Source organism: Podarcis bocagei (genome assembly GCF_964188305.1).
Source record: "Podarcis bocagei genome assembly, chromosome: 7".
Classification (NCBI taxonomy): Eukaryota; Metazoa; Chordata; class Lepidosauria; order Squamata; family Lacertidae; genus Podarcis; species Podarcis bocagei.
In genome coordinates, this window is record NC_138132.1 from 57,677,583 (window position 1) to 57,748,921 (window position 71,339).

At 43.2% G+C, this 71,339-nt stretch overlaps 2 protein-coding genes and 1 long non-coding RNA gene across 7 annotated transcripts; 2 read left to right on the plus strand and 1 right to left on the minus strand.

Annotated features, from left to right (window-relative positions):
• Window positions 1-442: 442 nt before the first annotated feature.
• Window positions 443-16,737, plus strand: WFDC1 (WAP four-disulfide core domain 1). The gene is made up of 6 exons (XM_081201304.1): window positions 443-984; window positions 10,970-11,165; window positions 12,180-12,263; window positions 13,811-13,951; window positions 14,639-14,680; window positions 16,033-16,737. The coding sequence occupies exons 1-6, from the start codon at window positions 859-861 to the stop codon at window positions 16,089-16,091; spliced, it is 648 nt and encodes a 215-aa protein (XP_081057430.1). The 5' UTR covers window positions 443-858; the 3' UTR covers window positions 16,092-16,737.
• On the minus strand, window positions 16,032-21,515 carry LOC308590956. Its single transcript, XR_014009969.1, has 2 exons — window positions 21,403-21,515; window positions 16,032-19,785 (listed from the first exon to the last, which is right to left on the minus strand). It is a non-coding gene; the product is annotated as an uncharacterized lncRNA (long non-coding RNA).
• Window positions 21,516-23,634: 2,119 nt separating this feature from the next.
• CYLD (CYLD lysine 63 deubiquitinase) lies at window positions 23,635-58,518 on the plus strand. 5 transcript variants are annotated; one of them, XM_081201143.1, is made up of 17 exons: window positions 23,635-23,761; window positions 29,253-29,934; window positions 30,280-30,582; window positions 31,811-31,916; window positions 34,671-34,766; window positions 36,532-36,648; window positions 38,878-39,257; window positions 41,450-41,615; window positions 42,669-42,810; window positions 44,405-44,527; window positions 45,304-45,395; window positions 46,666-46,732; window positions 48,573-48,705; window positions 48,799-48,907; window positions 50,473-50,591; window positions 50,772-50,988; window positions 52,437-58,518. In XM_081201143.1, exons 2-17 carry the CDS (start codon window positions 29,461-29,463, stop codon window positions 52,619-52,621), a joined length of 2,829 nt encoding a protein of 942 aa, XP_081057269.1. In that variant the 5' UTR covers window positions 23,635-23,761; window positions 29,253-29,460; the 3' UTR covers window positions 52,622-58,518. The 5 variants fall into 5 exon arrangements, with proteins under 5 accessions (XP_081057269.1, XP_081057270.1, XP_081057268.1 ...); XM_081201144.1 differs by having other exon boundaries at window positions 23,719-23,849; XM_081201142.1 differs by lacking the exon at window positions 23,635-23,761 and adding an exon at window positions 23,850-23,943.
• Window positions 58,519-71,339: the final 12,821 nt, after the last annotated feature.

The following is a 71,339-nucleotide window of genomic DNA, read 5'->3' on the forward strand; positions in this document are numbered from 1 at the left end:
AATGCAGTTCTCCCCCCCCCCCAGCCAAGTGATGTGTTCAAAAATGCATGTACTAGGGTAAAAATGCATACATGTCCGTGAAAAACAACATCCAAAAATGCATGATCCTAGAGGAAATTGCTTTGCAAAACAGGCATATTCGAAGAAATTGTGTACTAATATGTGCATATTAGGAGAAAAATGCAGAAAAATGCTTATGAATTTTATTGAGGACTTTAAAAAAAAATCAATTAGAAAACAGATGCAGAGAACCAAACACAAGATTGGAAAAACGAGAAACTGATCGAAAAAGAAACTGACTACACTAGTCATGACGGGGAGCCTTGCCATGGGAAGACTTGAGAGGTTTTGCTTGCGCTTGCCCTGCCTATTCCTTGGAGACCTTTAAAAAACAAAAAACAAATTCTGCTAACCCCCCCCCCCCATTCCCTCCTTACAGCAGCTGTCATCTGATCCTCTCGTTCTCTCTGGCTTTGAATGGGCCCCTCTCTCTCTAGGAGTGCCAGATGTTGAAACAAAGGTCTAAAAATAATCTTTCCATCTTTCCAGGGAGGTGGGGGGCACAGCCGTTGGAGCAGCTGCGACATCGGACAACCTGATCAAACTTGGAGCACGAAACTTCTCCGACAACATTCTCAGGCTCACTCAGAGCTCCTACAGCCGTCTTTTAGGACTAATAGCTGTGTGTGCTTGCATGCAAGGGACTGGCTGAGCTGAACTTTTGCCTGACCAAAACCAACCTCCCCTTTCTGCTCTAAAGAAATCTGAAGCCAGCCTCGTCCTTGCTGAATTTGGAGTCGGGGAGTTTTTAATTGTTCACGGTGTAAGGAGAAGAGACGGGTCTGTGCGTGTGTCAGAATGGGGTGCAGACAGCATTTCTTGGTGGTCGCTTTGTGCTTGACGCTTCTCCTATCCCCACACTGCTGCTGTGGAAAAAAGCGCTGGAGAAGAGCCTCACACCTGAAGCTGGCAGAGAAATATGATGTAAGTAGATTTGGCTTGGAAGGTGGAGGGCAGGGAGACCAGAGGTGCGGGGGGGGGCATAGTCTAGTGGTAGAATATGCAGAAGGGCCCATGTTTAATCCTTGGCTTTTCCGCCTGGAACCCTTGAGAGCCACTGCCAGCCCGTGTAAACAGTACTGAGCTAGATGGATTTAGTGGGCTGACTTAGTGCAAGGCAGCTTCCTGTGTCCTGAAGAAGTGTGTTGCATTTGGAGATGGATAATGCATTGGGTCTTCCTTAAAGGAAAAACCAGAGGTGCACAAGCAAAAGAAATGGGGTATCTTTCGAGGTTACCCAGTAGATCAATGGATTTGGGTCTACTCTATGAGTATTATTTGCCAGGAAATCACTCCCCCCCCCTTTTAAAAATCTTGTAAGCCACCCCCGTTTCAGTTTCTGCAGCTCTCCTCTCTGCAAATAAATGAATAAAGGAGAGAAATAATCTATAACACAGGGCTAAATAACCAAGAACCAGAGGTTTGATTGGGAATATGCAGACAGGGGGTAAACCCACACCCTGGAGCTCCCTATTCAATTCTAAGGGACACATAAGACATAATTGGTACCTTAGAATTATTATTTATAACCTGCCTTTCATAAAGAGGATCTCAACACAGGGTAGAAGATATAGATTCCACAAAATTACGCTCCGCCTCTACTTTAAGTGGCAGTAATACTTTATGAATGCTGGTTGCTGGGAACCACAGATGCTTGTCAGTTTCCCACAGGCATCTGGTTGGCCACTGTGAGAACAGGATGCTGGACTAAAGGGGCCACTGGCCTGATCCAGCTGGGCTCTTGTGTTCTTACATAAAAATAGCCACAAATCATTTTTAAAGTCTAAGATGGCAACCTTACCCTTTTTACCTGGGACTAAATCCCATTGAATTCAATTGGGACCTAGATACATAGAGCAGCTGATTTTACTTTCAATAACATTTAAAAACAGCGATAATTAAGAGGGACATATGTTTATAATTTTACTAAAAAGCCAGGAAATTATATGAGCAGAGCAGATTCAATGCAGCCATATAAGTGAAAATAAAGTGTAAGGTCAGATGTGGTCTTGAAATGGAATACACATTTCTTTAAATTTATTAGGGGGTTGCCTACTCTGATGATTTCTTGTTTGTTTAATTGGGAATGCTTATATGAAGCATTGATTCTTTTGTGCCTGCGTGTGTGATCAATTGTTTTCAAATTACTGAATTCTTCGGGTTGACTGCATCCCTAGTATTTCTCCTCTATGAATCTGTGCTTTTGATGTGACACTAATATGGATGTCTTGATCATTACATTAACTGAATGAGTATTTATGTATGCTAGGCTGTTCTGACTGCCAGTTAGATGCTGGAATAGATGGGCCTTTAGATGGACCCTAGAAGGGCTCTTCTTCCTTTTGGTCTTGTCTTCTGGTGTATATATATTATTCTTGTTTTAAAATTGGAGAGAGGGCTCCTGCAGTGACTCTTTTATTTCCTTTGTTTCTAACCCGCCTTTCCTCCAAGGAGCTCAAGGTGGGATCCATGGTTCTTCCCCTGCTTGCCATTTCATCCACAAACAAGCCTGCAAGGCAGGTTAGAGTGCCGGACTGTGATTGGCCCAAGGCCAGCTAGTTTCATGGCCCAGTGGGGATTTGAACCCTGGTCTCCCAGCTTCTGATCTGACACTATAACTTGCCATCTTCTCTCTTCTCTTGCATTCTGGAGATCTCTCTGGATTGGTGTGTGTGTGTGTGTGTGTGTGTGTGTGTGTGTGTGTGTGTGTGTGTTTAGGAAGCTTGCTGCTACTTGCCTCTCCTCTTCCAAAGATGCCTTCATGGTATTTGCACTTTGGGCAAGCTGCCAATCATGCAATATGCTGAGCTGGCAAGGTTCAGGATTTCCCTCCCTTGCTGCCCACCCTCTTGCATGTTGAAGGACCACTGTCTTTGAATATGCCCCAAGGAGAAATGTAGACAGGTCTTTTCCAGAAGGTGGGCTCGTCGCTGGGACTTGGTTTCAGTGCAGGACATAAGCAGGCCCCATAGTATGAAAACTGCAGGGTGGGACATGATGGTTGATTTATATGCCCTCTTTTGACCCAAAGGTCTCCAGAGCAGCACATTAATGCAAAAACAGATACCAAAAAAATAATAATAGTAAATGCAATGACAGTGCAAGCCTAACTGAATCTACTTGGAAGTAAATCCTATTGAATTCCATGGGGTTTGCTCCAGGAAAGTGCGGCTAGACTTGTAACCTAAAGTCAATTATCAGACGCACATAATACATCAGCTCCAAGCATAACATGCACACACCCACATCTGATTCCCAGAAGTGGGAGGACTCATAGCCACATCCATCCGGATCCACGGGTGCACCCTTTCTGTCATTGCTTACATCAAAGCAGCAAGAGCACTGGAGGTTTCTATGCCTGCAACAGAGAGGCTTGAGAAGATGGGCTTAACCTTAGGGAGCATTCATACATCTCGCTCATAATTCTGGCCCTGACTAGCCAGGCTTTGATATTGCAGAGAGAGGCAGGATAATGACCACAGAGTTGAAGGAAAGTGGCTGGGTAGAGAGAGCCAATCCTAGGTTAGGTCCCATCTGCACCATTCCCCCCAAAATCACGCCACTTTCACCTGTCATGGCTTCCCACAAAGAATCTTGGGAGCCATTGTTTGTTAAGGGCGCTGAGAGCAATTAGGAGAACCCAATTTCCCCCCACAAAGTTGCAATTTTTAGAGTTCCCTGGGACGAGGGAGTGGTTGCTAAACCACTCTTGGAGCTGAGGGGAATAGGGATGCTTGGGTCCTGGTTGTGGGTTTCTCTCAGGCACCCAGTTAGCCACTATGAGAACTGAACACTGTATTAGATGGGCCACTGGCCTGATCCAATAGGCTCTTGTTGTGTGTTTATGTGCATGTCTAAATGGCTGGTAAAGAACAGGTGTGTTGCCATAGAGACAACTGGGTGGTGATACTTTCTTAGGAGATGGGTAGCCCTCCAGCCTCCACCCTCTCAGCTGGCTGGAAACTAGCTTTTAGTCTGGCTGGAGCTGAAAGCTAGAAAGAGATGCAAAGGTTTGCCTTGCTGTGTGTGCTTAATCCAAAACTATGGCTTTGGGGATCCCAAACTTAATGGGGAAGCATGATATGATGGAGTGTTACTGCTGCTCTTCCATCTTGTGCTCGGGTTCTCTCTCTCTCAATCTCTCTCTCTTTCTTTCTCTCTCTGTGTGTGTATGTGTGTATTAAAGACACCAGAGACTTCATTGGCCTTCAGTCTAAGGAAACTGAGCCCTTAGGGCAGTGATGGCCAAACTTCTTGGCCCTCCAGCTGTTTTGGGACTACAACGCCCATCATCCCTAGCTAACAGGACCAGTGGTCAAGGATGATGAGCATTGTAGTCCCAAAACAGCTGGAGGGCCAAGTTTGGCCATCACTGCCTTAGGGTCTCTTGGCGCTAACAGATTGGGGTGTGTGCAGTGATATATACTCACAGGAGCAGTGTTTTTTCCCCTAAAAAATGTTTATGGGTACTCTCATTTTGACTCAAGAAAATCACCATTTTATACATAGTTCAAATTGGAGAAAATAAATACAGTAAATGGACAAAAGTACAAAGATTCACAAAATGTTTAGGGGTATGCGTACCCCTGCACCCCCCCCCGAAAAAAAGCAGCACTGGACAGGAGCCAAGCGGTATTGGGTGGGATTGAGCTTCTTCAGAGAGGAAATCTACTGTAGGTCAGGTGGAAGTCAAAAGGGCCTCAAGTATTGTTTGAGGTTGAAAAGACGAGGCGTTTTAATCGTTTTAATCGCAGTTTCCTTGAAAGCTCATTTCCTATTATTGTTAGCAGGAACTCTCTAGGATTACTAAGAACGGAAAGTGATCAAAAGGCAGCAGAGAGGGCTCTCCTTGAAAAAGGAAGGCGTTAAAAGGGGTGATTTCAGCGGGACTTAGGTCAGGGAATTGATTACTTTTAAAGTCCACTCATAAATTAGATTGGAAGGGAAGGGAGTTGTTATTAGTAGACAGGTTCTGCACAATTTTGCTTCTATGTGGTCCATTAGGTCAAGAACAGAAACACTCAGGTCTGAAACACACTTATTCAGAAATAGGTGGGAGAATCTGTCAGTTTCCATTTCGCAGGTCCCCTCGCTCACACCCACCCTGCAAAAAAATAAAATAAAATCAAAAACATCTGAATTTCACTTATCTGAATTTCCCTATCAGTTTGTGATTTATTTATTTTTAAAAGGTCCTCTCAAAAATTCACCCAGCATTTTAGTGGTCAGTCCTCCTAACAGACATGCTTCTGTATGCAATTTTGTCTAATATGCATGCATTTTGGCAAGTGCTTGTCTCTAAAATCCATTTCTGTAAGTTGTTTTCATTATTATATGGATTTTTATGCACACTTTTCTCTTCCATGTGCATTTTTGCACACAACTCGGCTGGAAAACTGCACTGCAAATTCAGAAATGTGCAAATAAAGGCTGTCTTTCAGTTTGCATATTGTTTTGGGAGCTGTGAATTAAGTGGGTTCATGCTGAAATGCAAGTCAGCAGGTCCCAATGGGTTCAATACGCTATTACTAAGAATACGGTCGGGTAGCTTTTTAAAATTAATAATCCAACAAGAATGATGTAGAGAGTTGCCATGAATTTAGATACATGCAGATAATATGGATCTGAAAGCATTGCACGAACCATCATCTGTTCTACAGATGTGTTGATTGGTCCTTTTTTTTAGTTCCCCCGCCCTGCCTGAAACTTTGAGTTCACAGCTAGAATGTGGCTGGCCACTTCTTCAAATGAATTTCATTGGAACTCGACATCACACTATTATGATCATTCTGTTGAAATGATTTCAAAAAATTGTGCATGTAAGGGGCTGTGAACATGTTAGCATGTTTTATAAATGCATATACCTTTCCACTCCGTCGTATCCTCCCCAAAACGCCCACATTACACACACACACACACACACACACACACACATTTCATTTGGAGAAGAGTCAGAAAGCCCACTTTCAACTCGATATACGATATCTTTATTGTCATTGTCCCATACAGAACAATGAAATTGAAAATCTACATAAAACATTCAAAAACCCCTAAAAACTCTGAAACCCCATTTTATAATACAATATACTATATGCAATATACTCAAAACTCAACCATGGGTTCACCTAAAGGCCTCTTTTCTAAAACATGAATTCTGTCTGCATGGATGAACACATGGGAGTTTCTGGTGCTACCTGGAGCAAAGCATTACTGATCCATGTGTTAACCATAATGAAGCAAAGCAATTTGTCAAACAGTGACCCCCTAGTGGCAGAATGCAGCAATAACCTTCTTATGCTAGGAGAAACCGTACAGAGTGACACCTACTGGCAGAACATGGTATTAGCCCTCCTATGATAAAGTCAGAGGTGGAAATGAGGGTGCTTACCTCCAGTTTTATTGATGATAAGTAATGGAAGAAACCTAGCTGGTACCAGAAGAACAGACAGATTGAAGGTATTCAATACAAAGGAGCAATCCTGGGAGAAACTGATAAAGGATTAAAATTGCAACAGAATATTCTGGAGACTGCAGGGACTTACAATAAGCTAGAAGTGAACAGACAGGCATCTTCTAGAGGTGTTGTTTGCATACTGGAACAATGGGGCTTTGTCTCATAAATATAATGGCAATCAGATATAGTTTGTCAACATCATTTATATAATGTACTATGATAAAAATAGAGCTTGGTGTGTCTGTGGATTTTGTGTGTGTGTGTAGCTGCATAATCTCAGCCCAGAGGGATGACACAGTGGAACAGGAACAATGTTAACAGTATGGTAATACATGACAATTAGGCACGGTGCCCAAACCCTCCAGGATATGTTCTTTCCAGCTTACCTGTCATCCAGGTGCTACTGAACTGGAAAAGACCCCAGATGTTCTTAGATTAAAAGGATCTGTGAGCAAAGGCGGGTGTACCAGGAGACAAAAATGAAATACCTGCCTCGGGGGTGTGGGGCAAGGAGCTGGTTGCCATTAAGGTGGGAGATGGAGAGCCTAGACACAAGAGACCCAGTCTAGATCATTTGCACGGACACACACAATCACACACACACACACACACACCTTCCCACATAAAAGTGTTGCCTCCCATCCCCCCAACCATTATTTGTCCATTAATAGGGTAACAAATTGCATCAGAAAACTATTAAAGGGAAGACAACATTGCAAAGGGCCACAGGTGAGTGGAAAGTCATCTTTCTTGCATGCAGAAGGTCTTAGGTTTAATCCCCAGCATTTCAAGGTAGGGCTGAGAGAGACCCCTGTTGAAACCCTGGACAACTGTCAGTGTGGAAAATACTGACCTAAATGGGCAGGTGTTCTGGCTCTGTATAAGCCAGCTTCCTACATTCCTGTTTCATTGAAACGCTAATTGGTGGGGCTCTGGGGTTTTGTTGCTCTTAAGGTAGCCAAGGTGTGTTTGTGAGTATGCTTTTTTCCTAGCAGTCTGCACTCTGCGCTCTTCCTCGACACATCCAAACAAACAAACAAACAAACAAGCCATGCCATTCTTAAACAAGGGCAGCCCAGATTTTTTAAGGCTCAGTAGGGAGTGACCCCTGGCTCCTTCTGATCAATGAGAGCCACAGTCAGGTATGTCAGGTATCTCAGGTATCTCAAATATCTCAGGTACGCTTTTCGTATTTGACTAGAACTGGTTGGGGGGAGATCGTGACTGCTGGGCATATGAGACATGGTGGGGGCAGGAGGGGATCAAGGCCTGTCATCACAAAGAAGAGACAATTAACTTCATTTATGATATAAACTTGAATGAACTTCTTCTAGGCTCAGCATCTGACTCTACTGTCTGCTTTCAGAATCCACACCACACCAATACTTTTATCCAAAGGGAGATTTTTTAAAGCATGAGGGGGGGGTTGCAAAGAGTTTGTGCCCCCTTGCAAAAAGTTTATTAGGACTATTAAATGGTCTTCTTTTTAAACAAATGCACTTCATTTCCACAAGATGTGGGAATGACTGTTAACTTTGATGACTTAAATAGCACTAGAGTCGACACATTCCTGGATGATTAGTCTATGAATGGCTATGAGCCATGATTGTTACAGAGGCAAAAGATCTAGAAATGTCTTGGCAAATTTTCAAATGAAAGGGTGCCTTCCATAACCACAACCTAAAGAGACTCAAAAAATTCAGGCAGCTGTGCTATTTCTGTCTTTATACCCCACAAAGAAGGACCCATCGTAGCATAAAATCCAGATTATTACAATCAGTTTACAGTCCCAGATCAGGGGAATGGACTACCTCAGAAGGTAATGCGCTCTCCTTCATTGGAGGTTTTTAAACAGGTTTGATTGTCATCTGTCAGGGATTCCTTAGTTGTGATTCCTGCATTACAGGGGTTGGGCTGGATGACTCTGGGTATCCCTTCCAACTCTGCAATTCTATGAGAGGTGAGAAAGCTTTTCTGGCCAGCAGGCCAGATCTTCATCTCTCCACCCTCAGAGGCCCAATCTGACAGGTGGGTGGGGCTGCCCACCTCTCAGTCACCAGGCATCGTAGTGATGTCAGGTGATGCAATACTTGAAAGCCCTGACTTTTGACACCCCAGAACACAGTGTGGGGCTGTTTGAATGCCCTTTTGCAAACAGCCCCATGCTGTTTTTTGAACTGCCAGGTTTTCTTAGGTTTAAGGAGCAACATGGGGGTGATAGCTGGATCTACACTGATTTGTTTAGCATTGTTAGAACTATGTTAGATATATTGTTCTAAAACATCACAGGGCATACTTGTAAAATGAAGCGTTTCTTACCTTTGTTTTTTTTTAATGAAAATGCTGTTTTGCTGGTTGCTCTGCGTTGCCTTCAGGTGTCACATTTTAATACCGGATTATGAAAGCCGTTCCTTAACACCTCCTTAACATTAAAAACCATGGGTGTAGGTTCGCCCCAAGGCTGCATGTGCCCTTTCCATTAGGGCAGGCTTTCTCAACCTTGGGTCCCCAGGTGTTGTTGGACTACAACTCCCATCATCCCTAACCTGGCTAGCTAGGGATGATGGGAGTTGTAGTCCAACAACTTCTGGAGAAGTTGGGAAAGGCTGTGATACACCAGGGAAGCAGCACCCTATAGGAATGAACTCTTTGCTCATCAGCTGATAGGTGGGAGCTTCAAACCTTCTGGCTGCACAGGTCTACTTTGCCAGCCTGTTCCCCGCACAGAATGCACAGACAAAGCAGATCTTACCAGGATTCAACCTCCTCCTGTGACATCAGCTGAATGGCCTTTATGGAGCAATCTGGACTCCCTGGTGAGCCAAGATTGGCCCTTGGGCTGGATTTCACCTCCTCTGGAGTAGATAATCACGGCATAAAAATAAATACACCTTGGAAAACACATTGAGGTATAACAAAATCTTCAACCGGCTGACGTGCAACTTTAGCTTTCGAATAGAGGGACAAACAATCTTTCACTAGAAACAAAATGCATCCCACACACCCCACACGGAGATTTAAAAGGGTGTACCAAGGTGTGACAAAGGAAGAAGGAAGTGTCAGTTTAAAATGTAGCAAAGTGTAATGGGAGGATTACGAAAGGTTTTTGAAAGCGCAATACATGTTAATGGATGGTCCCTAAATTAAGGGCTCTTCATAGCTGTTATCGCTGCCAGTTAGCGCCATCTGCTGGACCATCTGAGTAATGCAGACAACCCTCGAAATCTTAATGGCTGAAGTTAAGGCTGCATAGTTTATTGAAAAAAAATATATATTTACACTTCTAATTAAAATGGTTAACAACATCTCAGTTACATTCAGTTGGTAGGTTTGGAAGTAGTTGCAGGGGAGAAACATGTAAAATCCTGAACTGGGAAGTTTCTACCTTGGATGATTATCTTCAAAAATTAGGAATCCCCCCCTCTGTTTTACAGTCCTCTGTTTGAAGGAGTCCTCTATTTTAAGGGTTGTTTGGTCCAAGTCTGGTTGAAAGATAAAACTCGCTAAGAAGAGAGAACAGGAGCCATACAGCTCACCTGGACAGAGTCGTCCCTACTTTGGAGAGATATATTATATTTCTGTTTAAATTATAGTCATTATTTTTAAATTTATATGTATACCTATACATTAACTAGGGCATGCAGTGCAAATCTGTGTCCTCTTTTATCTTTCTTTCTTGGCAATACCTAAGGAGCCACCCTACCCCCTCCTCCAAAAGTGTCCCCCTTTTAAAGTAAAAAATAAAAAATAAAGCATGGTGTTTGAACATGAATTATGAGACTCATTGTGGCTTCCCTGGACTTTCTAGAACTGAAATTATATTGGAACCAAAAACATATATCAGAATTCCACGATTAATGTGCAACATAAAATACTGATATATTTTGTTCTAAGGCCACCTCCAGACCGCATGTATTTTTCAGGAGGGATTCAAGAATATACTAGGAAAATTGAGTTTGTGAATGAATGTGTTCTGTCATCCAAACACAAGAAATCCACTTAAACAAAAATCAACAATGGGCTCTTGAAGGTGGGAAAGCGATGGGGAAATGCATTGAAAAATGTGGAATGAAAAAATGATGAACAGAAAGCTGTATTACCACCCCCACAAGCAAATCAGGATGAGTGTGCAATAGATGATGTCCCCAAAATAGTGCCCATCGGGACTGGCAAGTTGGAAAGGAGGAAGATCAACAGTAGGTGGCACCAGAGCCAATGCTAGCCAAAGCCAATGAGAGGCAGAGCCAACTGATTCTAGTTTTGAGACTAGGGAAGAGGAAGTTAGCAGGCAGTGCCAACCCCTTGGACTGCTTGTAAGTATGAAATCAGACAGGTGAGGAGTGGCTGGGGGCAGAATGAGGCTGGTAGGGCAGTGCCCTATTTCCCCCAAGTACTCCCCGCAAACAAATCAGAATAAATGCTCAATAAAGACTGGATATGTTCTACCTCTTTTAGGACTACGAGTACCCCCTTCATTCCCATGGAACGCCTTACCAGAAGAACGACCGCTGCCCCCCTCCACCGCAGACGCTGCCTGACCGAGCGTGCGAGGTGCCCAGCTGTCGCTCGGACTCCGAGTGCGAGAGACACAAGCGCTGCTGCTACAACGGGTGCATCTATGCTTGCCTGGAGTCGGTGCCCCCACCTCCAGGTATGTCAGCCCATAATATGTCGTGCTGGACCAGATGAGGGGTGAGAGAGAGAAAGGGTGTTATTGATCTCTAGCATAAAATATTTGATCAGAGGAATACATGGAGGTCTGCCTTTGGCAGATCGAAATATGGTAAGTGCTGCTTCCAGCTTCAGCTGCATGGTATCAGATGTTGAGTGTTAAGGCTGAATTCCCACAGCAGTTTATTCTGTTTCCCCAGTGTTTCCCTACCTGTTAATTCCCACTTTATATTTGACCCTGGGATAGCTCAGTGTGGTGCTAATGATGCCAAGGTTGCAGGTTTGATCTCTGTAAGAAGCACCTGCATATACCTGCATTGCAGACGGTTGGACTAGATGATTGTCAGGGTCCCTTCCAACTTTGTGATTCTATGATCTATGAGATTTCAAATGACATAAAAACCACTTCTGGAAATCTAGCAGAACACAGTGGAAGCTTATCGCTCAGTTCTGTGTTAATTACTTCCAGAAAATATCCATTTGGAAGCCCATTAACCCAGAAAACCATGGGAGTAAAGGCCTTTCCTGTTTTTTTCATGGGGGGATAATGGGGGAACAGAAGCACACATGTGCTGAAAGGGTGTGGGAGAACACACGTTGTCCAACGGTGTGTGTCAACGTTGTTCGTCGCCATGTGAATGACATTTAGCATGACCTGCAGGTATATTGATCAAAAAGCCACCGTTGCCCAAGGCTACAGGTACTGCCATGTGAAAGCAACGTTAGAAACCAGAACAGAAGCACTAGCATTATAATCAGGAAAACTAGTGCAATGTTCTGCATGTCTGAATGCAGTCAAGGAGGAAAATACCACCACCACCCCCCTGCTCATGAACTTCCCTGGAGTATCCATCTGCCCACTGTCAATTGACAGATTACTGAGTGGCAGTAACCAATGATCCAATGATCCATCATAGCAAAGCAATCCTTGAGTTCTTCTATTCACTTTTCAGTGTTCTCATTCTCCGTAACAATGTCTGGTTTCTTGGAACAGTTTTGGATTGGTTGGTTCAGCCCAAGCCACGCTGGCTGGGTGGAAATGGCTGGCTTCTCGACGGACCGGAAGAAGTTTTACAAGGTCAGAAAAATGTGTGCATCATTTGGAAGGTGTCAGAATATTGATAGTGCTCTACAAATATGTTTCCCAATTTGGTTATAGCATTGTAGGGTGGGTGAGGATTCTGGTAAAATGGTCAGACCAGTCTCATCCTTAAGTTCAGGACTCTAGCTAGGCCTGCAAAGTATTTCTTTGCATGTCTAAACAGTACAAATACTACTAGCTAGAGGAGGCATCCCCAAACTTGGCCCTCCAGCTGTTTTGGAACTACAGTTCCCATCATCCCTGACCACTGCTCCTGTTAGCTAGGAATGATGGGAGTTGTAGTCCCAAAACAGCTGGAGAGCTGAGTTTAGGGATGCCTGCGCTAGAGATACTTCCAGGAGGCAGGGCTTCTCCCCTCACCTGTCTGGAGATGATGCAATAAACAAGTGTAAGACAACAGACCTGAGCTGGTCTTGACCGGAACTAGGAAGACACAGAGGTCTGGCTTGCTCTCTATGCTGAACCCCCCAGCTGTGGCTTTGGGCACAGACACACACCCCGCAAGAAACCTACTAGAGAAGCAAAATCTGTTAGAGTTTTAATACTATGAACTCTTCCATCTTATGCCCAGCTTGTGCATATGTGTAAACAAATAAAAATATACCATCATCTCTAGTGACCTTCATTCCAAGGAAACCCAAACTGACCAATTTGCTGGAACCCCTGAAATCTCCACTTGGAGAGTGGAGTGTGTGTAACAATAGGATGTTTCCTCCCATCCAGACCAGTAAAGTCTACTTTGACTGGCAGCGGCTTTCCAGAGTCTCAGGCAAAGACTCTGTCTGCTCTCTGGTCCTTTGAAGTGGAGACACTCTGACACTGCATGAGGGTTCTCTGCTATGGCTCCCCAGAGAAAGGCAGCAAAAGCTAACTTAACCTGGTCTCTTTTCTAGCAAGATTCTCTCTCTCTGTCTCTCTCCCTCTCTGATGTTACCAGTTGATCATGAACACATGAATTGGCATGCTCTTGTGCTTTTAAGCACACTTCAGTATGCAGAAATCAACTCACAAAACTTTTCACAGCACAGAGAGAAATGTGATCCCCTGCTAATGCCCACACACCAAGCAGCTGTTAAAAAGCAGAAGAGGCTGGGGCAGGATGAATGCTGGCAACCTTGGGCCAAGGCTTTGGACTTCCTTTGGAAAAGCTACTTTAATTCACAACAGCCTAATAGAGATGAACAATCAGGGTTATCTAATGACTAGGAAAAATGCCCCCCCCCCACAAAGTCAATTGATTTGCAACTGTCCCTGGCAGAGATCTGAGTTCAAGGCTCAAGGGAGGAACATTAAAAGGCATAGTGGGCCAATAACTGAGCAGAGAGGTTTTGTGGGCACATAACTGCATCCATGTCATGTTCTTGTCACCTTTGGGCTGAGAAGGCAACCAGCAAACCATGCCAGCAGGGAGGATCCTTGAACATGGCTTGGTCAACTCAGCAGCCTCAACACACTAAGCCAGGTGGACCTTTGTCCTGGCCTGGTGGGGGCCTTCTCATGTTCTCCTATGACTCTTTCCGTAGCCGAAGCATGCAGCACCACAGAAGATGGAGATGAACCTCTGCACTGCCCAACAGGATATGAATGCCACATCATTAATCCTGGCAATGCCGCTGAGGGCATTCCCAACAGGGGCCAGTGTATCAAGCTTCGTGGGAACTCTGGTAGGTCTACACCTTCTGGGGATCACATGCCCTTGACCTTCTGAGGGTCAAGAGGTGGAACAACAACAAACGTGACTCTTGTGTACAGCAGGGTACATTTCTGCCAGACACAAATCAGAGGTTTCTATGCACACACCTCTCTGTTTTGGCAAGCAGGATTGAAGACACATTCCAGTGAAAGTGCTTGAGAAGAGCACAAATGGGGGTGGGGTGGCCTGGGGGCCCCATGGCCTGAGGTTCCCCACCTCTGATCCATACACATAATGTGCGAGTCAATGCTGATCTGTTCTGATTCTTCTGTACTTCTGGCTTCCAGACACTAAGTGTGACTGTAAGTGTTCTGCATATCATTGAGAAGGAAAAGCCAACAAGGTGCCCTTCAGATTTTTTGGGACTTCAGCTTCCATCATTCCCAGCCAGCATGACCAATATTCAGGGATATTGGGAGTTGTGGTCCACAACTTCTGGAGTCCACTGCATTGGCTACACACTGGTATAGAGGAAACTGGGTAAGCTCCCTATATTGTCCGGAGTTCAGATTTGTTACTGCCTCATTTCTAAAGGGCTATGCAACATAATGGTTTCAACAAAGTCAGGAGAACATCCAGCCAGCATGTTGTGGTCAATGCAAGATAGTCATTCCAATTTTACTATCTGGAGCTCATTTTCATTTGTTTTTCTCCCCAGATGGGTGGAATCTAAGGCCTAAGTATTACAAGGAATATTTTGGTAAGACTCCACCATTGTGATTTGGATCATGACAAATTCAGCTTAAATGCATATTGCTGTTTGCCTGCTTGCTTGCTTGTTTCAAAACGTGTATATATATTGCTTTTTTGGTCCTGAAAAGTGCCCCCAAAGTGGGTTACAATAGAATAATTAATGCATAATAAAAGTCAGTTTAAACACACACACACACAAATATATAAACCAAGAGCAGAATGAGATAACCAAGACATATTAACAATCATCCAATGGTCCACTTGAACCACCACGAATTCCTTCCTAGGATTCCAAGCCAGTTGCTGGAAACTACAAGTGGGGAGAGGGCTGCTGCTTATGGGGTTCCCAAAGACTGGGCCCTATGAGAACAGGTTGTTGAACTAGGTTGGCCTTTGGCCAGATCCAGCAGGCTCTTCTTCATGCATTGCGTGGTTAAACTATGGAACTCATTCCAGGGGAGGCAGCGATGACCACTAACTTGGATGGCTTTAAATGAGGATTAGAAAAAATTATGCAAGAGAGGGCTATCATTGGCTATTAGTAATGGAAGCTATGCTCTGCCTTCACAGAGGGAGGCAGCAATGCTTCTGAATACCAGTTGCTGGAAACCATAGGCAAGGAGAGGTCTCTTGTGCTCAAATCCTGCTTGTAGGTTTCCCACAGGCATTTGGATAGCCACTGTGAGAACAGGATGCTGGACTAGATAGGCCATTGGCCTGATCCAACAGGGCTCTACATATGTACCATAAACAGCTGCTATTCTCTTCCTATCCCACTCTCCTGCCCACGAAGCAGGTCTTCACCTTGTAATTCTATAAGGCCATTACACTGTCAGGAGTTCAGCCTACACTCAAGTAGGACTTTGGCAGAGACACATGCCCGTCTGGCATCTTCCCTCCCTCCTGGTCGATCGTTTGGGAGCCTCATAAGCTTTCTTCTGCCCGAACATCACAGCGACTGATGCCAACCGACACCGGCACACTTAGGGATCTGCAGAGTTTGCGCATCATGCGTGTGACAGATCTCAGCAACTCAGTATGTTGGCTAATCTACTTTATTTACATATAAACACACATGGAGCACTGCAACATGGCTCCCTCTCTCTCTAGCATCAGACAGCAAAGAGAAAAAGGACAAAGGACAATAGTCCCACTTTACGGAACACAGTAACACAAACATCCTGTCTCCGTCACTTCCCACTCTGTGAAGTCAAAATATATCACGTCATGTGAAAGACAAAAATCCCATGACTGCAATCATAGATCAGGAATTCTAACATACACCATGATATTCTTGAATAGATTCACATTCTTAAATGTTCACGTTTAACATCTATTCTGCCCATTGTTGTTTTACAGGAGGCAATTCCAATAACGTGGTGGGCTACGTCAAACAACAGCAGAAACACCTTGGTTAATTCCGGCAAAGCCTTCAGGGGGATTCTCCCAATAAATGGGGACACGGCGTGAAAATGTGCGGCGATGCCTCTGCTTTCTGCTGCAGCTCTCAGGTCTTTCCCACAATCTAAGATCCAGACCAAACAACATGGCACCTTCGAGATGTCGTTGCACTAAAGCTCCCATCAAACCCCAGGTAGCCTGCTCAGTGGCCAAGGACCATGGGAGTCATATAACAGCATCTTATTGAGGGCACTGCATTGGATACCCCTGTCCTGAATTCCTGGTGGTGCCCTAACATTGTTAGACTCCAACTCCCATCAGCCCTGGCCAGCATGGCCAATAGTCAAGGATGATGGCAGCTGTAGTCCAAGTACATCTGGAGGGTCACTTTGGCTACCGCTGGCCCCGACCAGTGATAAGACTCAGATAGGAAACCATGTCTTGTAGAGAAATGCGGAATAAACACAGACCTGAACTTCTAGTTTCCTGGATCACACTTTCACCTGTCACTTTGCACTGCATTCTTAAAAGCCACTGTATTCTTCTCTGTGTTTTCTGAGCTTGACCTTTCGCTATCATTCATATTTCGATAATAGAGTTTCTGATTGGCAGTAACATCTTCTCATCTGCACACACAAAATAAATGCATCTTGTCCAGGGGAACTGCCCTGTCTATTTATTTCTTTTGGTGTATTTCAAATGGAGCGGCCCTATATGATATAGGTGAACAGATTTCCATCCCCCTGCCCTTGCCCAGATACCAACTACTTTCGAAATATAGCTAATCTGCACATGCCAAATGTATTATCACCATTCCTTCTATTTCCAGTGTCCAGGCTGTGATGGCAATATAGGAACAGGTGGTATGGTGTTATGGACTAGGACTATGAGACCAGGGTTCAAATTCTGCTCACAGGGTGATTGTGGTCCACTCATTGTCTCTCAGCTGAACAGGGTTGTGAGGAAAGGATGGGGAGAGGGAGGACTTGACCTCCTTGGGGGAAAAGGTAGGGCAATAAATGTTAAAATAAATGCAAATAAAATCAGCAGCATTTGCACAGAAGAAAGAAGTTATCAGCAAGCTTGCGGAGATTCCAGATTTATGTAAACATACACATAACCTTTAGGTTGGGGGCAAGAATAATAGCCCAATGAGGACTGAGCATGCTCAGTAGCCTCCATGCTGGTGGACTATTGGGGCAGGGCAATGAAAAATAGTGGTGAGAAATGGAATGGAATGGAAGGGTGAAATCCTGAACAGCATAATGCCCCACTGCCACATTTTGTGTCAATGACCTGTTTGCAAATTCCATCCATTTGTATGCAGATGATTCATTTATAAATGAGGTGGATGTCAGGCACCCACTTTGCTTTGTCCCAGCTCCTGCCAACCTAGCATCTGAAAGCATACCAGTGCACGTAAATAGGGACCGCTGTGGTGGGAAGGTAAACAGCATTTCCGTGCACTCTGGCTTCCATCACTGTGTTCCGTTGCACCAGAAGCAGTTTAGTCATGCTGGCCACATGACCCAGAAAGCTGTCTGTGAACAAATGTCGGCTCCCTCGGCCTGAAAGCACTGCACCCCATTGTCGAATTTGACTGAACTTAACTGCCCAGGGATCCTTTACCTTATTCCCCAACCAAGGACCCTCCAGTGGTGGCAGGTGCCCATTGAGGCTGGTAGGGTGGCAGGCAGGGAGCTGAACAGTAGGTGGCGCCAAAACAAATGAGAGGCAGAACCACTTAATTCTAGTTTTGTTTCCATCCTCCCTGCTGAGTTCTATGAGGGCAATACTGAGACTAGGAGGAGGAGGAAGCTGACAGGTAGTGGTGCCTCCCAGATTGGGTGTAAGTAAGAAGGCAGACAGGAGGGGCTGCCCAAGGACCCACTGCTCACTGATGGCTAGGGTGGCCGTGTGCCCTGCTTTGCAGAGGACACACCACCGTGGGAAGACATCTCTATTTGGAGGGCTGTTTGATGCTGGGTACATTTAAAGATAAGCCTAAGAAAAGGGCTGCAGCTCAGCAGTAGAGCTGCCAGTCAGTGTAGACAACACTGAACTAGATGGACCAACGTTCTGATTCAGTATAAAGGCAGCTTTCTGCTTTTCTTCTAAGGGAAGACAGAAGCTTGGCTGGATCAATGCTGGATAAAGTTTCCTACAGAAACCTTTCAGGAGGATATTTTATGACCCATTCTGCTGCATGCCTCATCATTTTACAGAATGACTTTCCCTCCTTAGAGAATCTTCTCTTCTGTGGCCAGAGGGAAAATGCCTTTTGTGCAGACATAAAGGAAAATGAGGGGCAGTGACCCCCCCCTGCAGCTCAGAAAACCTGGTGAAGTCTTGTGGCATCTTGTTCAGGTTCTTAACTAGGAATGCAACCTGGTTTAGCCAATGAATCGATCAAATATGTTTGTAAACAACTAAAAATTATAAGGAACATTTATTAAATCGGTTAGATGGTTGTTATGCAAAAAGGTCTCCCAAGAGTTGTACACAATGAAACACACAATTACCGGAAACATGTGCAATTCATAAAAATAAATAAATCCCAAAGCAACCTCCAATTAATGGCTCGAGCCAGCCTAGCAGTTCGAAAGCACGTCAAAGTGCAAGTAGATAAATAGGTACCTCTCCGGCGGGAAGGTAAACGGCATTTCCGTGCGCTGCTCTGGTTCACCAGAAGCGGCTTAGTCATGCTGGCCAAATGATCCGGAAACTGTACGCCGGCTCCCTCAGCCAATAAAGTGAGATGAGCGCCACAACCCCAGAGTTGGTCACGACTGGACCTAATGGTCAGGCGTCCCTTTACCTTTACCTTTACCCTTGCTGGCCATGCTCTACCTCTGCCCATTTCTCAGTCCAACAGACACACAAATTGCTGGAGAAAGGAGAGCTGCTTTATCCTATATAGTGAGAGTGTAAAGGCAGCCCACGCTCCTTGGGTCTCACCCAGATCTCAGAAGAGCATGCTGGTCTCTTACAACTCTGATCCTAAACTTCCAGCAGCATGAATGCCAAGGTTGGCAATCACACACTTCAGCGCTTCAATCAGGAAACGTTATTAAAAATAAAAGATACAGTGGTGCCTCGCAAGACGAAATTAATTCGTTCCGCGAGTTTTGTCGTATTGCGATTTTTTTCGTCTTGCGAAGCACGGTAGCGGGAAAGTTTTGGAAAAGCTTCAAAAATCACCAAAGTCTTTAAAAACCTCAAAAAAGGCTACCACACCGCGTTCTATGAGTTGCTCCTCGTAGTGAAGTCGCAACTGTATTAACGGTGTTAAGAAAAAGGAAACAAACTTGCAAGACGTTTCTGTCTTGCGAAGCAAGCCCATAGGGAAAATCGTCTTGTGAAGCAGCTCAAAAAACCAAAAACCCTTTCGTCTTGCGAGTTTTTTGTCTTGCGAGGTACCACTGTACAAGGAAAAGCAGGAAAAAGTTCAAAACAGAATGCAAAATAGGCCAAAGAACTTTGGCTCTAAAAATCTACTAATGCTAGCCCATTTACTACACCCTAGTTGGTCTGGTTTACTCTCAAGGAAGCAGTGAGGATAGTCAGCATCTTACAAAGTCCATTCTGGATACCTGATGGTGGTGGGAAAGGCAGCTATGATTTTTTTTCAGGATCCAGACTCAGTTACTCAGGTCCCTCACGTTTCTCAGGTAGGCATCTGAAGTTCCCTTCTTTCTTTGAAGAGGATGTCTGGAAGATACGTGACAGCTTAACTTGGAGGACACCAAATTCCTGTGTGACAGTAACCACAGCCTTTTTCTCTCTGATATTTTCCCTCTCCCTCCTTCTGTTAAGTGAGTAAAATACCTGCTTTCTCTTGAAACAACATTCTGCTACCATCTAGTGACAAAATGTTGTAAATGCAGCTGCTTTTTACCTACTGCTGCTGCCCTGTGACCCAGTACCGTACAGTACAGTGGTACCTCAGGTTAAGTACTTAATTCGTTCCGGAGGTCTGTTCTTAACGTGAAACTGTTCTTAACCTGAAGCACCACTTTAGCTAATGGGGCCTCCTGCTGCTGTTGCATTGAGCACGATTTCTGTTCTCATCCTGAAGCAAAGTTCTTAACCTGAGGTACTATTTCTGGGTTAGTGGAGTTTGTAACCTGAAGCGTTTGTAACCTGAAGCACATGTAACCCGAGGTACCACTGTATTGCAAAATTGCTTTCTCTGTTTACACGCTGCTGCCACCTGGTGGTACAGCCTCTTTTTACCCACAGCTGCCATCTGGTGGCATAATAGTGCAAACTGCAGCCTCTTTCTACATGCTGCTGCCAGTTGGTGCTTGCTGGACAGGTTTCCCAAAAATGAGCAAGAATGTGGCCCATCAACCAGGACTTCAAATAATGAACAAAAATGTGACCCATGATTTTGTTTGTTTTTCAGCTCCTACCCAGGTGGGTCACATTTTCACTCATTTTTCAGAGTCCTCACCCATGAGTCATATTTTGGGATGAGTTTATTGCTGTTTTTATGTTTGATCTCAACACCTTTGCTCTTTCTATTTTTATTGTTTAAGTTGCTTTGAGACACCTAATAAATATTTATTTTTATTATTTGGGTTGTTTTTTTAATTGTAGCAATGCAATTGCTATTAATCACTTCCTTGCTCTGCTCACATAACTGCAATGGAAGACCATGGAGAGCTACACACTTGACTCAGCAAGGATTTCTGCCTGAGAGCCAGTGAAGCACACTTCAATGGTCAAAAAGTGGTATATTTAACTGCTAGTGATTAAGTGTCCAAGCCTGGATTTAAAGTGTCCCACTAGGACTGTACTTATCAGTTAATAGGTAGGGGTTTCAAATCTACTCTGCTCTCACCTTGAAAATCAACATGGCTGTAGCTGACCTAAAAAGGTAACAATATCTAGGGTTGCCATATGTTTTGAATTTCCCAGACATTGTCGGTATTCGGCCCTCGTAAACGGCATCCGGGTGGAAAATCAGTGAATGTCAAGGAAAATCCGGATGTATGGCAGCCCATGCATGACAGAAGTGTTGAAAGACCATGACAGAAGATGAACAACGAAAAACTCAATAACTTTTGTGTCCAGATTTTTGCACTTTGACATATGGAATAAAACTCATTATCTCAAATCTAAATTATCTCAAATCTAAATCAAATCTCAATCTCATTGACCCATCTAGTCTTGCCAGCTGTTCATTATGTCAAAGATAGAAATACTTCGGCCAACATGCTTTCCTAGGAGTAAAATTCACAGAACCCAGCGGGGCTGCTGTTCTGAGTAAACATGCAGAAGATTGTGCTTCTCAGGGATATTTTAAACTGCGATTTAACCAACCTAAAGTAGGGTGAAGGGGAACTTCTGGCCTTGGGGCCAAAGGCAGCCCTCCGGGCCTCTCTAGGTGACACCCCTCCTATTGTGACGGTCAGCAGGACATAGAGACCTAGGAAAGATAGGGAGTCAGACCATTGGTTCATTGAACTGAAGTCTCTTCTAGACAATCTGTTTACTGAAAAATTGCCCTGATTTGCTTGCACAAAGTTCTCGGGGAGGTTAGGCAGCACCACCTATTTTTCAAGCATTCATCCTGATTTGTTTAGATCACATTTGTGTTAAGCAAATGTCATCCCACACTTTCCAGTACATCTTTCCATCACTTTCCTTATTGCAAAAGTCATTTTTTTAAAAAAATAGGGGAAGCAGGTTTGTTGTGCAATGAGAGCTCAAAATCGACTCCAGTTGCACAATGTGAACTTGCTGGTATGTGATTGACTGCCATCTGCAGAACAGCAGCAGTCTGGAAATGCCCTCAGTACTGGGACTTGCAGGAGCAGCTTTCTGGGGTTCAAATAGGAGTCTTTTCCCAGCCCTACCCGGAGATGCCAAGAACTGATTTTTTTTCATGCAAAACATTTCTTGGGAGACAGCTGTTCATTTGAACATAGGAAGCTGCCTTACAGTGGGTTACACCATTGCTGTTCTGTTTTTCTTTTTCTCTTACAGCACTGTACACAAATCATAAAACATGACATTGACAGAAAATGGATCACTGGGGTGGGGATAAAATTCTAAACATATTATTTTGCAATACATAATAATGAGATGATTACAGTAAACCACTTCAGTGGATTCCTCAATAAATCAACTCTGAAAGCACAAGATAATAAGAGTGAGCTAAAGAGTACTGCCTGTTTATTTACAATGTACAAGAGTACTGCCTGTTTATTGCAATGTCAGTTGTAGGAATTTCTCATCCATGTGTTGTTTCATCTGTATATTTAACGAAATCATACCATACAGTGTAAAAATGATATTGTTTTTTCTCTCCCCTTGCCACCTCCAGTTTTTGCGACAGCTTTTCCATTATGGCTGTTTGCCAGAACAGTGAACAATTCATTAATTACAAGGTTTTCCAAGTTCTATCCCTATTCTAGCTGAAGTTAATAAATGTGCCTTACTTCTTAAACTCCATTGCTCTCTCCAGCTCAGTACTGTCAGCAGTGACTGGCAGTGGATCTCCTGGGTTTTAAGACACTGTTCTCTCTCAAGACTCACCTGGCAATCTCAAGTATGGGACCTGGGATGCTCTGCATGCAAAGCAGATGCTCTGCCATTCAGCTACAGCCCTTTGCAGTGTGTCACATTGTCTAGGGTTGAGAGATGGGATGTGGGGAGGAAACCTGGGCATGCAGAGGCGTAACAAACCAATTTATTAGTTGTTTTTTTAAAAAAAACCCTCAACATTAGGCTACTTGGCTCGTTCTTTTAAAGTACAGTGGTACCTCGGGTTAAGTACTTAATTCGTTCCGGAGGTCCGTACTTAACGTGAAACTGTTCTTAACCTGAAGCACCACTTTAGCTAATGGGGCCTCCCACTGCCGCCGCGCCGCCGGAGCACAATTTCTGTTCTCATCCTGAAGCAAAGTTCTTATCTTGAAGCACTATTTCTGGGTTAGCAGAGTCTGTAACCTGAAGCGTATGTAACCCGAGGTACCACTGTACTGATGTTCAGATGTAAAGAGTTTTAAATGCAGTTTTTAAATTAAAAAGAATATCTGCAAACTTCTTTTTTAAATCAATCTCTCTGCTTTTTTTCTTCTTTTAAAATTTGGAACTGGAACAAATAAATAGCAATCCCTGTCTGTCTACCCTGCCTGTCCATCAAGAAACCAACAGTAAGTCCAGCTGGAGAAACGGAACAGACGGGACCCACCAGCCATCCCCTTTACGTGCTGAAAGGCTTTCTATGTCTCCATACTGCAGCCAATCGCTAGCGGGGGCTAGGCCACATTTTATCCAATTAAAACCCACCCTCGGCTCCTCACTCCCCACCCCCGCAACTCTGACAACGACTAATGGCAAAGGGACGTAGGCGGGAGCACGGATGATTCAGCCAATTTAACCAGCGCATCTCTCCTCTTATAGGTGGGAGAGGTGCACCCGCCTTCTTCCCAAACAACCACTGAACAGGCAGGAACCCGCCGGGTCAGCCAATCCGAGGGGGCTCTTTGGTTTTATTTATTTATTTTGCTGCGCTTGCAAGCAAGCTTGGCCTTGGAAATTCCCTCCGTCGGCGGAGAGCAGGGGCGGGGGTTGGCTTGGGCCAGGCAGCCAATAGGCAGGAAGAACCGGCGGCGAGCGGCCAGGAGGCGGGAGGGAGAGCTGGAATGGCAGCATCAGCGGTGGCAAGAGCAGGGTAGGGTGCGCGTCTTGAAGCCGCTGCCTGCGCCTCTGAGGGGACGAGGATGGGGAAGGCGAGGAGGTGGAGGAGGCGGAGGCGGCGGGTGAGGAGGAACCCCTGAGGCGGCGGCGGCGGCGGGGAGACGGGAGGGGCAGCGGCGGCTGCGGCCTGAGCCGCGAGGGAGCAGCAGGAGGATGGTAATGCCGGCAGCGCCGCTGGGCCGGAGGCGGAGCAGGGGTTGGGGTGGCGGCGGCGGCGGGGAGACGATTGCAGCCTCTTCTGGGGTGGGGCTCCGGCGGCGAGTAGCATTCGCGGAGAAGGAACGTAATGGAGCGCCCATTGCGGGTCCCGGGAGGGAATACCTGCGCTGCCTCCCTCTTCATATTTCCTTTCGCTTTCTGTATTATCCTTATTATTCTTAGTTACGGGCCAATGTTGGTGCTACTCAGCGTAGGCGCATTAGACGCGGCTGGCAGAGGGGCTCGCGGACTCCCGCTCTGGACCAGCCTCTGAGCTTGAATTTTAGCCAAGTGCACATGTTTACCCGTGATGCTGTTGATGATGACCATAAAATTATTATTGGCTTAGTTTGACGGTCTTAATCCTTGGCCTAGCCCTAGACCATAAATGGCCATGGTTGGCATAGCAGGTTCATTGATTTCAGGGAGTCTTCTCTGGAATAGAGAGTGGTTGTACAGTACTGGCCATTATTATTTTATTGTTACCAGTATAGAATCATTATTGGATGTAGACTAGCCTAGTTTTACTCAGAAGGAGGCCCATTGAAGTAAGTGGCCATGGCTGCCTTAAAGGGTCCAGTCGTAGCAGATTCTGGGGTTGTGGCGCTCATTTCACTTTATTGGCCGAGAGAGCCAGCGTACAGCTTCCGGGTCATGTGGCCAGCATGACTAAGCCGCTTCTGGCGAACCAGAGCAGTGCACGGAAACGCCGTTTACCTTCCTGCCGGAGCGGTACCTATTTATCTACTTGTACTTTGGGGTGCTTTCGAACTGCTAGGTTGGCAGGAGCAGGGACCGAGCAACGGGAGCTCACCCCATCGCAGGGATTTGAACTACCGACCTTCTGATCGGCAAGTCCTAGGCTCTGTGGTTTAACCCACAGCACCACCCGCGTCCCTATGACTGCCTTAGATTTGTTAATTTCAGTGGGTCCATTCTGAGCTGGAATTGAATAGTTGGGTGTGGATATTATATATTACAATCAAATTATTATTGCTTGTAGACGATCTTAGTCCTCTTCAGACTTGTCCCGTTGAAGTAAGTGGACATGGCATAGGTTCATTAATGTCAGTGAGTCTACTCTGAGCTAGAACTTGGATACAAATACTACCTATCATCCTCACCATCATTGGTTATAGACAATCCTAGTCTTATTCAGAGCAGATCCATTGAAGCAAAATGGACATGGCTGACAAGTTTATTAATTTCAGTGGATCTACTCTGAATGAGAACATAGTTGGATACAAATACTACTCATTATTATTAAGTAATTCATATTGGTTATAGACAATCCTTGTTCTACTCAGCCTAAACCCATGGAAGAAAATGACCACCAGTGGCATAAGAATTTAGTTGGATACCTCAGCTCCCACTTCCCTTCCGTAGTGTTGAATTTTTAATTTTTTTACTGTATTTAGCATATTAGCTGGCCACCATGTCAACAAAGGCCTCTGAGTGGTTCACACAGGCTTCAGGCAATGTACAATTATAGCATTAAAATGCTAAACTCAGTTTTAATTGGAGACGTCTTCAGGGCAGGGACCTGCCCTCTTGCACTTTGTAAAGTGCCATGCACACTGATGTTGCTGCTTCACGATCATTGTAGTAGTAGTATTGGCAACAAATATTTGTTTGTGTCCTTACTTGATTTTTATTTGGGGGAAGTAGTTTCTTATTTTTTCTTATGTAGTTTGGCAAATGTGTTCTTATTTTCATGTGCTTTTTTGGGGGAGTGGGTATTTTTCATCTGTCTTCTACAGTATTTAGTTATCTTACTTTGGTGATTCTTTTACATTTAATTCTGATATCAACTGCCAAACAGCTTTTTCCATAGAGCATGCATAGTTAACTTGTTCCAAGTGGGTAGCCATGTTTGTGTGTGTTGCAGAAAGCCCACAAAATTGAGTCCTTTTTCACTTCAAAAGTCTGACATACTTGTTGTGGCAGAAGCTTTTGTGGACTGGTTCAGATCCCTCTTTGTAAGATGTGTGAACTGTTTGCCTGATTTATTTATTTAGTTTGCATTTATATCCCACCTTTGCTACAAGGAACTCTCCATTCTATCATCACAGCAACCCTGTGAGGTAGGTTAAGTCATGGCTGAGTGAGGATTTGAACCCTGCACTTCCAGGTTCTAGTCCAGCACTCTAGAGCTGGTATAGCCAACATGGTGTCCTTCAGATGTAGTTGGGCTACAACTCCCATCAGCCCCACCAATCTGACTAAGGGTGAGGAATGTTGGGAGTTGCTGTCCATCATGTTGAGAGATGCAGACAGATGCTGCAAAGGAGTGTTTAACAATGTGCCCCGTAGGTCAAGAAATTCATTGGGTACAGAGAGTGTGTACCATTTCTACACAGAAATCAAACATGTACAATCACAGTAACCATTTCCCACAGAAATATCTGGCAGTAACATATTCTTACCTTTGATTCTGTGTTATGGCCAGATCCTGGCATGTTGCACTATCACTGTGCTTTTCCTATGCTTTGCATAGAGGTACCACAGACAGTACAAATTTTGAATATTGTAGCCTATGGGGCTGAGTGTTTCCATCCTCTCCGAAGGTGTGCGCCTACGTATATGTGCATTCATGTTATACATTCACTGATAATGATACTTCACTGGATACACAAAGTGAGTTATGCTGCTATACCACAGTGGTGCCTTAGAGTTGCAGCTCGGGCTGGGGAGACCTTGGCTCTGATTCTGCCCTCAGCTGAAGAGCTGACCTTGAGACTGAGCATCTTTCATGCCAACCTACCTCACAGTATAAAATGGACAGGTGGCCATGTTTGCTGCCTTGAGTTCTTGGGGTGGGGAGAAAGAAAGGTTATAAATGTAGCTAAAAAAATAAATAGCAAAAGTGTATGCCACACAGTAAATTTTTAAGGAAATAAGAGTCTGAGGAATTATATCCCACAAGGTGTGGTGATGGCTTGCCTAAGTGGTTATTTTAAAAAACAAACAAATAAAAATAGAATTAGGCATATTTATGGAAGAGGAGGGTAGATTTATAAATGGCTGTTAGCTGTAGTAGCAAAATAGAGCGTCCATGTTCAAAGGTTGTTTACCTCTGAATACCAATTGTGATACTAATAAATAAAATGAGGGAGGGCTATTACCTTCATGCTCTTGTTTTCAAGTTGTCCTCTGGGTAATGTATGACGTAGCATAAGAGAACAATGAAACCAGAGTATAATTAAACATGATACCAAAAATAAACGGAATAAAAATCATAAAATTGTAAAGCCTGTATAAACATCAAATTGCCAGCAAGCAAAGCAACCCCAGGTTATTAAAATGTAACTTTGCTGTGCGCTCCCAAATGCCTGCTGAAATAAACTTTCATCAGTTTCATAAAACAAACATTAAGTCTGGCCTGCTAAACTTATATAAGGGAGAAAAATCTATAGTGAAGGTGCATCTGCCAAAAAGCCTCATTCATACCCCACCCCCACCCCTGTCACTTGTGGATTATTATTTTTTTAAAAAACTCTTCTAACATACAAGACATGGGTGATAAAGAAAGAGTCTACTGTACTAATTAAACCACTTCATCATCAATATGAGCTGCCCATATGTCCTAAATGCTCCCCAAACGAAGAGAGAGAGCAAGTCATAGTTCAGAGGCAAAGCACACACTTTGCATTCAGAAGACCCGAGGTTCGTCACCTGGTACAGCTGGGGAATATTTCTGTCTTAAACACTGGATGGCTGTGGCCAGTCAGTGTACAGCACTGATGGGGGAACTTTGGCCCTCCAGATGTTACTGATCTACAACTCCCATCAGCACCAGTAAGCATGACCATGCTTGCTAGGGATGATGAGAGTTGTCGTTCAGCAACATGGGGGGTGGCACAGGTTCCCCATTTTTTGTACAGACAATATTGAGTTAGATGGAACAGTGGTATAGGGCAGTTTCCCTGTTCAGAAAGAAACACACAGTTGAGTAGTATTTCTGCTCTAGATTTTCTCTGTTTCTTGTGTCAAAAGATTAAGAACTGTCTTGCTGTATCAGACCATAATTAAGCATCCTCCTTCCAACAGCAGCCCCACCAGATTCTTCTGGGTCAATCAGAAGCACAGTGATGACCTTTTCTCATCATTTGTTCTCATCCTGCAGCCTTCTGTGCAGTAACATTTAACCACCATGGCAAATAGGTGTTAATACGTTTGAGGGTGCATATGTAACAAATAACCAACTTTCCCTAGCTTGCTTTAGGTGTGTACATAAAAAACAACCACCCAGGGATATTTTTTTAGGGAAGGAGCAAGTTGAAGGGCCAAATTTGACAGGTGGATGAAGCCACCCACTTGTCAGGCACCAAACACCATAGTGACAGCAGGTGATGCTGCCCTTTGAAACCCTGACTGTTAGGACTTCAAAGCAAAGCATGAGGTAATTGAAAGCACTTTTGCAAACAGCCCCGCACAGCATGGGAAGAGTCGCATAGACAAACTGAGCAGTTAAATAAGCGTGTGTATATTATTTATACATGGTAGTGTTTGTTTAATGGTCTTGTAAGTTGGGGGTGGGGATCCAAACCTCCCTTGATTCTCATCTTAGAGGATCCTTTTACAGCCAGTTTAGCTGGAAGGCACCTATAAAGAACTTTGGTGCCCTTTTCAATCTCTAATAGTTAAGTATTTCGTCTCTGATTTATTCTGTTCTGTGCTTCTTTGGGAAACGTCATACTAAGAACAACTTTTGACTCAATCTTGAGGATGACTATTGAGTTCACTGCCACCAAGCTATTTCTAGAAATGGTTAATCCACTTGCTGCTTTCGTGAAACTGTATTGTGAATTGCTTTTGTGTGCAAAAAAATTGAGCTGTACTGTGAACTTACATTGTAGTCCTCTGTGCGGTGATATATTTCTTGTTGTCTGTCTCTTTCCAAAACAATAAACAAATGAATCCTGTATATTGGGTTCATTCTTCTTAAAAATGGGGAAGCTATTCTAGTCTGCAGTAGCAAAGCAGAAACAGGTGTGCACTTGTTCAAGTTTTAAATAAGGATTATATAGACCAGATATCTCCAGTCACAATGAAGGTGAGGCTGTAAATATAGCATTAGGTCAGTTTTATTATGCAGATGAAATCTTCAGCATGACCTTTGTGGCTACCCAAGTATCTCTCTCTTGCCAGCTGGTTGCTGTCATAGATCTATAAAAACCTTTGAAAGTGGTTTGTTTTCTTTTGCTTTGTTCTTACTATGACATCCTTCAGCTGCCACTGATACTATCTTTTATTTTTGTGTCCAGGTCATCCGTTCTGGATTTAGCTCACTAGGACATGGATGAAGAATCATTAACTCACTATGGGAAATCGAACAGGGGCCTTTAGTAGGAGCATCTAATTCCTTGGCAGTTATGTTGGCAACTTGGCTTTCTTGAACGTTTCTTCTTTGTACTCATACAAAGCTTGAACCATATTGAATCTAGGTTTGTGGAGTTAAAAAAAAAAGGCAGCATGTCCTATTGGGAAGAGCGTATATTTTATTTGCTTCTCCAGGAATGCAGCATTGTAGACAAACAGACTCAAAAACTGTTGAAAGTACCCAAGGGAAGCATTGGCCAGTTCGTTCAAGACCGTTCTTCAGGAGGACACACCAGAAGCAACCCTTCGTCAAAAAGCAAAAAATTGCAGATAGGAATCAAGATTTTGGAGCAGCCCCATGTGGTCCTCTTCGTGGAAGAAAAAGAAGTTGTTGATATAGATGAGAAGCGAGCAGAACTGCTGTTGGCAATTACCAATTGTGAGGAGAGATACAGTATATTTAAAAGTAAAGGTAGACTGAGCAAGGGTCTCCACATTGATGTCGGCTCACCGGTGAAAGTACAGCTGCGATTAGGAGATGAGAAATATCCTGGAGTTGTTCGCTTCAGAGGACCATTAATACAAGAAAGATCACTCTCTGGGATATTTTTTGGAGTGGAGCTTCTGGTAAGTTTTCTTCTAAGGCTCTATACATTGGGTCAAACAGACGCTGTGTGTTGCTGTAGAAACATTCTGAAAAGGTGCATAGTATGAGTCTTTTTATTTAGTATATTTGTATCCTATTTCTCCTCTGAGGAGCAGAGGCCAAAGTTTATTGATCCCCACACCATTTTATCCTCTCAACTAACTTGTGAGGTAGGTTGGGCTCAGAGTGTTGAGCAACCATCCTAAGATCTGAATGAACCTCATGACCAGGCATAGGTTTCAACCTCGGTCTCCCCGAAGACCAACATTTTAATTACTCCTATGACAGTTCTTAATGAGCTATGTTTTTTTCTCCTGCAAACCTAGGAAGAAGGCCGTGGTCAGGGTTTTACTGATGGACAGTACCAAGGCAAACAGCTGTTCAGATGTGACGAGGACTGTGGAGTGTTTGTTGCACTAGACAAACTAGAGCTGATGGAAGATGATGACAATGAGCTGGAGAATGACTATGCAGCTCCAGTTGACTCAATGCAGGTAGAACTTCCTCCTTTGGAGCTCAACTCCAGGGTTTCTGTGAAGATAGGAAAGAATATAGAGTATGGGACAGTTATATTCTGTGATGTCTTACCAGGAAACGAGAGTTTAGGATACGTTGTTGGAGTGGACATGGTAAGAAATTAACCTGATTCTTAACTTTTTGCATGTGTGTTAAATAGAAGTACATGCAATAGTGGTGGGGAGAGATGGAATATTGGCAAGCTACTTATGGCTCTCGATTGCTATGTATAATTGCCACCCAGCAGCTTTTTTTAGCATTGGGTAAAAATGTATTGAGTTAGGCTTGGGAACAGCCACTTGCCTGATCGTGCATGGCAAGAAAGAATCTCCTCCAGGGGATCAGATGGTGCAGCTTTACTAAAGTTTTATTTCTCCCTTGCTGAGCCATAAATGATTGCCCATGTGTATCCACATTAGGCAGGCTAGTAAATTTATTGTATGCACTAGTAACTTATGTGGGCTTATTTACAGGGCCTTACTAAATCTTACCTGACACTAGCCAGGCAAAATACCCATTTTCTTGCTTCTAATGACCAGCCTGCTTTGCTAAATAATGTTCCAGGGTTGGCACTACTGATCTTTTATAGTTTTCCTCTGAAAATACAGCCACGTCAATTTTTGCCTGCAAGGAAAATGTGAGGCTCTGGCGTAATGTAATTCTGTATGTTGAGTGCAATTCTCAAGCACTATAGTAACATATGCTGATCCTTGTCTTTCTCCTACTTGTGTTTTGAAACCAGAAGACTTACTGAGGCTTGAAATAAAGAGAATGAAACTGAACTAAAGTATTACACCCTTAGAATATTAGTAGGCATTCAACATGAAAAAAATTGCACCTTAATGTACTTGTTCACCCTTGCTCTTTAAGGAGGTAGGCAAGTCTTCCCAGTGCTGGAAGCTGCCTCTTAATGCCAGAGAGATGAAATATATCCTTCAGGCATGAAAGCCATTTATGTACCTGTTGTGAATGGCTTCTTCAGTTGTGAAACTTCTGTGCTGCTGACAAACTTTGCTTGGCTTTTCTCCCACCACTTGGGAGGAGTGTTTTTTGCTTTTGTTTCAATGTTGCCATCATCAGTGTATTAGTGTCTGTGGCACATTTGTAACCAAACAACATTGCAGAATGCAATCTGTTTCTCTAAATGTGGAAGACGAAATGACAACACTACAAGTGTGACACTTGAAATGTTGTTGCAGAGCAAGTGTTTGCATTTCTTGTGAAAGCTCGTGCTTCCTGTCTGGGCTGCATGTAGCCAAGAACTTTAATTGAACCATGTAGATGGTTTCTTGAGTATCTTCACTTGGGCAACGTGTAATGGTGTTTTAAAACGATTTTTAGGATAATCCAATTGGAAATTGGGATGGAAGATACAATGGACAACAGCTCTGCAGTTTTGCAAGTGTTGAAAGCACACTTCTCTTGCATATCAATGATGTTATCCCAGGTACAATTTGTATATTTTGTCTATAAAAAAGAAAAGTGAGCAAACCCCAGTTCTTAGCACACATCCTTGTGTCTAATCATAGTTTTAATGTTGCTCAGGATTCAATCATTTTGCTTTAGTCTTAAACATATATGGGAGTGGGGTGGGGACTCCACTAAACTATTGATTGGTTATATTATTGCTTTGCTGCCTTGTCTTGCTTTATTTCTGGATATGCTCCTGTGACTCCTACATGCTTCTGTATAGACATCTCCCTTCTTTCCCTCTCACTATGATGTGCCATAGTAACATAGTGCTGTATTTTGGTATTGGTGGTTCCTTGGCCCTTTCCTGGTGTTAGAATTTGAAGGTTGAAGGCTTATGGTCACTGCAATGTGGCACTGGGTTTTCTCAGTTGATGAATTTTACTGCTGTATTGTAGTACAGTCATACCTCGGGTTACAGCTGCTTCAGGTTGCGTTTTTTCGGGTTACGGACCGCCAAAACCCGGAAGTACCAGAATGGGTTACTTCCGGGTTCTAGCAGTCGCGCATGCGCAGAAGCGCTAAATCGCACTATGCGCAGAAGTGCCGAATCGCAGCCTGCGCGCAGATGTGGGTTGCGAACGTGCATCCCGCACGGATCACGTTCGCAAGCCGAGCGTCCACTGTATTGTATGTGGTAAGGAAAAGGCAAAACCGTTCTTATTTGCCGCTAATAACTGAGTCTACATAATTACTTGTCTCCCAGTCAGTATTTTAAAGGCCGTACATAGATAGTGAAAAATAGCACATAAATGCCTTTCTAGGTGGTTCTGCATTTTTCATGCAGTAATATTTGCTTAATCAGAAGGGCACTGTGCACTGGATTGTTTTATTACACTTTCTTCAAAGGAATATGTTCCAGCGATGCCCACATATGCTCCGACAAAAGAATTGGCACTTGTGAGCAGTGCTTGGAGCCACAGGCAATCTGTTCTTTCTTCCCTGTTATTAGAGTGCTGCATTTTCTGTTCAGAAGCTCTTGCTGCATGGTCACTTCTATGCTGCATATGGGGCTACAATATGGAAGCTTTTGCTGCTTGGCTTTTTGGCTGTGTGGCAGGGTTAACAAATGCCCTCCCTGAACAGGGAGAGATTTGGTGGTTTGCCCAGTCAGGATCTACTAAGTTGAACCACAGGGAGGAATAAGCATAATGCTAGTTTGTTGGACAGACCTTGTTTTGACCCTTGCACTAAACAGAAAAAGTCATGGCTAGGCTGCCAGGGTGGCTAGAATTTTGTACAGCAGTCTTGTGAGATGATGGTGTCAGAAATCTAGAGTTTCACCAGGGAAAGGGGAATTGGAATTGGAACTTAAAAGGGAGGCCAGGCTGCTGTCCGAGGAGAGTTTCTTTCCTGCAGCAGGAAGTTCCAGGTGCAACTAATGCTGTTACATTTGAGCTAATACCGCTTTGAGTTAACTGAGATGGATGGGTCACTGCAATGTATTACTCAAGTGATAGGATGCAGCAGGATCTGTGATGTACAGTACATGAACTTTAGAGAACATGAGAGCAAATATTAATTTGGAAACAACACACTCTTCAAAGTGGTTTTTTAAAAAATGAAATAGGGCTTTTAATTGTAAGGAAGATGCTATAGACAGATTGCCATTTTAAGCATAATTGTCATATTGTACAAACTTGAGGCAGTGCTTTGCTCCTGCTAGTTCTTTCTTAAAGAAACCTACTAGGACATTTTTTCTTGAAGGATCAGTCTTTCGAAAAGATGCTTTCTTCACTGTGTCTGGCTAGAGATGAGCTCCAGTGAAAGTAACTGAAGTGTTTTAATAGAGTTATTCCCCAGGGGCAACTTGGTTAAAATGCAATTGAACAGCTATATTCCGATTATGAAACATGAAGACACATTTCATTTGAACTCTTTAGTGAATACATGGCATAGTTAAAAATCCTCAGATGTTATGCAGAGTAAATGGCAATCTTCTGTGGGTATGATAACCATACTATTTTGGTGAGGAGTCTAATTTAGCAAAAAGCACAATATTTTCTATGTGAATTACTGCTTTTTTATGCATGCCTAGCTTTCTTCTCCTCAATCTTTTTCTTATTGTTGTTGCTGCTGCTGTTCAATCACATCTCCAGCAAAAAGATTTTTTTAAAAAAAGTTTCAGTGATGGGGGCTTTTTATCTTTTTTTAAGTTTGATAAGTATTTGCTTCTTCCAAACCACATATGAAGCAAATAAACTTACCATAACATGAAGCCAGTGATCACTTTGGAATTTTTCTTTGGTTGCATTATTTCTCAATACAGCATATTACAAGGTTCACCATAATTGATTGGTGCAGTGTGGGAGGAAACATATTCTAAAACTTCTGTGAGAGCAAATCCAGCTTTTTTGCTTCAGTGTCAGTAAAACGGAACTATGCCCTGAGATTTTGGAAGAAGAAAAAAGGCTAGGCTAGATGTCCCATTGTGTTTTAAAAAGTATATATTAATAGCTATAGTCATCCTTATTTAACTTTTTTGTATGGGTCCCAAGGGAGGCTGCCTTCCATATTATGGTTTCTACTTATGTGAGTGTTCCTGCAACTGATTAGTTTTGTCCAAGTGACTATCTGAAAGAAATTCTGGATTTCACAAGTATTACTGTGACTTGCTTTATATCCTAAAGGTGCGTCTATTTTGTACTAAACTGATGCTTTAAAGCTAATGATATCTATACTATGTACTGTGTGGTGGTGTAAGATATCTTAACCATCTACTCTATTTTAGAGGCTGTGTCTCAAGACAGGAGACCTCCCAAACTTGCCTTTACATCTAGAAGTGGCTGTGACAAAGGATTCAATCATAGTAAGCCAAAGTCTACAGGTACTTTTACTCAACTACTATTTAGCAAAGTGACAGGTATTTCTACTGTCCTTGTACATGAGAATTGCGACATGCAGTGCCTTGGAGTTGTGGGTTCAGAGGTGGGTTTCCACAGAACTGATCCCACATGTTTTGTAGAACAGTGGCTCCCCATTAAGTGGAATGTGTAACAAGATACTACATTCGCTTGCATAGTTAGCATACAAAGGAGATTAGATTGTACATCTTGTGAAACATTTCTGAGGATTTTCCTGTCTTGCACTTGTTTTGTAAAACTGTGGGAGGGATTTCTCTTCCCCCAGACTGAGTGCACGAATAGGCTACACATGGCTATGGAAGTAGAATTTTTTGCTTGGTTTCAGTCGGCTCTGACCACAGTGACATATGCCTTAGTTACATATTGTTTGTATTACTGTAACACGCTACCTGTGACTGCCTTTAAAGAGTGTTCAGAAATCAGCTGATTCAGAATGCAGCAGCTCAGCCTGTTGACCAGGGCTGGGTATAGGGAGCATGTAATTCCCATGCTACAACAATTTTGCTGGTTACTTGACTGTTTTCTGGTCACAATACACAGTGCTCGTTGCTACATATAAAGCCCTACTTGACTTGGGGACCAGATACCTGAAAGACCGTATTCCTATTCAAGCATGCCTGGTTTGTTTGTTTTTTTAAGATCTTTGGTAGAGGTCCCTCTTCCTGTCTTACCAACATCTTAAGTACGTCCGTTGGTAACTCAAGAGAGTGCTACCTTGGTGATTGCTTCTAGACTATGGAATTCTTTGCCAAGGGAGGCCTGACTAGCCCGTCTCTGATGACCTTGTGCTGGGAAGCAAATACACTTTTATTCAGACATAACATTTAGCCTCATAAGTTGACTGTTATAGCCAAGGTAAAAGTTGCAGTTTGGGCAACTGGCTGTTGTGTGTGTTGGTTTTAAGGGATGTTTTTAAGCTTTGTATTTTTTCTTGTTAGTCACCTTCAGCATCTTTTGATGGAAAGGTGAAATATTAATTTAACAAATAAAGATAATAAATGGATAAAGCACTTTGTTCCATTGCTCTGGAAAGCATTAAAAGTGGTTATTACTGCAATTTGCAGCCTGTTAAAGGCTAACAAATGTATTATGGCAGGAACCTATGTGGGCTAGAGTCCATTTCATCAAATGTGTGAACCTTATAGAGGAATCAACAGAAGCTGATCCATTAAGAAATGTGTTTATCCCATTGCAGCAAAAAACCCCACAAAACCTTGTAGCATCTTAAAGACAGCTACTTCTCTGAGAGCAGAAAGGTCAAGTAATTCTAACCTAAAGTGGCCAATTAAATCCTCCATGTACGTTCCTTTGGAAGTAAACATTCTGAAGTGAAAGCTCCATATTTTTGAATTGTTCCTGCAAGTAATAAAGGGAACAGAGTTCCACTGAATAGGAGATGGAGGAGGTTAAAGAGGTACAGTTAATTGTTTGCAACTTGAAAGGTTCTCTCTGTGTAGCTTGAAAATGCAAGCTGAGAACATTAACAATATGGGTGCCGAGGGGGTTATACCTTTGTTGCAGAGATTGGACCAGATGATTGGCAGGTTTCTTTCTTAAAGTTGTACAAGTTAGACTCTGGTAATGACATTTTTACAGACCCTACTCTTAATAAGCTTAGCAGGAAGACTTGGTTTAAAGGACTGTAAAGCTTGTTTTTTTCCATAATGCAGCATTTTTTATGTTTTTTTCCTCCCCTTTGTCTCCTTTATGACATGGTTTGTGTCTTAGGTGCACTCTCAGACCCTGGAAATAGAAACAGATCAGAAATTTTCTACACTTTAAATGGCTCTTCAGTAGATTCCCAACCACAGATGAAATCAAAAAACACATGGTGTATTGATGAAGGTAATGAGAGACTAGACATTAAGTTTGATCACAGGCGTAATAACAAATTATATGATGATAAAATATACTGCCTTCAGATTATTCTGGCCACATTTTGTGTGTACTCCCTAACAAAAGACTTTTTAAAGGGCTTACTTCAGTTGAGATGTGTATTATTATCCTGTGTAGTGGCCAGAATCCAAAGAGCTACTTAAGCTCACATGAGGGGCTTGGTGCTAGCCCAGGGGGATTTATTTTACTGTCTCATTTGCACAGCTGACCCCTATACAAACTGCTTTTGAAAATTGCCCTCTTTTTCTGAAGCAGTTTGCTATGGTTGGGGGCTCTGAGAAAAATGAGTGGGCTCACAATGTTAGTTTTCCTTCTTCTTTGGATCCTGGCCTAAGTTTATTGAATAACTCAAGGCATTTTACTTGGCACATCTCACATAGTAACTTGAGCTTTTCAGCCATAATAGATAATTCCTTAGGCTACATTCTGCGCACATTTGAGCCTAGTCTTCTTATTAGACCAGCTGGACTGTAGGCACAGGATGCAAGATGCTTATAAATAGTAACTTACCACTATCTCAGCTTGTGATCTCATATGCTGAGCATTGACTCATGATTTATTTACATATCTTCAGGTAGTGTTGGTGACTTTATTATTTGGAACCTCTGAGTTGACAGGTCCTGCCTTTGCTAGAATTAGGTTGGGGTGCAAACTTACATTTTTGAATTACAGACTTTTCCATTACAGAGTGGCAGCATTCAGTTTTTTTCAGACACAGGACCCAGCTAAGTCAACATGCATCATGAAATTCAGTTTAAATCTTTCTGTTGTATATGTTTTCCCCAGTTCCTTCATTTTCTTTTTCTGAGAACATTTACACTGCACACATGCTAGGTTTGCTTCTCCCCAGGGAACTTTGGGAATTGTAATTTGGGGATGGAGGAAAGAGAACAGTATTTTCTAAGTGAATTCTTGTTAGCTGTGCTGAATTACAATTCCTAATGTTTTAAGCCACAACAGTTAAGCTAGTAGTGTGTAACCAGTGTAAATCTGTAGTACAAATGCATTGAATCATAGAATCATAGAGTTGGAAGAGACCACAAGGGCCATTGAGTCCAACCCCCTGCCAAGCAGGAAACACCATCAGAGCACTCCTGACATATGGTTGTCAAGCCTCTGCTTAAAGATCTCCAAAGAAGGAGACTCCACCACACTTCTTGGCAGCAAATTCCACTGTCGAACAGCTCTTACTGTCAGGAAGTTCTTCCTAATGTTTAGGGGGAATCTTCTTTCTTTCTTTCTTTCTTTTTTTTTTGTTTTCCATCTCTCCGCATATGGGATTGTAGTTAATGAGTTGCCCAATAGTCTTCTTTAATAATAATAAACTGCCAACACAAATGCAGAATGCACCCTGGAAGATACATTTTGAAGAATACAGAACAGTGGTCTCCACACTTTCTACGTTCAGGGAACCCTTTCTGTGCCAGCTTGTCTCCTGAAGAACCCATCTGCCATAGGAACCCTGTGCACTGGAGAGGAAACTGGAGGAAAGCTTTATAGGGTGTACGTACAGTTCGTACAGAGCAAAGGCCAAACTTGTATGATACTTCTGATGCCTGCATGAACTGAAAGCATGCAAGAACCCCAACAAACACAAACATCCAGTGCAGGTTGGGATCAACGCAGAAGACTGGTAGCAAGAACACCAGTTTCATAGAATTTAGTAGAAAAACCACTCCTTTAGTTGTAATTAAAGTAACATCCTTACATTGCAGCTAAACGTTCATCAGTTTTGTTGACTGGCAAATTAAAGAAAAATCTGATGTCCTTCTGATCTTTCTGCTTCCTCTGAACATTTCTGTCAGAGTAAGAGCCTAGATATTCTCTTGGAAGTAGGTCTCATTATGTCCAATGGGGCTTACTCCCATAAATGTGTGTATAGGATTGTAGCCTGAGTCTCTTCGTTCTCTCCCCCATCCCTCCCTTGGAAAAATGATGGGGGAAAATGCCTGTCCCTTGTTACCTCATCTCGCTTGGCTTTTTCTGAGCAATTGTCAGAGTATGCTGTTTTAAATATAAGTAGGTCATTCTTTCAGAATAGAATCTAGTGCAAGAGAGAGATGCCATGCATATTTTACTCCTTTTGTGTAGAAAGCACACAGCATTAGTTCAGACACTTAGTAAATATTATTCTAATTCATATGCTTATTTACTGTTTTTCTAAAAACAATTCAACAGTTGCTGAAGATTCTGCAAAGTCCCTTAACGACTCCTCTACTGGGTTTGGGCACTCTTCGCCGCCGCTGCAGCCTCCCCCAACGAACACTTTATCTGCCGAAAACAGATTCCATTCCCTGCCTTTCAGTCTGACTAAGATGTCCAGCGGCAGCAATGCTATTGGACACAGTCCGCTCTCTTTATCTGTACAGTCGGTTATTGGAGAGGGGAACGCAGGGGCCACCCAGGAGAGCACACCGCCGATGGTAGCGCCCATCAACATGCATGGGCTAGAAGCAGGTTCCTTGGCGGAAGTAAAAGAGAACCCACCTTTCTACGGAGTAATCCGTTGGATTGGGCAGCCTCCGGGAGTCAACGAAGTGCTAGCGGGGCTTGAACTGGTAAATAACATTCGTTTCAAAAGTTTGCCACTCCTGCCCATTTTATGTCCAGCTACTACTTCTTTTCTTTTAAGAAACACCTGAGCCCTATTCAGGTGTTCTCCCCTCTGCGCAGTTACCATCACATAGCGATTGGGAGAGCAGGGTGTGCTTCTTGTCCCTGCCGACTCTGTATCGCAGTCACCACTTCCACAGTCCTCCAGATCATAGTTCTAAACTGCATGTGGAGCCCTCATGAGCAGAAACATCTCCCTGCTGCAGAGGCTTGGGGGCTGTTGGCAGAGTGGGGTGGGACACAGAAGCACTCCCCTTAAAAAGGTTGGTAATTGCGTGGTGAGGGGGACGACACCTGCAGAGGGCTCTTGTTCTGCTGAACTTTGTAGTTCAAACTTGTGGCGTCAGTAGAATCTGATTCTTAGTGTGAAAAGTTGTAGCGTGGTTCACAGCACAGATTTACCTTGCCCCACTTACCTCTTCAGATAGATGTTCAGTTTACCTCTTGCCTTCCTTGACAGAGGCAAGTAACAATTGTGTTTCCAGGCAAGCAGAAAAGTGGCAGAATTGCACCTCTCCTTTCCGTGCTGCCCCTTTGGCTTTGACTGGAAAGAGTAGCATGAAGATACTGTATCCAGGTCAGTTGCAATGATAGAGGTGAATGAGCAGCTGGAATAGTATGGATCCAGTGTGTGTGTGTGTGTGTGTGTGTGTGTGCACGCATACACTCAGTGATTCCATGACTATTAGAAAAGCTCAGATTCTTGCCTTGCTTAATGGCCTTGAACCTGGAGTTGTCTGACCTTTTCTGTTCATGTAGCAAGACAGTCTCAAAGGAAGTGCTTTCTGCCAGGAATTCTAGGTTAAAGAACTGCATTTTAAAAACTTTTCTACTTGAGGGATCCCTTTCCACATCAACATTGAACCCCTTGCATGCTGCAGAAGCTTCTGGGAAAAGGCATTCAAGAAGTGTGTGTGCAGGGTACTGGTGAGATCTGTTGGGCCTTGCTGCCATCCTGCATCAGCTGGGCATGTTATAAGGCACACTTGCCAAGTCCCCTCTGTAGCTTTATATTGCTGGGGAATATAAGCAAGCTGTTTTCCAGAGAAGCCTCTCTGCCATTATTGGACCTTCTCCTTCCTGAAACTGTTTGAAAGCCACTAAATACCAGCAGGATGATAGTATTTTAGATGCTGGATACACTCGCAATGTAAAACTTGTTTAATTATCGTAGTTTACATGTACTCAGTATCTGCTTTCTCCCTGTAAAGAAGCAAATTACAACAGGAAATGTAAACTGGTGTTGAAACCTGTTGCTTGTATATGTATTGCTGTATTAGCTAGTAAGCTATTTTCTTAGCAAGTGGCAAAAAAAACTTTTGGGCATAATGAATTGATGTTGACATTAAAGAGAGATTACACTGCACAGCATCCTTAAAATCATTGCACTTAAGAATTAATAGCATGCATGCTCAACTCCCGCATGGCTAAACAAATGTTGGTTCCTTTGCATACAGTAATTCCCCATGGAACTTGCTGTGGGCTGACGTGTTTTGTGGGAGGGAAGCAGAACAATCCATCATCACACTTGGGGGAAAAATGGGGTGGTGAAAAATAGAATGCACTCATATTTTCATTTCCCCCCATCACCTACAATGGGCTAGCAGACTAAAAATGAAAGTTTTGAGCTATCTATTCAAAATGTACGCAAAGCACTTGGATTTGCTCTCTCCAAATGCCTTATTAAATTTGCATTTTCAGTTCTATGTTGAGCTGTCCATGAGTTTTGAGTGTTTAGTGGTCTCTTTCTCCGTTGACTTAGGTTTTCCCCATCAAAATAGTTTTACAATTGTAAATAGAATATTCAGAGAAGATGGCATTGCTTAATGTGGCTTTTAGCATGATGTTGCTGTGGCTTCATCAGGTCAACCCTTTAGAGCTGATATGGCAGACTCAGCACACACAGTGCAACCTTGTCAAACACTGCTGTTGCTTGACTGCCATTTGTTTTGGCCATTTGTCGGCAGAGGCTCTTGGGGAGACTGGAGGATGTTTACAGGACTGCACCCAGTTCATGGCTTCATAGCCAAAAAACTATTAGGTGCTTCAAATATAATATTAAGGAATAGCTTCCAAGGTGCTGCATGTGTTAGTTTTTCCATTAAGGCAGGTAAGTCTGCCTGTTTGCCTTTTCCAGGAAGACGAATGTGCAGGCTGTACTGATGGAACATTTAAAGGAACTCGATACTTTACCTGTGCACCCAAGAAGGCTCTCTTCGTTAAGTTGAAGAGCTGCAGGCCAGATTCCAGATTTGCTTCATTGCAGCCTGTGTCCAACCAGATTGAACGCTGCAACTCCTTAGGTATTGCTCTTTTCTTTCCCTCTGTTTCCTATTTCTATCTAGCCATGTAAAGTCTCTCTCCATTAGGAGTAAATTTAATACATTTCCATATCAATTTATTTATATTTAGCACCTTCAAAAGGCTTTTAAAAAACAAAATAAAACCTATTTGAAATGGGTAACAAATGAAAAACACTTGAACAAGCAGATTATTGTTTTATTGTTTACTAAATTCCCATCCTGCCCTTCATCCTGAAGGAGCCCAGGACGGTTACAGTAGCTCCAGCATCCGGGCAGGTTGATGTGGGGAAAAGCACTGTCAGGTATTGCGGACCCAAGTCAATTAGGGCTTTATATGTCTGTGTTGAACACTGGGCTCAGTAGCAAATTGGCAACCAGTAGACTTTATTAAGTAAGAAATGACTGTAAAAGAAATGCTCGTTTTCATGCTGTTGCTTCCTATACTTAAGGCATCTGAAGTATATTTGAAATTAGTGTCAGTTATAGCTAGTATTTGGAAGGATCAGCACGAAGATGGCCTCTGTGGTTTTAGATCCTTGTTTTTTATGGATACTGAAGATGAAAAGTACTACAGGCTTGGGACACTTGAGCTTTTTGATGTGTATAAACTGTCCTCTTTAACCTCACCCTAGCATCTTCAGTGTTGGTTCATTATTTCTAGCAGGTTACCTTTGTTCTGTATTGGAAGAAGTTATTTTCGTGTTGCACAGCCCCCTGCCCTATCCAAGAGCAAAAAAGTCTGGCGGGGGGGAGGCACTGGAGGAAATTGCAAGAATGTCCAGGTGCAAAGGGAGGCAGGATGATCAGATATTGCTTGGTTGTGTACGTGGGAGAAATTAAACTGCCAAAGCCAAGGGAGTGGGGTGGTGGAGGGGGAGCAGGTAGCTACTTCTATGCAAGCCATACCAGTCAAAGAACCCCTGAGGCCTCACCATCTGCTTCTCAGTTCCTCCAAGGACAAACACTGCCACTTCATTCTCCCTTGCTGCTGCAGCTCTTGGATCCACGAAGGAGTTTGAGTCCCTTGCTTACTCTCAACCTTTTGTCTTTAAGCTTTTGGGGGTTACCTAAGTGAAGTGGTTGAAGAAAACACTCCCCCCAAAATGGAAAAAGAAGGTCTAGAAACAATGATTGGAAAGAAGAAAGGAATTCAGGGTCACTATAACTCCTGCTACCTGGATTCCACCTTGTTCTGGTAAGTATTTAAGTAGCTGTCCTTTAAACGCCTAGATGAGGGGAAAGGACATGAGTACACAACAAACAGCGCAAATATTTCAGATGAAAGTTCAGTAGAGTGACATTAGCCGTCTATTGTGCCTTGCTGTGCAATGAATGGAGCTCACTGAAACTAGCTTGACCAGTAAAGGTGAGGAATTCAGTGTGGGTGATTTTCTCAGTGAAGCCATTTCCTGATGCTTTAATCTTGATCTGCTGTGTCAGATTTCTTTTTGGGGAGGCTGGGAAGCACCTCACTGCCTCTTACATGGCTGGATGAGTGGATGAGGAGGAGGAAGTAGTGGCAGGTGAAGGTCCATGGGGAAGGTCATGAATGGATTAAATGAGGTGACACTACTGAGGTTCTGCTGTGGCCTTGTCCACAGTATGGGATGTAACACGACCAGCCTCTGTATTTATATTGCACTTATAGAATACCTAGCTCTTTGTGATAGATGGCCATTACAGTGGAGTCTGAAGTAGCCAGAAATTGCAAAATCAACTCTGCTTTGTTGTGCTTCCTTGGCACAGCAAACACACCTGTCTCAATAATGCAAAAATACATGTTTACAAAAAACAAGCAAACTTGAGAGTAGCAATAGCAGCCAGCCAAAAAAGCACACCATCTACATTACCAGTTGGAGGGCACCTGATCCTTCCCTGTCATTGTCTCACTGCCTTCTACAGCAAGGAGGGGGAACCTATGGCCCTCCAGAGGTTGTTGGACTACAACTCCCATCAGCCCTGGTCCTTATGGCCTGTGGTCATGGATGATGGGAGTTCATCAGCATCCGGGGGGCTGCAGATTCCTCATCCCTGTTCTACTGGTCTAAAACTTTCCATAGGTTTTAGAGTTCTTCCCCTCCACTTTCATATAGGGTGGTGGTAGCAGAGCCACATCTGCTTCCTAGATCTCATAAAATTGTGATGTAGCAGCCAGCCCCTTAACCAGCTGTTCTCTCCAGGAAGTAGATGACTGTGAGTTCTCTACCATAAAGCTGTCAATAAATAAACATAAAAATAAAGGAAAAACCCTGTCTGCAGACCCTCATTTCATTGTATGACAGTCGTATTGACTATCATAATCTCTTGAGAGTGGGATTGCACTTCTGGCTGCTGTTTGACAGCTTTGGCTAAATCTTACCCTGGCAGCAAGCTTGCATTTCCCCCCCGAGAAACTGGGAGGGATGGTATGCTTTTGATGTCTTGCAATCAAAATTGGCTAACTTCATCTCTCCTACTTCTAATCTGCTCCTTATTCTACTTGCTGCTCCTTTTAATATTTGATGGTAGAGTTCACATTCTGTATACTATGCAAAGTGGCTCAAACTTCCTTTGTAAAGGGTAAGGTAGTACGCATAGTAGCCTCAGCTTTTGGCAAGACTGGAACAATTCCCTGCCAAAACTCATATCCTCTTGCTGGCAGTAAGGAATAGTTCTAGTTTCTTCTGTTAGTAGCAGCAGTCCATAGTGGCAATGCAAGAGTGAGATGCCCTTCACAAGCATCTCAGCTTTAGGGTATCCTCTGTTGTTGTTGTGTTTCCAGATTGAAATTAGCTTCTCCCCTCTTTCAGCCTGTTTGCATTCAGCTCTGTTTTGGACACAGTCTTGCTTAGACCAAAAGAGAAAAATGATGTAGAATATTACAGTGAAACTCAAGAGCTTCTGCGGACAGAGATAGTGAATCCTCTCAGAATGTAAGTACGGGCAAATGAATTGTTTCAAAATTTTCAGTAGTTTTCAAAATGTATTCCTTGCTTACCATTCTAGTCTTCCCTGTACAATGTATAGATAGGTGGAGAGCCGAGTGTATTATTGGCAAATACAGGCAGATGGTGAAGGCTTAGATATGTGGCCTGCACCTTAGAGCGTGATCCAGAATCCTATGTAACATGCAGGTATTTCTTTGGCAGAATTCCTTGAAAGCAGAAAGTTTGGAAACGACTTTGCTAAATCAACCTCCCCAGTTTCTACCTAGCCCTTTCAACTCTTTTCTTGTTTAACCCATACTGCTTTTTTATATAGTTCCAGCTCCCTGGGTTTTGTCAGCAAGGTGTGGCATTCCTGATGTGGAACTCAATATCATTTCTGCTGGGATGAGTACAATGAGAAAATGAAAGGGCCCTTTGTTTTCATTCCTAGAAGAGCAGTTGGAAGAATGTTGTATACATTCAGAATATGTATAGAGCCCTCAAAACAAGTTGGCTCTGAGTATAGCTGCATTGCCCTCAAATCAGAAAACCGATATACTACTTCAAAATGTGGAGCTCAGAAACAGAGAGCCCATTATTAGGTTACCTTAGCATTTTCTTTGTGGCTTGTTCTCATTCTGCTCTACTAATGTCTGAAACAAGGAAGTTTTATAGTTGCCCATTCTGCCAGTTCTGTGTATCCCCACGTGCCTTAAAGCTCCATATCCCTTTGAGGTTCACCATTTCTCTCTCTCTTCAGACTCTTCATCTTTTTATTCTAGATATGGATATGTGTGTGCAACAAAAATAATGAAGCTGAGGAAAATCCTGGAAAAAGTGGAAGCAGCTTCAGGGTTTACCTCTGAAGAGAAAGGTAACTTGATTTATTTCTTTTTATTTAAGAAGTTTATATACTGCTTTTCATTGTGTATCCCAAAGTGGATTACCAAAAATAAAATGCAATTTTATTTGAGCTTTACCAAACTCGGTAGCATTGGTGAGGGAAAGGGAGTGAATAGGGATGGGTGTTTCGGTTACAAACTGAAAGTTCTGAATTGTGAGTGATATTGAGAGAGATGGTTCTGAGCTGGTGCCAAATTTATTAGTGATTGCCAGAATGTTACTATTTATCAGCAAAAAATCTGAAATACCCCCGATTTCAGAGTTAGATCAGAAAAGTTTGAAACATGATGCTCCTGACTAAATTGATTTATTTTTCCAGGAGCTATTATAGAAAGCAAGCGGATAAGTTTGTGTAAATATGCTTCTATTTATTTATTATGCTTTAGAACAGTCTCCAAGATCAGGAAGCGGTGGATCCAACAAAGTGCAAGGATTTCCATTTGCTCAACAGAACTTCTCATTCCTCTTCTCCCTGCTGTCTGACCCTACCTCCAATCTGTTCTGGAGGTTCCTCAGTCCTCCAGAGCTGATTTGGGATTGGTGCAGGGGGCATGTGGGAAGAGGAGGGGGAGGTTCCATTGCACAATCCTTGTGCTTATGGAATGACCTGATTGGATACAACCCAATCTGTTTCTGCCCTCAAAGTTTTAGTTTAACTCTCTTGTGCTCTTATACTGTGCTTATACTATATTTCTGGCTATAGGGCTTTTAAAGAGCAAATTTTAGAGACAATCCACTACATGTTTTGGAAAGTTGTTTGTTAGCTATGCATTTGGACATATCTTAAGATATTGCAACCAAAGTTCCTGAAATCATTTGGATACCATTGGGTGCCATTTTGAATATTTTGAAATGGCACTTATTTCAACAAGTGATTTCATAACAGCTGGGGTTTTTTCTGCTTAGAATTCCTGAGTGATGTTGGGTATGAGGTGGCTAATGCTTAATATAGCTAGGTTAATGTACTATATTCTTTTGTGTGTGCATAATAATGTCATTAGAATATTGGAGAGTTTCAGCTAAGTTTGTATTTTTTTTATAATGATAATGGAGAAATTGAGTCTTGATAATCTTGACTATTTAACTGTTCTTATAAATTTTGTATTCAACCGTTTATAAAATATGCTCCCTGCTCTTTGCCAGTTTGGTTAAAATGGATTTTTTATGTGAACATTTATTTTAAAATTATTTGGGTCTTACATATTAGTCTTTGTTTGATATACAACTCTCTTTTCCCCCAGATCCTGAAGAATTCTTGAATATTTTGTTTCATCATATTTTGAGAGTAGAGCCACTGTTAAAAATAAGGTAAAATATTCCTCTGCTTAAGTCATGTTTCAAAATGAAGTTTCGGACTTCCAGGAACATGAGCTTTCAGAGAATGTTTGGTTGAATTCAAACCTGCTTTTTAGAGGTATAAAATTCTATAAGTCTGACTGCATTCAAGACATCGATTTATGGTGGAAATGCTGTGAAAACTGAGTTGAGCTTAATGCTTTGCCTGGTGATTATAGGCAACAAGGAACTTTACACAGGCAAGTGGGTTACAGGATGCTGGGGGGGGGGCAGGACTAAGCACTCTGCCCCTCCTTCTGGCAGCCCCCTGCATTTCCATGACTGCCTTGTCTACACCCCACGTAAAATCACAGCCTACATATTTAGTTTGCTATTAAAAAAATAACAAAACCCACCACCAGCCCCTTGTATCACTAAAAGCAGACTTTTTTTTTTTAAGGCATCTAGTAACTAGTGGTCTTTGGTGTATGGGCCTTTAGTTGTGCATCTCTTTACATTTTGTACTACTGTTTATGACATTGAGGATTTCCCCCCATCACCACCTCTGTTCCAAAAATTGCCATGATTTTGGGAGGGGTGTCTGTGAGTTGTGTTGAATGGCCATAAAATCCAATTTTTCACACATGTTTACACTGGGCCAAAAATTTAGCTCTGTCTAATAGGCACACAAGGGATGCGGGTGGCGCTGTGGGTAAAAGCCTCAGCGCCTAGGGCTTGCCAATCGAAAGGTCGGCGGTTCGAATCCCCGCGGTGGGGTGCGCTCCCATTGCTCAGTCCCAGCGCCTGCCAACCTAGCAGTTCGAAAGCACCCCCAGGTGCAAGTAGATAAATAGGGACCGCTTACTGGCGGGAAGGTAAACGGCGTTCCGTGAGCTGTGCTGGCTCGCCAGATGCAGCTTCGTCACGCTGGCCACGTGACCTGGAAGTGACTCCGGACAGTGCTGGCCCCCGGCCTCTTAAGTGAGATGGGCGCACAACCCTAGAGTCTGTCAAGACTGGCCCGTACGGGCAGGGGTACCTTTACCTTTAATAGGCACACAAAGTTGCTCACCTGATAAGAAACTAGTAGCTTGAATTTCCCCTGCATTGAATTCCTGATTGGCTATGACTACCAGGCAAGTTTGTAAATATGAAGCAGTTTTAGTTTCATCCTTGTCATATCAAGTGTTTGGGGTGCCCCCACAAGCTCTCATATCCATTCCTTCTTCACAGTCGTGCAAACTTTCCCTTCCCCGGCTCTCCCTTGTTAAGTATTAAATATGATTAAATATGATTCAGCAGTACAAATGACCCTTGTTAAACAGCTATTACAATCTGTATAACTGAACATTCATTTTAGAAGTATGGGAGTCAACATGACTGTATTTGCTTTGCTATGAATGGTCTTAATTGATACATAATAGTGAAAGGGCTGTCAAAAAACACTGAAACCCAGGTAATCCAACAGGTATTTCTATATCTCCTAGTTGGAACATCATAGCTGACAAACCGGTGGTAATCTGTTGAGAGTATTTAAACACTGTCTTGAACATCCATGTAGGAAAAGAAGGTTGGATTAAGACTAAATTAGTTGGACTTGGATCCCACAATGTGACAAATCATGACTTAAATCCAATTGAAAACAATGGGACTTGAGATCAACTAACACAATCTGGATCCAGCTCTATTTTTTTTAAATTGCCTTACAAAATGCTTAATCTTTTCCACTCCTTTCCCAAAGTTATTTTTTTAGTTTTTGTAACAGAAGACATTTGTCCAAATGGATGAAAGAATAGTTAAATGTCCTCTTGTTCATCATTAAGCTTTATCATTTTTTATCAAAATCTGTTTTGAAAATACTCTCTTTTCTTAGATCAGCTGGTCAAAAGGTTCAAGACTGCTACTTCTATCAGATTTTTATGGACAAGAATGAGAAGGTTGGAGTTCCTACAATTCAGCAGCTACTGGAATGGTCTTTTATCAACAGCAACTTGAAATTTGCAGAGGTTTGGAGGATATTATTTGCTTTCATAAAATTTTTACCCATTGGATATATAATTTCACTAAAACAGCTGCATTTTTTTCTTGGCTCTTGCTAGGCACCCTCATGTCTGATTATTCAGATGCCTCGATTTGGAAAGGACTTCAAAATGTTCAACAAAATCTTTCCATCACTGGAATTAAATATCACAGACCTACTGGAAGACAGTGAGCATAAAATATTGTTCATGACACTATGGCTGATCATAGAGTATTTAGAAATAGTTTTATTTCTTCTGGTATTTGGTGGTGTTTGGCTACTGCACAGACTGGTGGTGCTATGAGCCATGTGAATCATATTTTATTTGGCATATTTTATTTCTGTTAACAGAAATTTTGTCTAACATTCTGCTCACAAAATATTAGGAGAACTGCATATTGGTGGTTGACTGTGGACAGGCTTTAGGGGTGGTCCAGCCTTGACCACTATGCCTTCATTCTCTTTTTGTCAGGATAGATGACATTTATATACATACAAAACTGGACCCATTTTTCCAGACCTTACCTGGTAGTCTTACCTGCCATCAGGAAACTTGGAACATATACAGCAGGACTGGTGAATCTGTGGTTCTCCTAATACTGCTGGCCTCTAAACTCCCATTAACCCCTGGCCAATAAACAGGGATGCTGGCTATAATTTATTATCCACTCTTCGCCCTAAGGTTCTGGATTGCAACCATTAAAGTACAACATGTAAAAACAGTTTAAAACAACTTAAAATCACAAAAATAAGGTGGGTTCTAAAAATATGCACCTCAAAAACACGTAGAGGTGTTTTTTTCTACAGTCAAGTTGTATATAAAGCTTATGAAATAAAACAAGTGTCAAAAGCCAGCATAAAGTGGTGTTTATTCAGCATTCACCAAAAGCTGTATAATGAAGATGCCAGATGCACATTTGTGGGGTGGAAGTACCACGACTTAGGGGCAGCCACCGATAATACCTTTTCCTGGGCTGCCACCTAACCCCCCTTCAAGCTTTTGGGAGTGGTGAAATGACCAATAGGGTCTCTCCGCTGATCTTAACACCTGATTGGGTCTGTAGGAAATGGTAGTCCAGCAACATCTAGCGAGTCACAAGTACTTCACTCTAGGTGTGTATGGAGTTCCCTGGCAGTCTCCCATCCTGTCCATTCTGCTAAGTTTCAGAGGTACATTGGGTGCCTTCAGGTTCTTCTTCTCTACCAGCTTATTAATTGTTAAGTAGAAGAAGAACTGAGCTTAATTTCTGTGTGCAGCCCTTTGGAAAAGTATTTTCTTTTTCCCATCAAAATTATGAATGGAAGCATTCCATCCATTTTGTTCACCTTCCCTCAACCAACCAGTTGGGTTTTTTTGGCATGAATTTAAAACTGAAGGAATTCTTTATGGCTTGTGTCTGCAGAGTAGAGATTTATTTCACTGATGCATTTCTTTTATAAACATGCATGAGTGAAATTTATGTGCTGTAAACAGGGCTGTTGCTTTTCTTTTTGCTTCAGTGTTGGAGAAATTCTTGCAGGAGTGTCACCTTGTTCTGTTTCAACAATATATCAAATTGTGTTAAGTCTTTCACTCCACTTTTTTTGTACACAAAATCATAATTTGCTGTAAAAAGCACCCCTCCCCCCCTGTTTATATTAAGGCGTGCATATGTTTGTCTTAACATGTTCATGCTGACTAACACAGCTTTGAAGGGATGGCTGATTCCACTGTTCATACACAATTTTGATAGTTTCATCTTGCTAAATACAGCTCCTAGGCAGTGCCGTATCTGTGGAGGACTTGCAATGTATGAATGCCGAGAATGCTATGAGGATACCGACATTTCTGCTGGGAAGATCAAGCAGTTTTGCAAAACCTGCAACACTCAGGTAAGTTACTTTTTCAGAATGTCTTGGGACTGGTGTCTGCTCAGAGCTCAGTGCCAGGAATCTCTCCAGGGCCAGTGGGTGCCTTCTCAGAGAACTGTGAGATTTAGTTTCCTTCGGAAAACAGTAAGCCAGAAGATGACCTTGCAAAAAACTTATTCTAACCCTCCTTGTCAATTACAGGTTCACCTTCATCCCAAAAGGCAGAGTCATAAATTCAATCCAGTGTCTCTCCCTAAAGATCTACCAGACTGGGATTGGAGACACGGCTGCATACCTTGTCAGAAGATGGAGTTATTTGCCGTTCTTTGTATAGAGACAAGCCACTATGTGGCTTTCGTTAAATACGGCAAGGGGGACTCTGCTTGGCTCTTCTTTGACAGCATGGCTGATCGGGATGGTATGTCTGTTCATTTGGCCTCATTTCCTTTCTCTGGGGTTCATGTAGCTTTGAGTAACCTTAACCGTAACCTCGGAAATACACTTTCTCCAAAAGATTTCCACAATTTTGGCCACTACAGTGAATTACAGTTGTACCTCGGGTTACATATGCTTCAGGTTACATACGTCAGGTTACAGACTCCGCTAACCCAGAAATAGTGCTTCAGGTTAAGAACTTTGCTTCAGGATGAGAACAGAAATCGTGCTCCGGCGGTGCGGCAGCAGCAGGAGGCTCCATTAGCTAAAGTGGTGCTTCAGGTTAAGAACAGTTTCAGGTTAAGTACGGACCTCCGGAACGAATTAAGTACTTAACCCGAGGTACCACTGTAAACTTAATGTAGTGAACCTTCTCTGTTTAATAATATGAATGAGCAGTGTTAATAGAAACCCAAAATATAGTAAAAATAAGCTTGAAATAGAGCAGTGAGTGTCAAGACTAGAGCTAGGGAGACTCACCTTCAAATCCCACTCTGCCATGGAGCTCAGTGGGTGACCTTGAACCCAGCACTCGCCTACCAATCCCACCTCACAGGGCTCTTGTGAAGAGACAAGAGAGGGCAAAAGTACACATACCACCCTGAGCCTTTGGGAAGAAATGTAGGGTAAAAATGTGATAAATGAATGGATACTGGATGTCAGATTTTTGAGTCCAGCATAAGACACGCACATAATATTTGCCCTTTATAAGAGCTTACCTTCAGATATATAAAACTCTTTTTTTAAAAAATCCAGTAACTGAAAAAATGACAATTATAATAGGTGGAGTATACACAGAAGGGCAGTTTGTATACTACGGATGTCTCCTGAGTGGATGCAGTACATCTCTTCACCCAGCAACCTTCCCTTCCAGTGAAGAAGCATTTGTTTACAGGGGAATTTTTTTTAAAACAGCCACAGTCTTCTCTTGCTGATCTGGGGTTGCCACTGCTCCCTGCTCTCAGTGCCTCCACATGCTTAAATGTTGAGCTTGCTTCTCTCTCTTTAGCCCTGAGATAGGGAGGCTGTGGCCCTCCAGCTATTGTTGGACTCTCAATGCCTGTCATCCCTGGTCAGCAGTGGGCAGAGATAATGGGAGTTGTAAGTCTGTCAGCGTTTGGAGGGCTACAGGTTGCCTACCCCGATTCAGTCCTATCCTTTGTCTTCATTCCTTCATTCCCTGGTCATGTGGAGTGGGGACCTGAAGTTGAGAATTGGCATTTAAATAGATTTATAATTGAATGTCAAACTGATTTACAACTTTTTTTTAAAAAAAATGACATGGTGGTGATTTAACTGGCATCAAGGAGAACTCATGCTCCTTACCATTGCACACCAATGGGAGGCTACAGTCTCAGGACTGCATAGTTGGTAATGAACTGTGTCCCCCCCCCTTGAATTAACCCGTCTGCCCTCTCCTTCTCTCAAAAGGAGGACAGAATGGCTTTAATATCCCTCAAGTGACTCCATGCCCAGAAGTTGGCGAGTACCTGAAAATGTCCCTTGAGGAATTGCATTCGCTGGACTCCAGAAGAATTCAAGGCTGTGCACGAAGGCTACTTTGTGACGCTTATATGTGCATGTATCAGAGCCCAACCATGAGCTTGTACAAGTGAAAAGTTGTCGTCTGGAAGAAGGGAAGCAGCTTCCCAGCAACTTGACTGTGGCCCAAGAAGATTCAGCAGGACTGTCGGCGCACTTGCTCGTGCATCTGTTGCCGGCAATGGATACTTCAAAGGGGGTGGAAAGCAAATGTCTATGGCAAAAGAAGTGCATATTTTAAAGAAGGGGTGAAAAAAACCTTACAATGCAATGTTCTGTTGCTAAAGTACTTAATAAGCATTTTGCACTCTAGGAAGTGCGTGTGTGTGCGTGTGCGTGTAGGGTTTTTCTAAAAAAATAAAAAGTCTAAATGAAGCTATTAAAATGTTTAGGCTGCATTTTCAGAGGAGTTGTGTACATGGAGTGAAGTTTTATGTGTTTCAAAATTGCCTTGTGGAATTTTCTGCATAGACCTCATCCAGGGAACCACAAAGCCTAAGGGAGCGGACTGTATTAATATGTGTGTTTTCTCCAGCATTGTATAGGTTGTACAATCAAGGCACTTCACCTCTGTAATACACTGGATGCTGGCCTGAATCTTGGCACTGAGGCTTTTGTTTTGCTTATTTTGACCTGGTATAAGTTAAATCACAACAAGAACAAAACATTTTTATTGTGTTGAGTGAGTGTGCAAAACGCATTAGCTATCTGTTTTCTCCATTGTATTCCCCTAGACCAAGAATGCTCAGTGTTCCCTATGTAGCTAATGATTGCCTGCTGGAAAACGGTGAAGATTAAGCTGGTGTAAATGTTTTGTAGCTACAAGTTGGTGTTTAGACTAATTCCCATAGCTGGAAGCATTTCAGTATTTTCCTTTATCCACACAACTCACTCAGTCTATTCTGTGAACTGGATGCTGTTTGCAGGATCATCTCTGAGCAGGTTGTGTGGATGACTCATTCTGATGTCATGCTTTCATAATGGGTGCACCCACATAAAATTCTTCTGAAAGGTATTTCCATTACATTGGCACTGTGTTCAAGCTTGACTTTCAGTGGAAGTTTGCTTTTAAAAACTGCTTCTTATACTCTGGTATTCTCCTACGTTTGGAAAACTCCTTAGCAAACTTCCCGCATATTTGCTTTCATGAAATTTTTAATCCCCCTGCCCTGACACTGCCCAGTCACTTGGAACTTCTGACTCCAGTGTAGTTTTACTTCTGAGAGTCAAAGACCATCCTATGACTTGCAGCTGTGATTGGTAAAAAGAAGGTGGCAAAGTTGATTTAGAAAGGTTCAAAAACAGCAGGGATGTTAAAGAGCTAACCTTTTTAAAGTGTCTTTTTCGTGTGTGTGTGTGTGTGTGTGTGTGTGTGTGAGAAAATCAAATCTAGGTCACATAAGGAATTCAGCTGTGTAGTATATGTACACCGCAGTCTTTCTTTGAGGGGAAACGATGTCTCCACTGCTCACTATGCTAAGGCATTACTGGTGAGGAAGTTCTGTTGCTGTGGTTTTCCCTACGGTTGGTGTGATTGCCAATCAAGGTAGTACATAATAATAGGCTGGGGCAGCAAACCTGGTGTCCTTCAGATGCTGTTGGACTACAACTTACATCACCTGTCACCATCGGCCAGGCTGGTTGGGGCTGATGGGAATCCTGATAACAGTTGAAGTCCACCATGTTGGCTATCCAAAAAGCAGTATTTTGTCATTCTTATTCTGCTTGCCTGTATGGGACTATCAGGTGCACCTTGCTTGTGAGGTGGATTTGACAGTATTTGATTTGAGAGTGCAATACATACCTTCAAGTTGTTGGGATAAAATATCCTCTCCAGACACCCATGCATAATATTAACAGGTTCAAGGCACAAGGCGGCATCCTTGACAGTATATTCAGCTTTTTGCCTCAGGGAACATCATTGGCTCAGAAGTCTGTAGTCTGTAAAATGGAAGCTGATGCTTTAGACTGAATTTATTTTCTTTCCTTTTTTTAGGAGATGGCTTACACATTTATCATATTAAAAGGATCAAGTAAGGTCTGTGTGTAGTCAAACCATTTGACTTGCTGCTCAGTACATATGAAAAGTTACTTGTTGCTTTCAAGTATCTTGTAGTGTATTTAATATTTTTATGAACTGTTGAGTCTAATAGTTCTCTGCAGTGGGAAAAATATCTCCTGTTGTAGTTGCCTTAAGTATTTTGTTTTTAAAAAGAGCAGCTAAATGCACATCCAGTACGAACAAAATTTGAATGTGGCAAGGAGATATTGTAGTCTCTTTTTTTTCTTTTTTGGCTAGGGGTGGGTGAATGGGTAGACACCATGAGTAGTCTTAGGTCAGGTTGCTGATTGGAAACGGGAGTAAGAGACACTTAGGGCTGCTTTGAATGAATTTTTGCTGCAGTGCAGGCTTGCACCCACACACCTGGTTGCCTCATAAGCATCCAGGCCTGCTAAACACTCACACGTGGGATGCAATGTCTGCATCATCTACATAGGACTAAATTCCACTTGGTTTGGGATGCGAACTATGTATTCATTAAGTTGCATAAAATGAAATTGCCCTCCTTCTCCCCACTTCCACCTTGTGTTGGTTCACTTTTAAGTTGCCACTTTGTTTTGCTGCAATATAGCAGAGGTGGCAAAAGCCCCTGGAGCTATGTATGAAATGGCTGGGACTCCTACCCAGCGCCCAGTACCTGCCACCTGCTTTCTCAACCCCAAGACAACTCCTGTCATTTACTTTTCCCCTAGTCCACAACTGTCTCACAACTTCTTTCCGGCTACTTTGGAAGTGGCTGCTGTTTCCTCATTGGCTGCAACCGTTTGGATAAGGGTATAAAGGAGGATGAGACAAGGCTTCATCTTGAATAAGACTTTTTTAAAAAAGTTCAGTTTTAAATTACACTCAATTTGCAGACAGTGGCTCTTAATTTGTAAAAAAGAGACCTTCAGGCAAGTAACAGTACAAGCTCAGCAGCAGACGCAGGGCTCAGGCATCGTGATCCAGGAGTAGGGAAAGAAATTCAGAAGTGACAGAAGTTGCCCCAAGCTTTTGAAGATGAGTGATTTGTTCCTTTGCCTTGTGGAAATGCAGTTTGCAAGGTCCTGCTCCATTGGGGCAGTCGTCTCTCATCCCATCTGCAAAGGGGGCACCTGGTTCTGACCAGGAAAGGCTGCACCTTCCTGTTCAGGTGTTGTTCAGTCCTCACCACCTCTTGTTCAGCCTCCCCCCCCCCCCAATAATCAAAGCCTTCCTCTGCCTCTACTGAGACTTCATGCACCAGCCAGCATGCCTGCTCCCCCTGCCAAAGCAACTGAAATCAGAGTGGGACGGGGATATCTTCCCTCTTTTGGCCCAAGTTCCCCAGTTCCTCTCTTCCCCCACCCCCATTTCTTCCACTTCGTCCTCTGCCTGATCCCGACTCCATATAGTACCCAGGCTTTTTGAAAGCTGCTGTATTCTTTACTGCTATTTTGGTAACCCTAATACAGATTTTGGGATATTTCTTATAGGCCAACACCGCTACCATTTATACTAGTGTTTGTTCTCATTCATTTAGAACAAGATTGCACCGTTCCCCCTTTTGCATCTATGCTGCTGTTATCTGTAAACTATTAACTGTGGCCCTAAGGTTTGTGTGTGTACTTCCCAGCTTCCCTGAAGATACCAAAACAGTTTGCAAAACTACTGTTTCTGATAGAGAAATTGATCGACTTACAAAAATCCAATTTTATACACTTTCCACTGTATTCACAATGCTCAGGGCAGCTGACAGTAAATCTAAATGATTTAAAACAGTGCAGCAAAGAAACCCACCTTTGGCAAAATGTTCTCTTGGAGGTCGTTCTTACTTGCTGCAGACTGTTGAGCAGGTAGCCTATGCTAGAGGCATGTGTGAATAGGGCCTGGCACAACACTGCTTCCTGGTCTCCATCAATTGCCGCAGTTTTCTGGTCTTAAATCTGAGGCCAGACGTAAAATTGTAGCATGGTGAGACAATGGTAAAATGTTAACTGACAAGTGGATAGAGCATTTTAGAGCAGAAATGTGTTGGATACATACTTTAGGCATCTCTCTGATGATTCATATTTTTGAGGGAGGGAGAACTTTCCACTGCAAAAGGGTTTGTTCCTGAGACTTGTGGATGCAACAGGCTACAGATTTAAATGCATGTTACAACTGTACAGGTCAAACACCTTTCATAAACCTTTGGGAAGGAGATTAAACTATATGTGGTGGCGGGCTGTTGTTTTTTTGCAGTGGAGGAGCTGTGACTTGTGAACTTAAATTGTCCAACTTTCTGGAAATCAAATTCAGACTACTACTTATACTGCAGCCACACATAATGATTTGCCCGGTTAGCCCCTTGATGCAAAGCAAACAAAACTCCCTTAGGAGGGATTGCTTAAGATCAAGAGTAACCTGGCCTTTGTCAGTGCTTTAAGGACCTGTGTTTGCTTTCGGGTATACTGCTCTGGGACATTGGATGGAGCTGAGAACTGCTCCCCTTCGCCCCTGTTCTGTTTCAAAACACCTTCCCAAGTTTGCAATGGAGAGGAGATTACCTTGCCAGATATTACCTGTGGCTTGCCATAGTTTGGCTTTTGCAAAATATGTATGGGCCACTTGCAGGAAACAATCGGGGACTTGGCTGCCCCATTTATCCCACCCCACCCCACATGGTCTGTGAAAGGAGTAGAAGACCTTTCTCTTGAACCTTTGAAAAACACCCTCTTCTTTATTTGCAGCATTTTCTGGTTCTGTTGCTCGTAATCCTAGTGTTTTGATACTTGTTTTCTGAATGCTGTTGCAGCAATCTTTCCCACTTTGCTTTTGTGGCTTCTGTTACTTGACTCTATGAGAAGCCTTAAATATTTAAAATAAGACCCTGTGGAAATGTGCAAGAGGATGAGAGACATGGTTGAGGTGGCTAAGTCACTGCTTACGATCATGTACCTTGTGGAGCTTTTGCTCCTGCTCCACTGGCTGGGGAGTTGGTGGGGAGTAGCAAAATCGAACGTATCTGTACTTTAGGGGCCTTGTTCCTTATGCCTTTCTTATTTTAAACTCAACAAAGCATCGAGAGCTGGCATTGTGTACAGTGAGACAGCATGCATCCCAATACTTGGGCTGCCTCCATTGAAAAGTGCTGTGTGTGTGTGTGTGTGTGTTGAGGTGGTGTATATAATAAGCCCTGTTTTTTGTGGTGGTTTTTGATCTGTGATGGTGGTTTTCCCATCTTCAAATCATCATCACTTGCTGTTGCAGTTCCTCCCTAGCAGTTATGTATCTGTGAACTCTCCTTTCTGATTGTGATGTGAAATAGAGAAGAAGAAGAAAAAATAATCTAGCGTCATCTTTACATATCTCATCCCCTCAAAAACAACCAAACAAAATCCTTACACGCACCCTGGTTTCCTTCCTCTTTTGTATTGCGCATTGTAGTTTTGGCATTCTGAAACTGTCCTTTTAATCCTCTCATGTCAGCTGTACAAAGGTGAACATTTAAACACTCACATATACAGAATGAAATGTCTACGGATGTGGAATCATTTTGTTTCTAGGTCGTGTTTCAGGTTTTCCCGCAGACGTTGCAACGTTGGCACGGTACCCAAACCCTGGTGTCGTGCTCCCAGGGCTGAGATGGTTACAGAAGAGCTGCGTTTGTGTGAACGTGAAGGTGGAACTTTTTATGTTTCTTCAGAATTCCTCTCTTGAGGTTTTGGGTTTTATTTATTCCGCAACTGTAACAAAGCGTGTTTTGCATTGGCCTGCACAATTCCTGGTGTTTTTGTTAAATAAACATCCTGTGCTCGAGTGCAGTCGTCTCCTCGGTAGATTGTCTCCCCCAAGAGCTTAGAGAAGTGTTTTATATCGGGTTGCTGTAATTAAGCCTTAATTTCCCAGAGAAGAGACTGTACCATATCCTATTTCTGTATTAATATTTATTAAAACTTATCATTTTTATGGTTGTCTAAATTACTTGGGGGAGCTTTGAAAGGCACCTGATCCTTGAAAGGGATTTATTCTGTGGTGTTTACATGATCTTCATTGGGTGGTTTATACACAGCAGAGGGGCAGACCGGTGCAAGGGAAAAAATATGATAATGTATAGCACAGATGGGGAGTCCTAGGGCCTTCCTGAGGTTCCCCATTCTTCTTTGAATTTGGCATTGCTCATTTGGGCTTATGGAAGTTGGCATCTGGTAATACTGGAGGACCACAGGTTCCCCGTCTGATGCATAACTTCATCACTCTTGAGACCCAAAAATTTGCACATGTGACTCTTCCTGTGACTCTTCCTTCCACGTTTGAAATGTACTCTAGCCTCTGTGCATTGGGTATAGCATGTTCAAGGACTACCTTGCACTAATGGGGCAGCCCAATCCTTCCCTCATCCCACACCTTGGCTCTAGTATTTTGTAATTTTATTTAAAATATGTTTAGCTGTGGAACAATTGTTTCATTATATATCTTGAACTTGGAATGTCAAAACTTCTGTTTTTCAATTTTGCCAGCTTCTGACTGAAATACATGCATCAGGTGCCATCTTGTGGCGAAAAGACACAACTGCTTCCCCTCTCTGCTGAGATGCTCCATGAAATGCAACTAATTTGCATTAATTTTTCTTAAGTGCCAATTAATTTGTTCACATTATCCCAGTTATTTTACATACTCAAGCTGAACAGTAGTTATAATTGCTTATATATATTTTAAGCATGTTTAAATAAGGTTTTAATGTGTATGAGTTAATCACATTTTAATCCTATGCTTTCCTACCCGGGAGCATAGGGTGGTATAGTGGGGGGGGGGGGCTATCTCATATTATCTTCATAACAGTTGTGCAGAGAGACAGAGCGATAGAAGTAGAGCCCCACTGTATCAAACCACAGGCCTTAAGTAGATCCATGTGCAGACCACTTCTTGAACCAGGGTTCAGGGGCATAAACTCTAGTGCATAATGGGATGCATAACTCTAGTGGACCTCCATAGCACAACCCAGTTCCTGCCTAAAGCATGAAACTTGCTATAAGCGCTGAACAATGCTTGCAGCGAGTCTGGCCGGGAAAGGTTGCCACACGGGCCAGTGGATGCTTCAGCTGACGTTCTGATGCTCTCAGGTGATTGACAGGTGGCTGAATCCAAGAGTCAGAGAACAGGGGGATCTGGCCTGTCAGCTGGATCCAACTCCCCACCTCTTGTTGAAACATGGATGATTTAATATGGGCATGAAGGGAGGCGGGATGTATTTGGGATTAATCTGGATCATGGTGCTTCCTATACCTTAAATGTGGTTTACAGAGCATTGCAAAGATTTGCAGTTTTGTGCGGGAGCTTGTGGGAAGCAAAGCTTGCATCTGCAGAGGGGTATCCTTTGAACTTGACGGTTCCATCTCCACCCAGGGATTTTGTCTATTGCCCACCAACAGATAGATTAATTGGCACAACTGAGAAAACTACCTAAGCTCCTCTGGATTTTGAAACGTAGTTCTCAGATCATAAAATGGGGGGGGGATATGTATGTTTAGTGGGGGAGGGGAGTGTGTGCAGAAATGTGGGGATTTCCCCCCTGAATAACATATAAATATGCCCTAGAAAGGTGCACAAATGCTTAAATGAGCATACAGTATTAGGAGAGATGTGCACAAAAGTGGGTGTGAATTTTTCATGCTGATTTTTAATGTCGTGAAAACGGGATGAACTGAAGAGGTATTGCTTCTTTTTTTTTGGTAAGGCATTTTCCTTCCTGGCTTGTGCAAAACTATCCCATGAGTTTTGTAGGACCTTGTTTGAGCCTGTAATGGCTTCATTCAGACCTAATGTTCTTTTCACTATTCCATGGGCCTCTTACTGCATTTTGGTCAACAGCAGCTGAACAAAGATCACCAACACCCCATAATTCCCGCTGGATCTCTCTTTATTTCAAAACACAGGGCTGGGAGTCCCAAATATTGGCTGTTTACAACTCTCCCCTACCCCCCACAAATGCCATTACTTGGCTGAACTTCAGAAATTTCCTGGGTTGTTTTGTTTTGTTTCTAAGAGATCCTAGAAAAGCATCGGCTAGCTTTTGAACTCTGTGATTATTTAAAATAGGCCAATTTTGGGTGGGGGTGGGAATCCTTTTGATGTGAGCTATATTGAAGAGTTGGGCTTCAGGCCAGCTGCAGGTTTCAAACAATTCTTTAAACAGGAGAATTGGGACACTGCTTTTCCTTAACAAGACCTGCAGCGACAAAGCAAAATGTTAAAGAGAGTAGATTTACAGGTACATTCACCCATTCTCTTCTGTCGTGTGCCAGGGACCCTCAGAGAGCGGGGAAGAGGAGGCTAGAGTCTCCCTAAGGTGACTTAGTGTGGCAGTGGGTGAAATTTTACCACCAAGTTCAAGCATAGGAGCAGCAGGCCAAAGGACCACTGGTGCAACTTCCCACACCCAGCAATAGAGAGGGAATTTTGATTTGTGGGGCAGGAGAAACCTTCCAAACAACAAGCAAAAATCCTGTGTGGATGGCCTTCAAACCTGCCATTGCCCTTATGAAAAACTGGTTTATTGTTACCAGCTGTGTTTCTATATAAAATGCAACCTAACCTACCTTAAAATTGGTTTTTGCTCCACAAGCTTATTTTTTTGGGGAGGAGGGGAGTCTTGTGGAGTGATGACTGACTTTTCAGGCAGCACCATTTAAACAACCCCCTTGGCCAGACTAGAGACAATTATTTTTGGAAGCTGGCACCTGATAGAGCTTTCCCTAAGGAATCAGAACCCAACCATCAGTTGCATGAACTTGAAAGAGACTCATTGCTGCAACAGACTTGTACCGGCAATCTGTAGCTGGTGCTTTGTAGCATTCATCGCTTGGGATTCTGTATAGGTTTGCTTTAAATAAACAGCATTTCCTCCCAAACCAATACAAAATCCCAAATACCACAAATGCTGTGAACCACCGACTATGCAGAAACTGGCTGTTTATCAATAATCCAAAGAGTCTCAAGTTCATGCAGCTGATTATGCCTTTAGTGTAATACAGAAGCCGTTTGTATATATTTGAGTCTCTCTCTTCATTGTGGTGGATTTTAATCTGCCTTTGGCAGCAAAGAAAATACTGAGCCCGTCTTGCGGCTTAGCATTTTGGTTTCTGCGGACCCAGTTATGGAACCATTCCGAGGCTCTGCAGTCATTGGCAGGCCCAGGCTCACTGGGTGCTCTGTGTCCCCTGCTCAATGGACATTGACAGAAACATTTGCTTGCTCTCCGAGTGTCTGGCAGACAGGAGCACTGGGATACTAGCCAGCTGGCAGCGATTCTCCTCCTTAAGACTCGAGAAAGTTGGCTAATTAGCCAGAGGAAGGGCTTTGAAGAAGTAGCAAAGGGGAGGGAGGGAGCTTGCTCAAGATGAGGGTAAGGACATGAAGTCGCTTCATGCTAGATCGGACATTTGCTCCACCAGATGCTCTCGTTTGTGGTTGCTCTCCAGGCAGAGGCTGTCATGAGTCCTGCAGAGATGTCCTGGAGAGAAAGGTCAGATCCTGAAGAGGCGTGGGAGGAGATTGTGGAATTTGGGACTGGATAGACATGGAGAAAAGGGACGCGCCACCAGAAGCGGCTTAGTCATGCTGGCCACATGACCCGGAAGCTGTACGCCGCCTCCCTCGGCCAATAAAGCGAGATGAACGCCAGAACCCCAGAGTTGGTCACTACTGGACCTAATGGTCAGGGGTCCCTTTACCTTTACCTAGACATGGAGAAGGTCCTAGAAGGTTGGGGAGGTGAAATCAGGGTTTCAGGAAACGTCAGAGCTGGAGGAGAACACCAGTGATCAAGGGGAGGGACCACAAAGTGTTCTGCCCCTGTGTTATTGGACCCCCGCCCCTGGTCAGGCATCTCGTACAGTAGAGACAGTGCTGGCTCCTATCTGTGAGGAGCCTTCCCCTTTAGGGGTGGTGACTGGGAGTAAGATACTGAACTGGTACTGAGGACACCAACAAACTTCACAGGCCCAGCCCACTCAAAGGAGTGCCTGACTGCTTGCCTAGTCCTGCGACTCAAGTCGTTTGCTGTGTGAAGAGCTGTGCCCACCCCATTCTTCAAGAGGAAGAGGAAGAGCTGTATCAAATTGCAGCTGCATCTTCCTTCGGCTTTCTTTCCAAACTTGGATCAGTTTTGGTCATCTCTCAGGGAAGAGCCATAGCTCAGTAGTAGAGCATCAGCTCTGCACTCAGAAGGACCCAGGTTCAATTACTGGCATCTCCAGATAGGGCTGGGAGAGAACCCAGCCAAAAATCCTGGAGAGCTACTGTCAGTCAGTGTAGACAATACTGAGCTAGATGGACCAGTGGTCTGACTCTGAATAAGGCTATGTCCTATGTTCATTCAGTCTTTTTTTGATGACACCTTCCTTCTTTTTTAATGACAATCATGCCTGCCCTATCTTTTGTGTTGACTGCTGCACATCTGTGAAGCAAACTGGAAGCTTACAGTGCATGGATTGGTCCTCAGACACAGTCTCTGTAAATGCAAGTGTGGGGAACCTTTGACCTTCCAAAAGTTGCAGTTGGCCATCCTTGCTGGGGTTGATGGGAGTTGTAGTTCAGTAACGTCTAGAGGGCTAAAGGTTCCTCACACCTGCTGTCAGGCAAGCTATGAGGGTTGCATGAGATGATCATTTATGAACCTCTGAGCATAGAAGTAATTAAAACCTAGTGTATATTAATGCGCAGAGCGTGTGTCAATTCAATTCATAGTCAATTACACTAGAGCTGAAAGAGTATTAGCCCAAATTGAAAGGGAAATCATTTTATTGAAACAGAAGGCTGAAGATATGCGGTCTTGGTTGTGAAAACAATGACGGGCCTATAATGAAGTTGCAGCAGTGGTGACTCTCGATGGCCACACATCGAACCTCATTTGTACCTGCTGTGATAATATTGATTTTCCTGCAATTATTTGACAGTCATGCCTTTTTTGTGTAGCTCTTCCATTATTGTATGTTCCTACTGAGAGGGGTGCCTGTTGAACTTCTGTCTGTGATGCACCTTTTAAAAAGCAGGGGTACTCTGCCAGGAAAATAGGTTTTCTATTTTTGCATGGTTTGTATAACTTAGGTTTTCCATTCTTTTGTGGCCTGATGTAATCAGGATTGTATGCAGGGATAGCCAAGATGATGCTGTCTAGATCTTCTAGGCCTACAGCTCCCACCATCCCTGATCAATGGCTGTGCTGTCATAGCCTCATGGGAGCTGTAGTCCAGCAACATCTGGAGGGTTCCTAATTGGCTATCCCTGATTTAATCTGTTAGGAAGCAGGAGGAAGGAGCTCACTCAAGTGTGCTGCATGCAGAAAGTCCTAGGTTTATTCCCTGGTGGAGCAGGGACAGCCCTCTGCTAGAAAACAGGGCACACACTTACTAACTGCAGTTGCGTCTAGCAGACCCTCCAACATTTCTCCGATGAATGGACGTCCCATTCCATAATGATGATTTTACTATTTATACCCCACACATCTTACTGGGTTGCCTCAGCCACTCTGGGCAGCTTCCAACATATATAACATATATAAAAACATAATAAAACATTAAACATAAAAAACTTCCCTATACAGGATTGCCTTCGGACAGCTCGGGGGTCGGATAACTCCATTTGAGGATCAAATCAGAAACCAGGGCGGCTTCTCTAAATCACAGGCATCCCTGGAAAATAGGGCCATCTGGAGGGTTTGGTCTAGGCCAGGTAGATCAGGTAGACTAGCAGCTGTATGGGGTAGCCACAGCTTTTGCAATGCATGGACCCCTGGCTGTATTGTTTTTATATAATAAATAACTAAACTCAGAGGTGGAGCACATGCCTTCTGAGTCAGGCATAGGCAAACTCCGGCCCTCCAGTTGTTTGGGACCACAATTCCCATCATCCCTGACCACTGGTCCTGTTACCTAGGGATGATAGGAATTGTAGACCCAAACATCTGGAGGGCTGGAGTTTGCCTATGCCTGTTCTAAGCAGAAGGACCAGCACCCATCTAGTCAAGCCTCCTCTAGTGTGGTCCAGAGCTGAAACTGGGACCTTGGGTGATCACGGCACCTCAGGAGAGAGACTGTGCTTAATGAACTGGGTCTCCTTGGTAGTGTCCAGCCCCTGACATCTCCAGTTTTTAAAAGGATCAAGGAAGATCATTCTATTATTCTATCTTATTATGAATCTATGAATTACCTTTTTCATATTGTTCAAGGGGATTTGCAGTCATACAATGAAAACCATTTAAAAATGGCTTAGAAGCAATGCAGAAACAACTAAAGGTGGGTTGGAAAACAATACAAATAAGCACCCAGGCCAGATACTTTAAAAAAAATAAAAATCATTGAGCCAAGAAAGTTTGTCAAAACAAGAATGTCTTCCAATTATTTGCTGTAAGCAGAAGTAGTGGGTACCAGTCCTAGCTCACCAGGGATGCTGAGGCAGGTGCATTGAAAGCTCTGCTCTGAGTTGCTGTGAAGTGGCCTTCTGGTATTTGGGGGACTGCAAGGAGACAGACACCAGCAGGATGCATTGGGTGTGTAAAGGGTGAGGAAGTCTCTCATGTAGCAGGTATGTCAAGACTGCTGTTAGTCAGAGTGGATCATACCTTGCTAGATCAACCAACAGCTTGGCTTGGTGTATGATGACTTCTTATATAAATTTTTGACCAAAGTTCCATCTGTATGGAAATTAAAGGTGAATAAATTTAAGAAGGCAGAAACTACATAAATGTAGATTTACATGTGCAAGGTCTTCTTGTAAATGAGCTGGCAGATGGGAGACTTAACTTACCCAAATGTATTGCAAAAAGCTACCTTGGGGTTGATGCTCTGCGCCATTTTCTGCTGTTATATATTGCTCTTGCTTTTGGGGGAGAGCATCTGCTCTGCATGCATAAACTCTCAGGTTCAATCCCAGGTGCTGTGCTTGAAAAAATACTGGGGGGGGGGGCACTGTGTTGCGAAATGGCATGAGATCACGGCAACCAAAATGGCCACTGTGCTCTTGCGATAGAAAAGCGGGAACGTAAAATTTAGAATTGGAACCCGTGGAGGGAAGGAAGGAGGTCTCAAGGTTTGAAAGAACCCCTTTTTTAATGTGTGAAAATGTTGTGTTTATGGTGTATAACCTTTATGCAAAACTAATAAAAAATAATAAAATAATAAAAAAAAGAAAAGGGGGAATATGGTGTCTCAGATTTTGGCTTCAAAGTGTTGGAACCTATGCCATTGGACATGATGGCTGGGGCTGGTGGGAGTTGTAGTCCAAAATATCTGGAGGGCTCGAGGTTGGGGAAGGCTAATCCAGTTCATTTATTTGCAGCAGGGATAATGAGCCTTTCTTGCCACAGTCCTTTCTGGGGGCCAGGTGCTGGTGGTGGGTGGGACCAGAGGCAACAGTGGGTGGAGCGATGAATGTAAAGCTCATCTCTGTGCAGTAGTGGAGTGTCTACATACATTCGCATACCCCTCTCAAGGGCCAGCCCACCCAGGAAGCAATGTGGGGCGACTGCCTCAGGCAGCAGGATCCGCAGGGGCAGCAGATCCTGATGTAGATTGTTATTCTCCCCGTGGTTCCTGGTGTAGATCTTCATTCACCCCTCCTTCCCTGGTGGGAAGGGAGACGCCATTTTGTGGTTTGATTCAGGTGCCAAAATGTATTGGGCTGCCCCTTCCTCTCTCCATCCTCCATCCAGGTGAGAAAGAGGCATTATCAAAGTTGTGAGTGCCTCACAAATGCACTCACAGAGGATGTGAAGTGAGGCCAGTAAGGAGGGGAAGGGGTGGTCCTGAAGTGAATCTCAAAGGCCTAATAGAGAGACCTGGAGAGATTCATTTGGCCCCTGAGACTGAGATTTCCCATCCCTTGTCTAAAGTAACTGACAGGGACTCTGCACAGTTTCAGACAGCTTTTCTTGGAGACGCTGGGTATTGAACCTGGGATCTTCTGCATGCAAAGCAGATGCTCTGCCACTGAGCTACAGCCCTTCCCCATCTCCATTTGAAGCACTGGCTGTATAAAAGACACTTATGCCGGCTATTTGGACTCACCATGCCTCTCATCGACTGGATTCTCTGTGCTGTTTTGATCTCATGCCTATGGAAGCAATTTGCAAAGGTACTTCTATTCCCAGCTCTCAATTACAATAAATTAGTGAATAAGTGGCGCATAATGCTGCATTTAAATGTGTAATGATATGGGCAGCAGCAGCTATTAATCAATGCAGAGCAATATGCCCAAAGGTGGATAAACTCTTCCTCCCTACCCCCTTCTTGCAAGCCAGGTGATGATCTCTCAAGGACGGCGAAGCCAAGCAGCTGTTGTACATGTAAATGAACTTGCATGTCATATGGGTGCTACCCATAATACTCTTCTCCAGGCCACATTATCGCATCCATATCGGTTCTTCCACGCTTTCTTTTCTCCCTGAATAATCAAGATGCAGGAATTGGTAATTGATTGCCTTCAAAAGGCAGATCCCTTGGAGTGAATTATTCCCTCAGAGTCTTCCACCCAACTCATGTTAGTAGATTTGCATAACTCCGTTCTTGTACAACAGTTGTGGTGAGAGGCTGGACTAGTGAATGGTAGCAAGACTGGGAAAGACGACAGCAATGGGATTATTTATATATCCACATTTATTAGTTGCTTCCCTGCTTCCCCCTTCTAAAAAAAGTCACCTAAATTGACTTACAAAACTTTTAAACTAAATATAAAAACCAAAACAAAATGAGAAACCAAAAACAGATCATTACATGCATGAGAATGTGGGGCAATATGAATTCAAATTTTTGCAAGCAATGTTGGAAGGAATTGCTTGAGAATGCAGGTGCAGAAAATGGAAAAAGAAAAGAAATGTAGATACGGTACATATTTTAAAACTTTATATCCTACCCTTTGGCAGGAGACCACGGGCCAGTTTACATTGTAGACCATAATAAACAATGTGACATAATTATGCAATGCAATGCAAAAAAATGCAAAATAATACTATGGATATGATTCAAAAAAATAAGCCATACATAGTAATAGATAATACATAATGGTACATCATCCATAATGAGCAATACATGCTGAGCCACATATCAAACCATGCACATTGTCAACCCAGCAATAACCTCCACAACTCAAACCCGTCTGAAATACAGAGCCTCATAATGCATTGCCTACCCATCTCAAGCACAGCTATAAAACATAATACATATCTGAAAACAAGAGCCTTCTGAAGAATGAGAGAGTTGCAAAATCAGCAGCGGTGTGCCTGAAGGGCAGGAATGGTGTACACAAATCTCTGTACAAAACTAGTTTTTCCTAAGTTTCAGTCAACATCTACACTTAAGCCCATTAGGTCTAATCCTGTTCTTAGGGAGGGTGAGAGGAAAAGTGAAGCTGAACATTGTGGCTTCCCTAACAGATATTTGCACTAGAGAAATCCTGGCTCTCACTCATGTTTGCCCAGAGGTTCCGCTGGCTTCAGTGTGTTCCGTCATAAATGTGCTTAGAATTGCATCCTTGGTCATTGTGCTGTATCTGCTTTCAAGATGTGCATAAGGATGCTAAGGGGGAAAAATAAGTGAGATGCTGAGTACAGTTTTAGCCCAGTTGAGAACTCGGATGGAAAATCTGCACTCTCTGGCTGGGACTGTCTCAGCAGCAGAGTGAGATGGTAGAGTGCTCAGTTTGTACAGCAGACCGTACCATTTCAGACCGCAAGTAGGGAAATACTATTTTTTTAATGTTCCACATCAGGTTGGGATGGGGAGCACTTCAGGAAGGATGTGTTAATCTCTAATGTGCTACTTTTCTACCTCCATTGAGGAGTAGTTGTTGTTGTTGTTGTTGTTGTTGTTGTTTTTAAGCATTCAAAAATGGTGCCACTACCACCACCTGCCGTCCTGAAGTGGTACAGCCTCCTCTCCATCCCCAGCACTCTACCACATTGTTCTGCAGCACATCTAAATCTGGACTGTGATGGAATTTCGAGGCAGAGCGCATCAGGTGCAGAGGAATGAAACCATTACGCGGGGGAAGGGGAGGCGGAAGCCACCCTCGGTTCAAAGTAAAGAGAACTATGATAAATAGATCTGTGCATATTTCTTTACCCTCATTCCTCACTTGCCAAGTCGGATGCTATTTTCATTAGGTCATGTTACCCAGCCGTGTCATTTTATGCCAAGCTGCCGTATATCACGACTGGGAGGTAGAGGTGCTTGTAGTCGGACACGAATGAGCTTGTAATGGTCCATCTGCTTTGATTTTATTTAGTGATCCCTCAAGGGCTGGGAGCTGGAGTGAGAATAACAATGCTGCAGCCCATCTGCTATTGTAGTATCAGCCCCAGTTTGAATTATCACATGTTCTGAGTGGCTGGCATATGCTGTCACATAAAGCTACAAGGAAGTGTTGCTCTCCAGCTGTTGTGCTGACATACTTTTGAGCCAGCCATTAACTTCAGCTCAATAACCGGGCTGGTGGGGCGGGGGAGGAACAAAGGGGGAACCGCCGCTAAAAGTTGGTTATTATTTCTTAAGAATTGCAATGCGAGGCGTGACTGTTCGAAAACTAATGACTGTGTGGTTTCTCTTGTTTCTAACGGATGGTGTCAAACAGATGAATGAATGAAAAGGATGGGTCACCTGGTTCGACCAGCTGCAGGTGTGCTGATCGAGGTGATCACCTTCCTGTGAATGAGGTGTTTGAAAATGGGCGGTGCTTTCAACAGCCAATGGCTGAAGCCCAAGGTTTGCATCTCCAGTTCCATGTATTTGGTCAAGGTCTGGAGGAAGAGGAAGAGGAGATTGCATTGGCTGGGCCCTGCTCCAAATGTTCTGCTCCTCTACTGAATGCTTGGAGCTGAAGGCATGGCTTGAGATGGCCTGTATTCCACATTGGGAGCTGTGTGAGTTCATGGTCCCCGATAGTGAGATTGTGCCTGATGCATAGAGACTGGGAACAGAGCCCGTTTGTGGGATCCTACACCTCCTAGCGCAAGAGTCGCCAACCTTTGGGGGGCCAATGGACACATTTGCAAACAGAAGAAACTGGCCACTCACTCTGGCTGCACACCTGTTCGATTGGCTACAATAGAAAACTTCCCTTAAATCTGTAACTGGCCACCTATAGTTGCCTCTAGGAGAGTTGCTTCTAGGAGAATATCTTCTAAAGGAAAAACACATGCTCAACTGATTTTCCTCTTCATTCATATTCTGCCTTTCCAAACTAGGCTCAAAGTAGCTCACAAAAGCATTAAGCAAATCAGCACTCAGGTGTATGAGTGGACCTCTGCAAAGTGAATGGACTGGAAATGGACTGTTCCATCCTCCCCTCCTCACTTTGAAGATGGGCATTTTGCTAGTAAGATGCTGGTATGAGCTTTGGGGCTTAACATCTTTGGAAACCCTATAAAAGGTGCTGAAACACTGAACCAGGTGGCCTTCTGGCCCGCTCCAGTCTCCCAACTTTGGGATTACTATCTTCCAGGAGGTTGTCTTGCAACAGTCCAGGAACAAACAAATGTACACAAAGATACCAGTTTTGAAACAAAAGACTTAAGCCACTTTGACTATTTAGCACTTACCCTGATTTGCTTGTGAAAAGATTATACAATGTTGCAACCATCAATTGCCATCCCACATTGCCCAGTGCATTTCGCTATCACTTTTGTGACTGCAAAAACTCAGATTAGTTTTGGAAGTGGGTTTTGTTGCCTTGAACTTCCCAGTTGGGCATTGCATCCCACCTGCAAAAAAGTAACAGTCTGAAAGTGCCCTTAAAGTGGTTTCCTAAACACCGCCACTAGTGATGTGCTTGCTACTAGCGACATGCTTTTCCTTCTTTAAGCTCCAGAGTTCTCACTTGCAGGCCTTGCAGCCAACCAGCCGTTTGTTACTTTACTTATTTATCTGCATCTATTGGCATGTCAAGATGCGACACTCTTGCTACATGTGGGCCAAGCATTTGAATCCTTAAATATGACTTATACTTGCGTTTGCGCTGCAAGACAATGGAGACGAGTTCATGTTGGCGTGTTGCAATTTGAGAGGTTTATGTTTCTTATTGTGTCCCAAGACCTGTGGGTACCAGCTGCCTTTGGGGCTGTTCCCGTATTCTGATCCCCTGGCTAGCATATGAATTGTTGATTAGATTCTCTTTGATTCAGTTGATTACCATGAATAATAGGGCAAGAAATGCTGTCAGCATTTTGACTTTAACTATAACTGTTACAATTAATTATGGGTTTAATTAGCATGCATGTCTGGCAGCAGCGAATATAACACTTCATAGTTAACAGATGACCCTGCAGCTGTACCAGCATGTATGATAGGGGCCCCCAGGACAGACAGAAAGAGTTATTAATAAATGGCTCCTATTGTTTGACGTCCTTATTTATACAAATTAGCAGGCACTACATAATCAACTTAAACTGTATAATTTATAATAATTGATTTCATTTTGACTGACCACCGGTCAGTCTCTGGAAGAAAAATGGCCCTATTAGGATAAGTTTAATCCTAAACATAGCTAATGAATCCTATTACTTTAAGGTCATATTTGAAGCTTTTGTTAATTGTCAGAACCATTTTAAATTGATTAGAGTTAAATTAAATCAATGTAATGTTTAGAAAAAACAATATTTCTAATGGATGAGGCCGAGCTGACCTCGAATAAACATATATATCAACCGATTTCAGCGAATGAGAAGGCTAACAGCTGGGCTCATAATTCACAATTGTCTATAATATGGGAAATGTCACTATCTCAGCAATTAATTATGT

Excerpts from the sequence above, each read along its gene's own strand:
- WFDC1 (XM_081201304.1), top strand. The coding sequence starts at position 859 with ATGGGGTGCAGACAGCATTTCTTGGTGGTCGCTTTGTGCTTGACGCTT. Across the intron at positions 11,166-12,179 it reads GTCGGTGCCCCCACCTCCAG|TTTTGGATTGGTTGGTTCAG; the intron begins GTATGTCAGCCC and ends TTCTTGGAACAG. Across the intron at positions 14,681-16,032 it reads GTATTACAAGGAATATTTTG|GAGGCAATTCCAATAACGTG; the intron begins GTAAGACTCCAC and ends GTTGTTTTACAG.
- CYLD (XM_081201143.1), top strand. The coding sequence starts at position 29,461 with ATGTCCTATTGGGAAGAGCGTATATTTTATTTGCTTCTCCAGGAATGC. Across the intron at positions 48,706-48,798 it reads GCAACTTGAAATTTGCAGAG|GCACCCTCATGTCTGATTAT; the intron begins GTTTGGAGGATA and ends GGCTCTTGCTAG. Across the intron at positions 50,989-52,436 it reads CAGCATGGCTGATCGGGATG|GAGGACAGAATGGCTTTAAT; the intron begins GTATGTCTGTTC and ends TTCTCTCAAAAG.